At 42.8% G+C, this 67736-nt stretch overlaps 9 protein-coding genes across 15 annotated transcripts in view; 1 reads left to right on the top strand and 8 right to left on the bottom strand.

Annotated features, from left to right (window-relative positions):
• The window catches only part of LOC128604306 (ecto-ADP-ribosyltransferase 5), a 2423-nt gene extending 295 nt beyond the window's left edge, over positions 1-2128 (bottom strand). The window contains exons 1-4 of one of the 2 annotated variants that reach the window (XM_053619342.1): positions 1949-2128; positions 1385-1498; positions 290-1005; positions 1-84 (exon numbers count right to left, since the gene is read on the bottom strand). The exon at positions 1-84 is cut by the window's left edge and continues 295 nt beyond it. In XM_053619342.1, coding sequence (XP_053475317.1) covers positions 1-84; positions 290-1005; positions 1385-1444 — 860 coding nt within the window. In that variant the 5' untranslated portion in view covers positions 1445-1498; positions 1949-2128. The remainder of the gene's footprint in view (positions 85-289; positions 1006-1384; positions 1499-1948) is intronic. The other variant, XM_053619341.1, reaches the window with a different exon arrangement.
• A 132-nt stretch (positions 2129-2260) lies between these two features.
• LOC128604304 (ecto-ADP-ribosyltransferase 5-like) lies at positions 2261-6514 on the bottom strand. The gene is made up of 4 exons (XM_053619339.1): positions 6428-6514; positions 6075-6155; positions 4538-5250; positions 2261-4332 (listed from the first exon to the last, which is right to left on the bottom strand). The coding sequence occupies exons 1-4, from the start codon at positions 6434-6436 to the stop codon at positions 4239-4241; spliced, it is 897 nt and encodes a 298-aa protein (XP_053475314.1). The 5' UTR covers positions 6437-6514; the 3' UTR covers positions 2261-4238.
• Positions 6515-13005: 6491 nt separating this feature from the next.
• On the bottom strand, positions 13006-17460 carry LOC128604305 (ecto-ADP-ribosyltransferase 5-like). Its single transcript, XM_053619340.1, has 4 exons — positions 17355-17460; positions 17001-17081; positions 15464-16176; positions 13006-15258 (listed from the first exon to the last, which is right to left on the bottom strand). Exons 1-4 carry the CDS (start codon positions 17361-17363, stop codon positions 15165-15167), a joined length of 897 nt encoding a protein of 298 aa, XP_053475315.1. The 5' UTR covers positions 17364-17460; the 3' UTR covers positions 13006-15164.
• Positions 17461-23513: 6053 nt separating this feature from the next.
• Positions 23514-28635, bottom strand: LOC128604463 (uncharacterized). The gene is made up of 3 exons (XM_053619598.1): positions 28498-28635; positions 28307-28398; positions 23514-25948 (listed from the first exon to the last, which is right to left on the bottom strand). Exon 3 carries the CDS (start codon positions 25920-25922, stop codon positions 25290-25292), a length of 633 nt encoding a protein of 210 aa, XP_053475573.1. The 5' UTR covers positions 25923-25948; positions 28307-28398; positions 28498-28635; the 3' UTR covers positions 23514-25289.
• Positions 28636-30510: 1875 nt separating this feature from the next.
• LOC128604292 (uncharacterized) lies at positions 30511-34108 on the bottom strand. 2 transcript variants are annotated; one of them, XM_053619317.1, is made up of 2 exons: positions 32540-34108; positions 30511-31446 (listed from the first exon to the last, which is right to left on the bottom strand). In XM_053619317.1, the coding sequence occupies exon 2, from the start codon at positions 31435-31437 to the stop codon at positions 30838-30840; it is 600 nt and encodes a 199-aa protein (XP_053475292.1). In that variant the 5' UTR covers positions 31438-31446; positions 32540-34108; the 3' UTR covers positions 30511-30837. The 2 variants fall into 2 exon arrangements, with proteins under 2 accessions (XP_053475292.1, XP_053475290.1); XM_053619315.1 differs by lacking the exon at positions 32540-34108 and adding an exon at positions 31865-32121.
• Positions 34109-34255: 147 nt separating this feature from the next.
• osbp (oxysterol binding protein) lies at positions 34256-45274 on the bottom strand. 4 transcript variants are annotated; one of them, XM_053619312.1, is made up of 18 exons: positions 45135-45274; positions 44979-45054; positions 44265-44435; positions 43249-43457; positions 42837-42999; positions 42647-42758; positions 42314-42512; positions 42057-42159; positions 41884-41947; positions 41591-41758; positions 39588-39833; positions 39354-39474; positions 38899-39002; positions 38316-38411; positions 37982-38169; positions 37661-37893; positions 37271-37309; positions 34256-34891 (listed from the first exon to the last, which is right to left on the bottom strand). In XM_053619312.1, exons 3-18 carry the CDS (start codon positions 44396-44398, stop codon positions 34749-34751), a joined length of 2322 nt encoding a protein of 773 aa, XP_053475287.1. In that variant the 5' UTR covers positions 44399-44435; positions 44979-45054; positions 45135-45274; the 3' UTR covers positions 34256-34748. The 4 variants fall into 4 exon arrangements, with proteins under 4 accessions (XP_053475287.1, XP_053475286.1, XP_053475288.1 ...); XM_053619311.1 differs by lacking the exon at positions 44979-45054 and having other exon boundaries at positions 45135-45249; XM_053619313.1 differs by lacking the exon at positions 44979-45054 and having other exon boundaries at positions 41884-41944; positions 45135-45249.
• Positions 45275-47979: 2705 nt separating this feature from the next.
• Positions 47980-50521, bottom strand: LOC128604294 (uncharacterized). The gene is made up of 3 exons (XM_053619323.1): positions 49134-50521; positions 48355-48503; positions 47980-48200 (listed from the first exon to the last, which is right to left on the bottom strand). Exon 1 carries the CDS (start codon positions 50493-50495, stop codon positions 49440-49442), a length of 1056 nt encoding a protein of 351 aa, XP_053475298.1. The 5' UTR covers positions 50496-50521; the 3' UTR covers positions 47980-48200; positions 48355-48503; positions 49134-49439.
• A 5467-nt stretch (positions 50522-55988) lies between these two features.
• aptx (aprataxin) lies at positions 55989-61033 on the top strand. Of its 2 annotated transcripts, XM_053619409.1 has the most exons (9): positions 55989-56289; positions 57777-57911; positions 58239-58285; positions 58362-58415; positions 58568-58810; positions 59554-59613; positions 59930-60156; positions 60431-60534; positions 60728-61033. In XM_053619409.1, exons 2-9 carry the CDS (start codon positions 57782-57784, stop codon positions 60880-60882), a joined length of 1020 nt encoding a protein of 339 aa, XP_053475384.1. In that variant the 5' UTR covers positions 55989-56289; positions 57777-57781; the 3' UTR covers positions 60883-61033. The 2 variants fall into 2 exon arrangements, with proteins under 2 accessions (XP_053475384.1, XP_053475385.1); XM_053619410.1 differs by lacking the exon at positions 55989-56289 and having other exon boundaries at positions 57828-57911; positions 58516-58810.
• Positions 61034-61057: 24 nt separating this feature from the next.
• slc44a1a (solute carrier family 44 member 1a) overlaps positions 61058-67736 on the bottom strand; it is an 8458-nt gene continuing 1779 nt past the window's right edge. Inside the window, exons 4-16 of the mRNA XM_053619408.1 lie at positions 66745-66881; positions 66428-66521; positions 65944-66113; positions 65660-65749; positions 65222-65361; positions 64635-64821; positions 63957-64125; positions 63412-63568; positions 63215-63298; positions 62737-62874; positions 62333-62569; positions 61635-61715; positions 61058-61526 (exon numbers count right to left, since the gene is read on the bottom strand). Coding sequence (XP_053475383.1) covers positions 61503-61526; positions 61635-61715; positions 62333-62569; positions 62737-62874; positions 63215-63298; positions 63412-63568; positions 63957-64125; positions 64635-64821; positions 65222-65361; positions 65660-65749; positions 65944-66113; positions 66428-66521; positions 66745-66881 — 1708 coding nt within the window. The 3' untranslated portion in view covers positions 61058-61502. The remainder of the gene's footprint in view (positions 61527-61634; positions 61716-62332; positions 62570-62736; positions 62875-63214; positions 63299-63411; positions 63569-63956; positions 64126-64634; positions 64822-65221; positions 65362-65659; positions 65750-65943; positions 66114-66427; positions 66522-66744; positions 66882-67736) is intronic.

Here is a 67736-nt window from a genome sequence, read left to right as displayed (position 1 = left end):
AGTGTAAAGTGACTCAGCAAGGAGGCCGTCAGCGCCAGAAGTGTAAAAGTCAGAGAGGTGGAGGATTCGGCATCCGCGGCGTTCCTTAAGAGAGACAGGAAACAGAGAGAAAGAGTCATTAGAGGAAAAATCCACTCTGCATCACTGTTGAGTTCAAGCTTAGTGTTTTGTGTTGAACGTCAGAGCACAGGATTCAGAGGTCTAGAAGCAAAGTGGAAATCTCATCATGAAAACAAAACCTACACAATCTTATATAAACACCTGAATTTACTACAAGTTATCGTCTTACCTGTGGAAGAAAGAGCAGGTATGATTGCTGAGAAAGCGCGAGTGTGTTAAAGTGATTTCTTTATATGTGGCATCATCAGTGCTAACATCTCTAACGTTCTGCACTGTGAAGACCTCGGCTGGAGAAATAAGAGCCTGGAGTTCCTCAGATTTACACATGTTCTCTTCAACATTAACCACAGAACAGGAACTGATGATAAACACGGTGCCTCCATCGGACTCCAGCGCTTCAATTTCAGTGCTCTGAGAGGTTCCGGCTCTGATGAACTTTCCGAATCGGACCTCGGTCCCCGTATCTGCTGTGTAGGTGTTACTGGTGGCGTAGTACACGGTCGTACTGGTGTTTGTACGCTTCAGCAGACGCAGGAAGTCTGTTAGGAGGAAGTGAAGAGACTTGAAGGGAAATTCGTCTCTGTAGGTCGTGCTGTTGCTGCCTTTGCTATAAACCAAACTGTTGAAAGTTTTTCTAAATTCAATCTTAGAATTTCCATACGCCTGTAGAGCATCGATGTGATAAGATGTTCCACCAGGAATGTTCTTCTTGCACTCTCCACTGTGTTTACTCCACAGCTCCTCAAACTCTTTATTAGCCTTGAGCTCCTTCTGCAGCAGGCCGCCTGGTTCAGTAACAGCCTTCAGCATTTTCTCTCGACACTGCGAGAAATCGTCGTCTACTGCATCAGGAGCCATGTCCAACTTCCTCACCTCCACTTTCACCTGCAGAATACAACAGCAAGCGAATAAACCTGAGGGAGAAGACAATGTGATGGACTGAACTGTAGGTTTCTTCTTCACAAGGCCCTGATACTGAAAATACTCTCAGAAAAAGACCAAGGGAATAAAGGTCCAAAGAAATGACATGTCACAAGATGTGAGTGTATAATGTCCAGGTGAACCTGTACTGCAGGACCTAGGCATAGAACTCCTAAGGGATCTACAACTGTCAGAGCTGCTGTTATAGAAAATTAATCAACACCTTCTGACCAATCACAGACCAGAACTGTGCAGTGGGGGATAAAGACATCCTAATGAGAATACCAGAAACTTTAAGTGAGGGTGAAAATTACAATCCTGTAATTTAAAATAAAGTTCTTACATTGAGAGAGAGCACAGTGATGAGGGTGAAGAGGAACACCTTCACACTCAGACCTTCCATCACACCAGCTCACGTCCCCGTCTTTACCAAAGCAAACACAGGAGAGGAAAAGTTCTAAACAGCGAATGTTGAACAGGTTTAATCACTCGAATGATTTAATAATGACACAGACAAGGACTTCCATTCAGGATGGAATTACTGAGGTATAAACTGTGCGGTTTTAGGATGTAATTTCCAGCTACAGCCACATGAGGGAGACAGCAGACCTGAGGGTGGAGGATGAAGTAAACTCTGAAGTAAACAAGCTGAGAGGATCACACCAGTTTATGGCAAAACAGCACTTTTAACTACTTTATTTAACAAAAACATGGTGAACATATGACGTGTTCATGCACATACAGAGGCATGGACAATAAGACAAGAGCAAAGATCCAAAACTGTTAGAAAATACAGAACAACTTTTTTATTATCTGATTTTTCCTCACTGCACCAGGATTAAAATAACTAAAGACACTGTAAAAGCAGATTTTAATAAAAGTAACCGTAAGTAGAAATAAACCTTACTTTAGTGCGTCTGAGTTCAGCAGTCTGTTTAGAGTCCCGAGGAATGAGAACATTTTGTCCAGGGTTCTCCAGTGTAAAAGTGTGGGCTCTAATCCAGGAACCACATGGAACCGAGTCATGAGTCATAAACAGAGTTGTTATACAGTTCTGTTCATTTTATATCTACAGTGGTGCTTGAAAGTTTGTGAACCCTTTAGAAGTTTCTACATTTCTGCATAAATGTGATCTAAAACATCATCAGATTTTCACACGAGTACTAAAAGTAGATAAAGAGAACCCAGTTAAACACATGAGACAAAAATATTATATTTGCTCATTTATTTATTGAGGAAAATGTTCCAGTATTACAGATCTGTGAGCGGCAAAAGTATGTGCACCTCTAGGATTAGCAGTTAATCTGAAGGTGAAATTAGAGTCAGGTGTTTTCAGTCAGTGGGATGATGATCAGGTGTGTTTGAGTGAGTGCTCTGTTTTATTTAAAGATCAGGGATCTATCAGAGTATGATCTTCACAACACTCTGTTTGTGGAAGTGTATCATGGCATGAACAAAGGAGATTTCTGAGGACCTCAGGAAAAGAGTTGTTGATGGTCATTTGTTTATTGAGGAAAATCAATGAGCAAGTGTAATATTTTTGTCTCATTTGTTTAATTGGATTCTCTTTATCTACTTTTAGGACTGTATTTGTTTAAATTTTGAGTCTTTAGCAATCAGGTTTTGTTCAATTAAACCTGCTAGATACCAAAAATCCCGATAGGTCTTCACTCAGCACATTTCAGTCATTTGTTTATTTTCAGTAAGTCTATCCCTGGAACACTGGGCACCAGGTGGAAATACACCCAGGATGTGATGCCAGTTCTTTACAAACCACCAAACACACAACAGGGGAGCTGTAAGGGGGGTTAGGACAATTCTGAGGGTACTGGTCAGACAGTGGGCTCAGCAGAACCCAATACTTTCCTGTATGATTTTGGTGTTTAAATGGCCTCTTTGCACAATAATCTATTAAGAAGCAGACTATAATGACTGTCCTCAGACTGTGCCGTGTGTGTGTGTGTGGATTATTCAGAAACGCGGCACTTCACCTTTACCTGTGATTCTTTACCTGCAGCAGGTAGATGGAAAGAGATGAGCAGACAAAACCAGGATTCCAAAAGAAGAAAGAAAACCATGAAAAAGAGGAGAGCGAAGACGGGGTAGACAGCTAGTCACCCACTTTCTCAGAAAAGAAGGTGATTTATGTTCTCTGTTCTGTGCTATGATTCTGAAGCTAGTCCATATGAAGCTGTTATAATTAACATCAAATATAAATTCTATCAGTTTCCCCCCCGATGTTTATCATTGGAAGTTTGAACACGATATTTCCAAGAATGTCTGTTTTTCTTTACAATCGAGCACTAGTAATGGAGCATTGAGCTTCAAAAAGGAAGGAACAGCACTGAGAGACAATAAAACTAGTCCAGTGTTGTATATATTCAGCTTTCTGAAGCCTTGCAGCAGCTTTCTGTGAGGAATCGATCGAAATTTAATGTAATCATAAAAATGTGCTTTAAATGTCTGGAGTGAGTATATGAGAGAAGTGTTGTAATGAGGCCCGATTCGTGAGTGAATCGTTTGTTTGAGTCGGTTCATTTCAATGAATTGGAGAATCCCGTTGTTAAAACCAGTCTGAATGATTCACTCACGAATCAAACCGATTTGATTCTCGAGTTCAACTCACTGATTCAATGATCCTGTCACTGTTTTAGCTAATTTACTCATTTCTTTCTGGAGCTGCTGGTGTGTGAAACTTATTATTCAACTTATTATATAAACTTATATGCGGTACAAAGTTTTAAGGTTCCTTAAATGCAAACTCAAATAACTCTTCACCAGTTACTTCCCTCTTTCCTTCTTCTCTCTCACATTTCCTGTCTACTCACGTCAAAGAAACCAGTAATCATGAAGTCGTATTAAACTCATCAGGGCAACAGTGTTTTCCAAATCTGTGACACACCGGCATCGAGACCTTTCGAGATTCGTCACCTCTTGTGTCCCTGCTCTAACATCTGAACCAGTTCGTTTGAGTTATCACTACGACTCAGGACTTCTGTGTTAATAATAAAACATGAGGTCCTTATTATCTTACACTTCTGTAATCTGATTTTTATTTGTCTGTCATTACCCGAGAATGCTCCCGGTACTTCTGATCATGGATCAAATTAAAAGGAGAACTGAAACATGTCATGAGAAAAGAACTCTACTAAAAATGTTGTAATAAATTGATATAAACGTGTCGATGAACACGTGAGTCACTCCATCAGTGTAAAGTGACTCAGCAAGGAGGCCGTCAGCGCCAGAAGTGTAAAAGTCAGAGAGGTGGAGGATTCGGCATCCGCGGCGTTCCTTAAGAGAGACAGGAAACAGAGAGAAAGAGTCATTAGAGGAAAAATCCACTCTGCATCACTGTTGAGTTCAAGCTTAGTGTTTTGTGTTGAACGTCAGAGCACAGGATTCAGAAGTCTAGAAGCAAAGTGGAAATCTCATCATGAAAACAAAACCTACACAATCTTATATAAACACCTGAATTTACTACAAGTTATCGTCTTACCTGTGGAAGAAAGAGCAGGTATGATTGCTGAGAAAGCGCGAGTGTGTTAAAGTGATTTCTTTATATGTGGCATCATCAGTGCTAACATCTCTAACGTTCTGCACTGTGAAGACCTCGGCTGGAGAAATAAGAGCCTGGAGTTCCTCAGATTTACACATGTTCTCTTCAACATTAACCACAGAACAGGAACTGATGATAAACACGGTGCCTCCATCGTACAGCGCTTCAATTTCAGTGCTCTGAGAGGTTCCGGCTCTGATGAACTTTCCGAATCGGACCTCGGTCCCCGTATCTGCTGTGTAGGTGTTACTGGTGGCGTAGTACACGGTCGTACTGGTGTTTGTACGCTTCAGCAGACGCAGGAAGTCTGTTAGGAGGAAGTGAAGAGACTTGAAGGGAAATTCGTCTCTGTAGGTCGTGCTGTTGCTGCCTTTGCTATAAACCAAACTGTTGAAAGTTTTTCTAAATTTAGTCCTAGAATTTCCATACGCCTGTAGAGCATCGATGTGATAAGATGTTCCACCAGGAATGTTCTTCTTGCACTCTCCACTGTGTTTACTCCACAGCTCCTCAAACTCTTTATTAGCCTTGAGCTCCTTCTGCAGCAGGCCGCCTGGTTCAGTAACAGCCTTCAGCATTTTCTCTCGACACTGCGAGAAATCGTCGTCTACTGCATCAGGAGCCATGTCCAACTTCCTCACCTCCGCTTTCACCTGCAGAATACAACAGGAAATATATAAAAAAATGTACACAATAGCAAAAAAAAACATAAGAGTAACACTCATACTGTGACCAAAACTCCTCCCACCACACTAGATCATAACACAAACCCCTACCAATTCATTACATCATTATACAAACCCCTCCCACTACATCACATCATAATACAAACCCCCCCACTACATTATATCATAACCCAAACCCCTCCCATTGCAGTATATCATAACCCAAACCCCTCCCACTACATTATATCATAATCCAAACCCCTCCCATTGCATCATAACCAAAACCCCTCCCATTGCATCATAACCCAAACTCCTCCCACTGCATTACATCATAACCCAAACCCCTCCCACTGCATCATAATAACTCATATGTTACTAGAAACTAAACAGGAAATGTAGTGAGTTGATGTGAAACAGAGGAGAATTTGATACAGAAATAAAAGTTCCCAGAATCAGTCGACCGAAAACTTAAAGCAAGAACATATTAGATCATCTGCAGAGTGCTGAAGATTCACACTAATTCTCTGTAAATTCACAGTAAATGATTGTAATTCATCTCAATTCCTCCTAATTCAGGATCATCTACAGTCATTCTCTTGAATTTACAGTGTGATGTTTTAGTGGTGTATTTAAATCCAGATTTGTCTATAAGGAGTGGGATACGGTACAGGATCTGATCCACATACAAGAGAAACTGAACACAGGTTCTAAATGTGACTTTTGTAGATTTCACCAGAATAAAACTGAGGAATTTGAGTGTAAACTGGTTGTAATGCAGAATGTTTGTAGTAAGTGAGTAGTAAAGAGCTCACCGTGTGGTGGAGAGCAGCGAGGAGCATCATCAGAATCACACTCACTCCCTCACATTCCACTCTCACTGTCCGTCCTCTCGCCTGCACACAGGAAGTGAAATAAATACAGAATAAACACACAAACGTGCCACTGTACTGTTTCTCTTAAAGATCATCTCGTGTGTGTTCCTGTACATGAGATCCTGAAACTGAACAACAAACAGCTGCTGCAAATATTCCTGCTAATGATTTATAGAGCACTTTAATATTAGTAATAAAAAAAAGTATTACAAAAACATAAAAATATTACAATAACATGATGATCCAATTTTATAAACAGAAGAACAAATCAGTCAGATATATCGGACACTCACCATGTTCATGCAGTTAATGAAGTCAAGACTGCTGTGCTCAGTATGGGGTGTGTGGGTGTGTGTGTGTGTGTGTGTGTGTGTGTTCCCACCCAGCAGGAAAGAACGTGATGGAAAGCTCCCCCCTTATCAAAACCGGCAGCGGTGTAAATCCTGGCATGTCCTCCTCCCGAGTGAGTAAGAAAATAAGGAAGGAAGTCTGAACAATCACTGTCCTGCAGTAACACACAGTGAGTGTAATGAGTATAAAAGTACGTAAAGAACAAATCTCTTAGTCACAATTATACAGAACAGTTTAAAAATAAAACCTCATGAAGTGAGGCTGTAAATAAATAAATAACATTGTACTGTTGTAGGAAAATACTGTTTGATTGTGTGTGTGTGTGTGTGTGAATAGATGAGGGCGGAAACAGTACAGGAAAAGACCCTGAGTTAAACACACATAGCTCTCGGCACACCTGTCCTGCAGCAGGGAGGAGGATTTTTTTTCTTACTTTTTTTCTCTCACAACTTTCCAGTCAAACATCCATAAAAACTGCAGAACATTCACACAATACTAAAAACACTAACTCTTTCCTGTTTGACAATTAGAATGATATATATATCACAAAAAGTTTGAGTAAACGAATATGTTTTCAGTCTGGACTTAAACACTGAGACTGTGTCTGAGTCCCGAACACTAATTGGAAGACTGTTCCATAACTGTGGGGCTCTATAAGCGAAAGCTCTTCCCCCTGCTGTAGCCTTCACTATTCCAGGTACCAACAAATATCCTGCACCTTTTGATCTAAGTAGGCGTGGCGGATCATAAAAGACCAAAAGTTCTCTTAGATACTGTGGCGCGAGACCGTTCAGTGCTTTATAGGTTAATAATAGTATTTTATAGTTAATGTGAGATTTTACTGGGAGCCAATGCAGTGTGGATAAGATCGGGGTGATGTGGTCGTATCTTCTGGTTCTAGTTAGGACTCTAGCAGCTGCATTCTGGACTAACTGGAGTTTGTTTATGCTCCTACTGGAACATCCAGACAGTAAGGCATTACAGTAATCTAGTCTAGAGGTGACGAAAGCATGAACTAATCAGCATCAGCATAACAGTGGAAGTTAATTCCATGTTTACGAATAATTTGACCTAGAGGTAGCGTATGCGTGGAGAACTCACCATTTACATCTACGAACTGATAACGATCGGTCTAATAAGACCTGAGCCAGGAGAGGATTGTTCTCTTAATGCCAACAATATTTTCTAGTCTATCAAGGAGAATAGTGTGATCTATAGTATCAAAAACTGCACTAAGGTCGAGTAACACAAGCAGCGAGACACAACCCTGATCAGAGGTCAGTAGTAGGTTGTTTACCTTGGAGATAATGCAGTATAATCCAGTAGGCCCTATATTATATTATATTAAACATGCGCCTGACCCACGACTGTTTACTGGCCTTGTTATTGCCTTTCGATTTGGATTCTTATGCCTGCCTATTTCCACAAATATACACTCTATTGTATCTGTATCTCACCTCTGATTATTGTGACACACTCATCTCATATAAAATGGCAAAATCTCCCCCAAAAAAACACCCAGAAATGAAGTTCCTTCAGGAACAAACTAGCATTTCTTGTCACACCACACATGGTATGTGACAAATATGTAGAGCAAGCTTTCATTATATGTGTCAGGAGCCACACCTTCTTCAGAATTTCCTTCTAGAGAAACAAAAGTGAATGCTCAGGTCTGCACAGTCTCTCTGAACCAGTGTGGTCGAATGGCCGAGGCTAGAGTCTCTGTGAATTTGGACGAGTTCACCTGTCCTATCTGCTTAGATCTGCTGAAAGATCCTGTCTCTGTTGCCTGTGGACACAGTTTCTGTATGTACTGCATCAACAGACAGTGGGATGGACAGGTTCACAGCAGAGTTTACACCTGCCCCGTGTGTAAACAGCGTTTTAGCCCACGACCGATCTTGGGCCGGAACATCATGTTGGTTGAAATGGTGAAGAAGCTGAAGATGTGTGAAAGAAAGAACCCTCGCTGGACCTGAAGATGTGGAGTGTGACGTCTGTGTCGGGCAAAAACATGAAGCTGTGAAATCCTGTGTAGTGTGTTTATCTTCATACTGCGAAGTTCACTTTAATCTACACACAAAGTGACTCAACCCAGGTACGATCTGAGAGACAGGATCTGCTGCAGGCAAAACAAACCTAAAGAGTTTTATTGTTGCACTGACGAGAGATTTATGTGCAGCGAGTGTGTCGTGTTTGAGTGTAGAAGCCATAAAACCAATTCCCTCACAACTCAACGGTTTATTCAACAGGTAAGAATCGATTTTTTGTTCTTGTTTTGTTATTTTAGATGCAGTGTGTTTGTGTACATGTATACAAGTGGTAAAATATTACTGTGTAAACTTCCTAAGTAAATTAACAGAAGGAAGAGAGGAATGTACACACACACACACACACTGGAAAACACAGGGATTCCTGATATATAAAGAAATATATAGCTCATATAATGTTAGTTTTACGTGGGTTGATGAAGCCGTGGTAGTGTGTGGTAGTGTGTGTGTGTGTGTGTGTGTGGTAGTGTATGTGTGTGGTAGTGTGTGGTAGTGTGTGTGTGTGTGTGTGTGTGGTAGTGTATGTGTGTGGTAGTGTGTGTGTGTGTGGTAGTGTGTGTGTGTGTGGTAGTGTGTGGTAGTGTGTGGTAGTGTGTGTGTGTGTGGTAGTGTGTGTGTGTGTGGTAGTGTGTGTGTGTGTGGTAGTGTGTGTGTGGTAGTGTGTGTGTGTGTGGTAGTGTGTGGTAGTGTGTGGTAGTGTGTGTGTGCTGAACTTTGGACAGATCGAACATCTAATACTAAGACTGCAGTTTATTCCTCCTCCTACAGGCACTGATAAAATAATTCTGTTTCATGTTTTCTACAGCGAGAGATTAGAAACATCCGGACACAGGTTCTCCAGAGATCTCGAACAGCAGAGAACAGCGTGAAAGATCTGAAGAAAGCAATACAGTTAATCAAGGTCCTTACTGAACTGAAAAGAATTTAAAAAATAAATATAGTATACATTAAAAAACTAGATAAACACACTATATTCATCATAAAAGTCTCAAGATGTAAGACTTGGAGTTCTCCTTCTTTTTCTTATTATTATTCTACACTTATGACATCTAAATCAATCATCTGAATCAAATCTTGGTTTTATAATAGTCCTCTGCAAAGACAACACTGGATCAAAGTGAGAAGATGTTTGTGGAGTCGATCGGCTCAGCAGAACGGAAACGCTCAGAGATTAGAGTAATAATCAAAGCTACAGAAGAAGCTGAAGTGCAGCGAGCAGAGGAAATTCTGCAGCGTATGGAACAGGAAGTGACTAAACTGAAGAAGAGAGATAACGAACTGGTTCAGCTTCCACAGTTAGACGATGACTTCCTCTTCCTCACGGTATCACTGTTCATCATCTCTTCATGTCCTTTTGAGTGTTTAATCCAGGACACTGATGTTTTATTAGTAATCGTGTACAAATAAACCAGTAATGAAACTTTTGCTGGTGTTAAACATCCCAGGGCTCCATGAAAATCTCTGACTTTTCAACATTTCATGATGTTCCACACATTACTGTCAACCTGTCACCTTTTAAAGAAATACACACCTGTGTGTCTGAGCTGACGGTGAAGGTGAAAGACTTCTACATGACTGCATTACAGACAAAGGGATCAGGATAATTATTAAAGATTGCAGAACCAAACACAAAATAGAAATCAGTCTTTTGTTACATTTTGGAATTGAAATAAAAAACGCATCAAACATTTTCATATTATTTCACACAACCTTTATTCTCGAGTAAATCAGGTGAGCTGTTTATCACATCAGTTATTAAGTTCTCTATCATGTGACTCATACATTGTGCACAAACTACTGAATAATATGAGCTTTACGCGTACACAGGCGGTCTGATATACGTATGCGCATTGCGACAGCATGCACTACCCCTCCTGGCCTACAAGAGGCAGTATGATGGATGTTAATGAAGAGAGGAGCATGGTGAGCACATGTCTGTTCTTGTGGTATTTGGCGGCGATGTGGTAACGTCTCTGGCCCCGTGCTCAGGAGTTGCTGGTTCGAATCCAACTCGGCCCTGTGTTTATGATTGGTTCAAGTCTGTGCTGTTTACTTTACCCTTTAGGGCAGGGTTACATATATGAAGGTGAAATCAGGTTTCTTGTATGAGATCCTGTAGCTCATGTGGATGAGCGTTGCCCTCTGGGTTGAGAGCTTGCTGGTTCAAACCCCAGCCAGGATGCAAGGATATGGGTGTTGATGGTTCAGGAATCAGTGGCAGGCTGGGTGATGTGGTGATGGATGGATGGATGGATGGTGTGACCTGGTTGGGGGTGAGTAGCAGGGCAGCTCCCCGCAGGAGCAGAAAGAGGTTATGAAACTTGATGAGAAAGGTTGGACATAGGTTTTTATAGAAAATTATTATATGCAGCAAAACTAAGTCCAACCCCTCTCTTCAGGTTCCATAAGCCTCTTACTCTCCACTGCTGGTCCTCAGGGGGCAGATGCCCAGATATTACCCCCCTTGGTCACGCCCTCCACCCATCCTGCACTTTCCACTGCACCTTCCGCATCAATCAACCTCCCACTGATTCCTGAACCTTCCACGCTCTTATCCTTTCCTCCTGGCTGGGGTTTGAACCAGCAACCTCACAACCCAGAGGCGACGCTCATCCACATGAGCTACAGGAAACCTCTTTTATAGACCTTTTCACCTTCATTTATGTAACCATGAACTAAACATCACACTTTCAGGTCATAAAACTCAGACACATTAACTCCCCATTCTACATTTCACCATCCAACACACTGCACCCAAGCTGGGTTTGAACCAACAGCCTCTCACTCCAGAGGCCAGAACTACACCGCAACGCCACCAAACACCCCGGTGTCGTAGCGCCTTTGTCTTTTAAAATTATATCCACAAAAAAATTCACAGGCATCACAGCAAAAAAGACCACAACACATTTATCCCTCGCTTCATCCATATATCCATTGCATATACAGTGAAGAGAGGATGAAGCAGTCCTGCTTCGTAGCTCAGCGTCTCTCCAGAGAACGTCAGGAACACAGGATCTCCATGCTGGAGAAGGCAGAAGTCTTGATCCCGGAGGATATGTTCACATTTTAGACATCATACAGAAATGTATTATTAAGTTAACTCCAGTTAGTGCTCCAACGTCCTGATTGACATTTATTACATGCCTTCTGCTGGACAGTCAGACTCCCCCGACTTATTTTGCACGAGTCTGGCCTAGAAATGTTCTGAAAGGTTGGCGCTCTTCAGCCTTTTTAGCCATTTTATCTGCAGTTCAACCTTCGTCCACAAGAGGGCAGCCATCACACCCGCAGTGTATTAAGCCGCATCATAAACTTAGGGGAATCTTTGCTTTTACTTGTAAGGAGTAAAACAAAAGCAAATATGATACAAAACAACACATATGTTATACATTTTGCCCCAATAACGCACTGTTGTAGCTTTATGTAGTCTTATAATAGACATTTTACCTGCACTAAACATCTCCCAGATCTCAGCGTTGGAGTGTGATAGGAACACAAAACCCGCACTGCTGTCTAAAGCCCGTATACTTTGTTTTGTTTTTACGCGTACGTTAGCGTATACGCGCAGTGATACGCATAGCCTTTCAAAGTAAACGCCATTTGACATGCACGCGTACACAGGCGGTCGACGCATGCGCATTGCGACAGCATGCACTACCCCTCCTGGCCTACAAGAGGTAGTAGAGAGCAGTAAAGCAGGTCTTCTGGTGTGAAGGACGCCAAAGAAGAAGAATCGCAACAACACGAAGAACAACGGAGGAGAAAGACACGCTGCTTCTTTTGTAGATACTAGAGGAACAAGAAATTTGAAAATAAAAATTAAAAAAAGCGAGAAACAGAAGGTCTGTGCGAACACTCAACCAGAAAAGAGCTTACGCTCGTTTTCGTCGCGTCCGTTTTTTCTTCGGCTGCGTATTGTGATTCGCTGCGGGGTCACTGCTGCCCCCTTGTGGAACAACTAAATAGTGCAGAAGAATGAAATGCGCGTGTGCGGCCTGTGTGTACAAAGTAAAGTGGAATCTGGCGGCGCGCGTGCTGTAGTGTTCCACAGTTGATGTCTTCTCCAAAGTGGTTCAGTGAATATCAGTGCATGATGTTAGCTAGCTCTTCATTTCATGTTGTGACTAGCTGTAGGCTACAGAGCGAGCTTCTTTTCCCCTCATAGTTTTTCATCAGCGGTCCGAACAGCTGTTCATTTATTCAAGGTTTTCTTTTTAATGTATGGAGAGTTTTCACATCTTCTCTTTTAAACTCACAGAGATCTCTTGGTTGTTATTTTGAAGGTAACAAGTTGAACAGAGCTGAAGTTTAGCTAAAGCTGGGACTGAATTTAGCTCGGGCTCGAGGAGAAAACACAATGATGGACGTTAATGGAGAGAGGGGCAGGGTGGGGATGTTTGGCCGATGTGATTTTAAAACACAAAGACGCTACGAGAGCCGTTTGCTCTTGTGGGATTTGGCGGCGATGTGGTAACGTCTCTGACCCCGTGCTCAGGGGCTGCTGGTTCGAATCCAACTCGGCCCTGTGTTTATGATTGGTTCAAGTCTGTGCTGTTTACTTTACCCTTTAGGGCAGGGTTACGTATATGAAGGTGAAAAGGTCTATAAAACAGGTTTCTTGTATGAGATCCTGTAGCTCATGTGGATGAGAGTCGCTCTCTGGGTTGAGAGCTTGCTGGTTCAAACCCCAGCCAGGATGCAAGGATATGGGTGTAGATGGTTCAGGAATCAGTGGCTGGGTGATGGATGGATGGTGTGACCTGGTTGGGGGTGAGTAGCAGGGCAGCTCCCCACAGAGCAGGAGCAGAAAGAGGTTATGAAGCTTGAAGAGAAAGGTTGGACATAGGTTTTTATAGAAAATTTTTATATAATGCAAAACTAAGTCCAACCCTTCTCTTCAGGTTCTATAACCCTCTTACTCTCCACTGCTGGGCCTCAGGGGGCAGATGCCCGGATATTACCCCCCTTGGTCACGCCCTCCGGCCATCCTGCACCTTCCGCATCAATCAGCCTTCCACTGATTCCTGAACCTTCCACGCTCTTATCCTTTCATCCTGGCTGGGGTTTGAACCAGCAACCTCACAACCCAGAGGCGACGCTCATCCACATGAGCTACAGGATCTCATACAGGAAACCTCTTTTATAGACCTTTTTACCTTTATTTATGTAACCATGACCTAAACATCACACGTTCAGGTCATAAAACTCAGACGCAGTAACTCCCCATTCTACATTTCACCATCCAACACACTGCACCCAAGCTGGGTTTGAACCAGCAGCCTCCCACTCCAGAAACCAGAACTACACCGCAACACCACCAAACCCCACAGCAAACACCCCGCTGTCGTAGCGCCTTTGTCTTTTAAAATTATAATCCACAAAAAAATTCACAGACAGCACAGCAAAAAAGACCACAACTTCCACAGCATGAGTTTTTTTACTCTTCAGATTCCGGAATTTTCTGGAATGTTCATAACAGGAACCTAACAGCTGATCCAAAGAATTACAGAGTTTAGTTAGAAAGTTAAAATGGAAAACCTGACACAAATCTGATTCACAATCTGTCTCTCAAAGTCATCAGCACTTCTCCCAGTCACGCTCACATTTCTGAGAATTAGTTTATTGTGTAATAAAAGCCCACTGGGACATGGGAAGAAGATGAGAATCTCTGCTCTTGTATTCAGTCATCAGTAGCTGAAAAATGAACAGGCATACCGTGTCACTTCCTTCACACAGCTGGAAAGAATTAAGCGCTTAGAGCTTTGTATTACACATCACACATGACGTCATCCCCTTCATTCCAATCATTCATTACACTTTCTCTTACACTGGGTGGATTTCACCAGAACACAAACACACGCAGGACTCACGTCAGAAATATAATTTATCCTCTGGAACTAAAATAGACCCACTGACCTAAAGCAAGAAAAACAACTAGAGCTTATTATATAAGATCAGGTAACTCATACAGAAGATCCAGAAGCCACAGATGAAGCCACAGATGTATCTCAGTGACTTGATATTTCACCTCCACAGCTAATTTAACATTCTCCTATGTGTAATAAACAGCGTCTGAAGGAAAATATGAGGATTTCTAATTTTTTTAAATTGTGCTGTTTGAAATACATCTATAGACAAAAATAAATCAGCTCAGATATGCGGTACAAAGTTTTAAGGTTCCTTAAATGCAAACTCAAATAACTCTTCACCAGTTACTTCCCTCTTTCCTTCTTCTCTCTCACATTTCCTGTCTACTCACGTCAGAGAAACCAGTAATCATGAAGTCGTATTAAACTCATCAGGGCAACAGTGTTTTCCAAATCTGTGACACACCGGCATCGAGACCTTTCGAGATTCGTCACCTCTTGTGTCCCTGCTCTAACATCTGAACCAGTTCGTTTGAGTTATCACTACGACTCAGGACTTCTGTGTTAATAATAAAACATGAGGTCCTTATTATCTTACACTTCTGTAATCTGATTTTTATTTGTCTGTCATTACCCGAGAATGCTCCCGGTACTTCTGATCATGGATCAAATTAAAAGGAGAACTGAAACATGTCATGAGAAAAGAACTCTACTAAAAATGTTGTAATAAATTGATATAAACGTGTCGATGAACACGTGAGTCACTCCATCAGTGTAAAGTGACTCAGCAAGGAGGCCGTCAGCGCCAGAAGTGTAAAAGTCAGAGAGGTGGAGGATTCGGCATCCGCGGCGTTCCTTAAGAGAGACAGGAAACAGAGAGAAAGAGTCATTAGAGGAAAAATCCACTCTGCATCACTGTTGAGTTCAAGCTTAGTGTTTTGTGTTGAACGTCAGAGCACAGGATTCAGAAGTCTAGAAGCAAAGTGGAAATCTCATCATGAAAACAAAACCTACACAATCTTATATAAACACCTGAATTTACTACAAGTTATCGTCTTACCTGTGGAAGAAAGAGCAGGTATGATTGCTGAGAAAGCGCGAGTGTGTTAAAGTGATTTCTTTATATGTGGCATCATCAGTGCTAACATCTCTAACGTTCTGCACTGTGAAGACCTCGGCTGGAGAAATAAGAGCCTGGAGTTCCTCAGATTTACACATGTTCTCTTCAACATTAACCACAGAACAGGAACTGATGATAAACACGGTGCCTCCATCGTACAGCGCTTCAGTTTCAGTGCTCTGAGAGGTTCCGGCTCTGATGAACTTTCCGAATCGGACCTCGGTCCCCGTATCTGCTGTGTAGGTGTTACTGGTGGCGTAGTACACGGTCGTACTGGTGTTTGTACGCTTCAGCAGACGCAGGAAGTCTGTTAGGAGGAAGTGAAGAGACTTGAAGGGAAATTCGTCTCTGTAGGTCGTGCTGTTGCTGCCTTTGCTATAAACCAAACTGTTGAAAGTTTTTCTAAATTTAGTCCTAGAATTTCCATACGCCTGTAGAGCATCGATGTGATAAGATGTTCCACCAGGAATGTTCTTCTTGCACTCTCCACTGTGTTTACTCCACAGCTCCTCAAACTCTTTATTAGCCTTGAGCTCCTTCTGCAGCAGGCCGCCTGGTTCAGTAACAGCCTTCAGCATTTTCTCTCGACACTGCGAGAAATCGTCGTCTACTGCATCAGGAGCCATGTCCAACTTCCTCACCTCCGCTTTCACCTGCAGAATACAACAGGAAATATATAAAAAAATGTACACAATAGCAAAAAAAAACATAAGAGTAACACTCATACTGTGACCAAAACTCCTCCCACCACACTAGATCATAACACAAACCCCTACCAATTCATTACATCATTATACAAACCCCTCCCACTACATCACATCATAATACAAACCCCCCCACTACATTATATCATAACCCAAACCCCTCCCATTGCAGTATATCATAACCCAAACCCCTCCCACTACATTATATCATAATCCAAACCCCTCCCATTGCATCATAACCAAAACCCCTCCCATTGCATCATAACCCAAACTCCTCCCACTGCATTACATCATAACCCAAACCCCTCCCACTGCATCATAATAACTCATATGTTACTAGAAACTAAACAGGAAATGTAGTGAGTTGATGTGAAACAGAGGAGAATTTGATACAGAAATAAAAGTTCCCAGAATCAGTCGACCGAAAACTTAAAGCAAGAACATATTAGATCATCTGCAGAGTGCTGAAGATTCACACTAATTCTCTGTAAATTCACAGTAAATGATTGTAATTCATCTCAATTCCTCCTAATTCAGGATCATCTACAGTCATTCTCTTGAATTTACAGTGTGATGTTTTAGTGGTGTATTTAAATCCAGATTTGTCTATAAGGAGTGGGATACGGTACAGGATCTGATCCACATACAAGAGAAACTGAACACAGGTTCTAAATGTGACTTTTGTAGATTTCACCAGAATAAAACTGAGGAATTTGAGTGTAAACTGGTTGTAATGCAGAATGTTTGTAGTAAGTGAGTAGTAAAGAGCTCACCGTGTGGTGGAGAGCAGCGAGGAGCATCATCAGAATCACACTCACTCCCTCACATTCCACTCTCACTGTCCGTCCTCTCGCCTGCACACAGGAAGTGAAATAAATACAGAATAAACACACAAACGTGCCACTGTACTGTTTCTCTTAAAGATCATCTCGTGTGTGTTCCTGTACATGAGATCCTGAAACTGAACAACAAACAGCTGCTGCAAATATTCCTGCTAATGATTTATAGAGCACTTTAATATTAGTAATAAAAAAAAAGTATTACAAAAACATAAAAATATTACAATAACATGATGATCCAATTTTATAAACAGAAGAACAAATCAGTCAGATATATCGGACACTCACCATGTTCATGCAGTTAATGAAGTCAAGACTGCTGTGCTCAGTATGGGGTGTGTGTGTGTGTGTGAGTGTGAGTGTGACACACACCCAGCTCTCTACACATCTGTCCTGGAGGAGTTTATTTGTTGAATATTATTTCCTGCACCTGTCCTTGTCCCACCGGAATGTAATATTTCTTCCCAAATCCTCATCCTGTCTGTGAGTCATTTTCTTTTATGAATGTTTTTTCATAATTTACATTCACACAATAATTAAAACACTAACTCTTTCCTGTTAGACTATTAAAATGATGCAGTGACCACGCCCTTCTCTGAGAAACAGATACACCCTGGTGCCGTTTTACACTTTAATGGCTGTTTCCGTAAAGATAGTTAAAAGATGAAATCAATGAGAATAGTTAGGACGAATGAGACTGCTGTGTGTGTGTGTGTGTGTGTTTGTCGCGTGTGTGTCGCGTGTGTGTGTCGTGTGTGTGTCAGGGCAGTGATGTCTCAGGGGTAACGGCTCTCAGCTATTAATCAGAAAATCATGAGCCTCAGGCCTATCTTCAGCATCCTTACTGTCCCTCCTCGAGGGCGGTGAGTCTGAGATATGTACAGAGGAGAAGAAGAGTTTCACTGTACATACAATATATATATATATACACACAGCCTTGCAAAATCTTAATACTTTTAACAAAATAAGAGGGATTATAAAAATCCCATGCTGTTTTTTATTTAGTGTTGTCCTTGTTGAGGTTCTGCCTCAGACATGCAGTTCTCAACCTCCCGGTTCTCTATCTCACCAATTGAACAAATTACACACAGAACCAGAACTGTAAGTCTTGGTAACTTTTTCCCGAATATTACTAAACCCTCCTTCAGAGGACAGAGTGACACCTCACACTGCACAAAGATCTCACAGGAACTGACCGAGTTTGGGCGTGGTGTGGAGATGTTCACACGAGTCTGTTTACTGAGTGAAAAACCACTTTCTGAACCTCACCCCAATAAAAACAAAGTGCTAAAATAACAAAGATGCTGTACTGCTTCTGCCTGCACGTGTGTGTGTGTGTGTGTGTGTGTGTGATATGAAGAGTGCAAGGGGCTGAACAGTCTTGTTTTCCTACATGCTATCACTGCGATACGGCTGGTTGAAGGTCACTGAGGCTTCATGAAACTAGCAGGTGGACTCAACAGCAGTCATGGTTTTAAATCAACACTAATTTATCTCTCACAGAGAAATGAGTTTAATTAATAAGCAAAAACCCTCTAATTACATCAGTGACACAGTCAATACTGTGATAATAATCGATTATGAATAATTAACCTGATGAGAAATGTATTCAGTGAAAAGTCTGTACACTATATATAACAGGTTAGAGAATACAGCGAGGCCTACAAACATGGCTGCTGAGGACTACAACACCCAAACTCCCTCACGTCCTCACTCAGCTGATTACTGATCACACACCTGGACTTATTATCACACACACTGTTTAAAGGAGCTCTCAGTTCACACCTCACTGGCACGTACACGCTCGTGTCTCTGTGCAGCAGTCGAACACAAGAATTACACTTACTGGATCTCGGTCTCATCTTGTTTACGCTGTCTGTCTGTCTGTTTACGCTGTCTGTTCATCACCTGTCTGTCTGTCTGTCTGTTTACGCTGTCTGTTCATCACCTGTCTGTCTGTCTGTCTGTCTGTTTACGCTGTCTGTTCATCACCTGTCTGTCTGTCTGTCTGTCTGTTTACGCTGTCTGTTCATCACCTGTCTGTCTGTCTGTCTGTCTGTTTACGCTGTCTGTTCATCGCCTGTCGGTCTGTCTGTCTGTTTACGCTGTCTGTTCATCACCTGTCTGTCTGTCTGTCTGTTTACGCTGTCTGTTCATCACCTGTCTGTCTGTCTGTTTACGCTGTCTGTTCATCGCCTGTCTGTCTGCCTGTCTGTTTGCGCTGTCTGTTCTGTGCCGTCTGATTTGTTAGCCTTGGTTTCAATAAACATTGAAGACCTGCACTTGTGTCTGTTACCTGCTTCCTGATGAACACACATACACACACACACACAATTACATTTCAGCTCATTAAGCAGATTTCAGTGACTGTATGAAATATAAATCAATAATAAACCATAAAACAAAGTTGTACCTCTGATGGTGCAGTAGTGAGGAGCTTCTCCACAGAGAGAGAGAGAGGCAGTATGAGCACTAAGGTGGAAAATGAAATATAGTGAGCAGGAGGAGGAGGAGGAACAGAAGGAGCAGTAGGAGGAGGAGGAGGAGGAGGAGCAGAAGGAGCAGTAGTAGGAGGAGGAGAAGCAGTAAGTAGGAGGAGCAATAGGACGAGGAGGAGGAGGAGCAGTAGGAGGAGGAGCAGCAGCTGTAGAAGCAGTAGGAGGAGCAGTAGGAGCAGAAGGAGCAGTAGGAGGAGGAGGAGAAGCAGTAGGAGCAGTAGGAGGAGCAATAGGACGAGGAGGAGGAGGAGCAGTAGGAGGAGGAGCAGGAGCAGGAGGAGGAGCAGTAGGAGGAGGAGCAGCAGCTGTAGGAGCAGTAAGAGGAGCAGTAGGAGGAGCAGTAGGAGGAGGAGCAGCAGCTGTAGAAGCAGTAGGAGGAGCAGTAGGAGGAGGAGCAGGAGCAGGAGGAGGAGCAGTAGGAGGAGGAGCAGCAGCTGTAGGAGCAGTAAGAGGAGCAGTAGGAGGAGCAGTAGGAGGAGGAGCAGCAGCTGTAGAAGCAGTAGGAGGAGCAGTAGGAGGAGGAGGAGCAGTAGGAGGAGGAGCAGCAGCTGTAGGAGCAGTAGGAGGAGCAGTAGGAGCAGTAGGAGGAGCGGTAGGAGGAGGAGCAGCAGTGTTAGGAGCAGTAAGAGCAGTAGGAGGTGGAGCAGCAGCTGTAGGAGCAGTAGGAGGACCAGTAGGAGGAGGATGAGGAGCAGTAGGAGGAGGAGCAGCAGCGTTAGGAGCAGTAAGAGCAGTAGGAGGAGGAGCAGCAGCTGTAGAAGCAGTAGGAGGAGCAGTAGGAGGAGCGGTAGGAGTAGGAGGAGGAGGAGGAGGAAGAGCAGTAGGAGGAGGAGCAGCAGCTGTAGGAGCAGTAGAGGAGCAGTAGGAGGAGGAGGTGGAGCAGCAGCTGTAGGAGCAGTAGGAGGAGCGGTAGGAGTAGGAGGAGCAGTAGGAGGAGGAGCAGCAGCGTTAGGAGCAGTAAGAGCAGTAGGAGGCGGAGGTGGAGCAGCAGCTGTAGGAGCAGTAGGAGGAGCGGTAGGAGGAGGAGGAGCAGTAGGAGGAGGAGCAGCAGCGTTAGGAGCAGTAAGAGCAGTAGGAGGAGGAGCAGCAGCTGTAGAAGCAGTAGGAGGAGCAGTAGGAGGAGCGGTAGGAGTAGGAGGAGGAGGAGGAGGAAGAGCAGTAGGAGGAGGAGCAGCAGCTGTAGGAGCAGTAGAGGAGCAGTAGGAGGAGGAGGTGGAGCAGCAGCTGTAGGAGCAGTAGGAGGAGCGGTAGGAGGAGGAGGAGCAGTAGGAGGAGGAGCAGCAGCGTTAGGAGCAGTAAGAGCAGTAGGAGGCGGAGGTGGAGCAGCAGCTGTAGGAGCAGTAGGAGGAGCGGTAGGAGGAGGAGGAGCAGTAGGAGGAGGAGCAGCAGCGTTAGGAGCAGTAAGAGCAGTAGGAGGCGGAGGTGGAGCAGCAGCTGTAGGAGCAGTAGGAGGAGCGGTAGGAGGAGGAGGAGCAGTAGGAGGAGGAGCAGCAGCGTTAGGAGCAGTAAGAGCAGTAGGAGGCGGAGGTGGAGCAGCAGCTGTAGGAGCAGTAGGAGGAGCAGTAGGAGCAGTAGGAGGAGCGGTAGGAGGAGGAGGAGCAGTAGGAGGAGGAGCAGCAGCGTTAGGAGCAGTAAGAGCAGTAGGAGGAGGAGGAGCAGTAGGAGGAGGAGCAGCAGCGTTAGGAGCAGTAAGAGCAGTAGGAGGAGGAGCAGCAGCGTTAGGAGCAGTAGGAGGAGGAGGGATGACTCAGGATCAGGTTTAAGGTCCAGCGTCATGTTCTTTACTTTCAGTAAACAAACCGAGACACATCACATGTTTAACATGAACCTAAATCTGACCTTCTGTTAACCTGCATGATGTAAAGTTGCACGTCTGTACAGAGCGCTACATAAACACGCTGCAGGGGATTTAATGCTCAGATGATGAAACACATACAGAAAGTCTAGCGCAAAAGTTTGTACACCCCTTTCTAAATGTGATAAATATTCTCCTATAACTTATATAACCACTCGTAACCTTTATACCTGCCTATAACCAGCTCTGTGTAACCCCGCCCCCTTTATTTATAAACTAAATAAATCCCTAGTAATCAATAAATAGTGAATAAAATAGAACATATATGATAAATATACCGAATAAACCCTCCTAACAGGTCAATAATAAACCCTGAGTTTTCCTGTAACAGCACGTCCCTGAGGGTTTTATTCCTCTTACACCGCAGCAGGTTAACAACTTCCGCTCTTTTTTTAAATTCAAGAACAATACGTCATATTTGTTTCTGTTTACATGTACATTTAATGTTCATGAAACAAGCTAGTGTAAGCTCTTGTCCTGATGATCTTAAATAAACGTCCCCTTACAGAAAACTTCACCACGTCAATGACATCCGCTGTACACGTCCCTGTGAAGGAGCTGTTACTATAGAAACGATAACGGATCAGAGCGACTGTCAGAGATGCTGTCATAGAAAATTAATCAACCCCTTCTGACCAATCAGAATCCAGAACTCAGCCCTGCTGTGGTGTGAGGTCCAGCTGGGACACTAAGACCCTTCATGCACACAGAGGATCTTTGTGTTTTAACACAATAAAACTGCAGCAGTTAATAGGAACAGGAGGATGAAACAGAAGCCTGAGAGGGTTCTGGTGTGTTTGTGAGGATGGAGTCTGTGACGTGGTGCAGTGTGTGGATGTAAATCCTGGCTGTACGGTTGATGTGATGGAGTAGAGAGTGCTGGAGCTCTGTGAGGTGTGAGGAGCTGAGACCTTGTGGACCCCTGCAGTAAATGATTTCTGTCAGATTGTTCAGCGTGGAGCTTCGTGTCACAGCGAGGCCTGACGTTCCCACGCCGTTTAGCTGCTCTAAGGAAATCTTCTCTCTGCAGGTTCTTCATGGTTCTCACGAGCTTCAGGCCGACGCAGAACGTGTGGCTGGGGTCAAAGTTCGACCGGGTCTCGTGGCGCGTCACGTAGATGCTGCGGAACGTTCCGGACTCCAGGCTGATGATGATGCGGTCGGTGTTGCTCTTGTCCTGGAAGCCGGTGTATTTCTCTCTGACGTACTCAGGCAGTGATTTCGCTCCAGACGCACTTAGGTTCCCGAGCTCGTAGTACGGCAGGTTGCTGGAGTCTGGAAGCAGGTGGCCTTTTCCTCCTTCATCTCTGTTGTGGAAGATTCGAAATCCAAAGTCACCTGTGGACGGGCTACAGAGGGAAAGCATCCGATTCTGCTGAGTCACTTCCACGCAGTTATTAACAAACCAGTAGAGCAGCTTGAGTCCGTGTCGAGGAGACGGCTGGCCGAACCCTGAACGCTGGAGCTCGGCCATGTCGTTTAGGGTTTTAATTCTGGACATGATCACTACAGCGGTGAAATAAAGATTTAAAAAATCCTAAAGTGACAGACAAGGACAGATTTATTCACTGAAGAAACAAAGTGATGTCCGTAAAATAATTTCACACTAATACCATATTAATATTTAGATCCTCAGCCCCGTCCCGTACGTACACCAGGATCGAATTACTGATCAATAACTGTAATGAACAGCAGGTCAACCGGAATTACGGCACAGAATTCCTCACATTACTTCACAGCTCGTAAACTCGCAATAATCAACTTAAAATGAATCTGAAAAACCTATACACATTTTTAAATTGAAATAGATTTAACCCCTTAAACCTCTCATCGATTTTATTCTATTGCCATCTGGAAATAATATGTTTTAAGGTAAAGATGTTAATAATAATAAACTCAACTGTGCGTGAAAGATGACTTTACCTGCTACGAGGAGAGTTTTAGAGTTTAGCGAAGTGACTAAACACGTAAAGGTGGAGATGGAGTGTGAGATGGAGTGGTGTGTGGACGGAGGAGGAGTGTGTGCTGGGAGTGACCTGCTATTCAGGACCAACTGGAAGACATTTACATTTAAAAAGCAGTAATAAGTTCCACAGTGACTCATTAAAATACTTTTCTATTTATATCAGCATTCATTTCGATAAGTCAATAAACACTGTTCAATATTTGCTTTATACGTAACACATCATCTTCACATGGAAATATTATTATTATTATTATTATTATTACTACATCACTTCATATAAAAGTAATAAGACAAGTTCAGTCTGAAATTCTGACATTTAAATTCACAAAGACAGAAAAGCATTTTAATTTAAAGCGTAGTTTATAAACTGTAGGTTTATAATTACACTGTGAATATTAGCTCAATATTTCGGTATAAACATACAGACACTACATCTAAATCTAATGACTTTATTTCAATCAAATCTCAACATTAAACATGATCAAAATGATCAGAAAAACAAGTGTACTGTTATCATGCAATAAAATATCAGCAAAAATGTAACAAAAGAACAGGATTAAAAGCTCTGTGTACATCAGATGTGATGTATGTACAGGAACATCTGTATGTGTACACAGGAACATCTGTACATCTGAACATAACTCTATAAAAACATCTGTTATAAAATAAATCTGGAGCACTGGTTCTTCTTGGTTAGTTATATCATGTATATTTGTTTGTATTTATTTAAAATAAAGTGTGTAATTAAAGCTGATGCGTGTAAATATCTCTCGTTTACCTCCTGCGTGATTAAACTCTCAGTTTAAATCCGAGTTCAGATGAAAGTGTTTAACTCGCGCGAGGCTTTAGCGCTGTAGCTACAGGAAACATTCGGAAACAAACACGTGTTTACTGCAAACAGTGACGCGGTATCTGGTTTTACTGCACAGAGAAGGTTAGTACACCACCAGGACAAAACGCAGAGAAAGAAATATAGAACATTTTTACCAATAAGATATTTAGCGTGTCAGTGTGAGCGGCTTAACAAATGATGATGATGATGGAACAAAATGGTCGAGCAGTGCGTGTTGAAATATTCATCGTGAAAAACAAAGTCAAAACATTATTTATCACGTTTGTCTCCCTTTACCGTCTTCTTTTTTTGAAATTCTTTCATCCTGTTCCACGTTGTAATGTGGCCTGTCGGGTACGACATGAGAAAACACAAGGATTACATCCAAAAATAAAGTCACTGCTTTTGATTGGAGCAAACTATTTTTACGAGTAACTCCTGGGGTCTGAGTGTAAACACGTGTGAATAAATCACCCCCACTGACTCGTATTCAGAGTCCAGAGTCGAGTCATGAGGAAAGTTGCTGGTGTTCAGAGTCGGTTAGGCAGCGACACTAACGCGGTGTAGCTCACACCTCCGAGGTTTCAGATTGTTCATGAGCAGAAGCGTCTGAGACGGAGTTTCTCGACAGCGTCTAGACCACCGCGTTTAACGCTGAAAAATCACGGACAGAAAATGCGGACTGAAAACGGAAACCAGCAGAGAAACTGTCGACGGTGAACAACTTTACCAGCGAAACATTAAAAAGCCGTGAGATATGAACGCGAACACACTCCACAATGTCTCAGTGGAGCTACGGACAAATTTCAAAATGACGTTGTGATTAAATCAGCTGACTCGAGCCGACATCACGCAAGAAAAACGTGCTCAAGATGAATGGTCAGAACCGAGCGGAACTGAGACACGCCTCTGTTTTAGACAAACTCCGCCCCCGAGTGTAGGACTGAATACTGATGTGTGTAACTTCACATTAAATCCTCACTGAGAGATGAACTGCACTCTGAGTACGACCCACAGAGGAATAAATGAAAATGTACATGTAATTCTCCAGGACGTTCGGTGAGAGGAAAGTTTACAGGATCGTACAGAAATCCCAGAATCCCCTGCTCCTGGACGACTCTGGTTTGGCGTTGTTAATAGTGGTGATGTGAGCTGTGTTCCTCTGTGGAGAAGGAGGTTCTGGAGCGACGTTCACTGTGAACTGGATGCCCATCTCATTCAGGAAATTCGTCTTGTTCTTACGATTGATGAATTGAATCAGTTTATTATTAACGCAGTAGGTGTTTTCGGGGTCGTAGTTCCACTCGTCTACGTGTTCGGTGATGTAAACTTTATCAAAAAAGCCATTTTTAAGGCTGACTATGATGCGGTCCTTATTGCTGTCATCATAGTAACCGGTATATGACCGAGTGACGTAATCAGGAAGCTCGTCTGCTCCGTCACTGTTCAGATTCCCCACCACGTAGTACGGGAAGTTTATCTCCGGCAGGAGCTGGAAGCCGTTTCGGTATCGATTCTCAAACAGGTGAAAACCGAAATCCCCTTCATCAGGATTACAGCGTGGAACCATCTTATCATTCTTATTAAAATAGAGGCACTCTTTGGAGAACCAGAGGAGCAGCTGGAGGCCGTGTCGAGGTGGAGGCCGACCGAATCCAGAACGTTTCAGCTGGGATGAATGATTCAGCTCGTCCACATAAGGCATGGTCTCCTCTGATGTTTCAGATGCTTCTGTAAAAGATTGATTAGACATCACTCAGATTTTCATCCAGTGGTCTGTTCTGCTGTTTCTTTTCTTTCTTTCTGTAATAATTAAACTAATGCTGTGATTTAAAGTTCCTAAGTGAAAAAGCATATCATGCATGTTAATATCATGCAGTTTAACTTTAAACTTTAAAGTTCTATTCCCTCTCTCTCTATTCCCTCTCTCTCTATTCCCTCTCTCTATTCCCTCTCTCTATTCCCTCTCTCTATTCCCTCTCTCTATTCTCTCTCTCTATTCCCTCTCTCTATTCTCTCTCTCTATTCTCTCTCTCTCTATTCCCTCTCTCTATTCCCTCTCTCTATTCCCTCTCTCTATTCCCTCTCTCTATTCTCTCTCTATTCTCTCTCTCTATTCCCTCTCTCTATTCTCTCTCTCTATTCTCTCTCTCTATTCTCTCTCTATTCTCTCTCTATTCCCTCTCTCTATTCTCTCTCTCTATTCTCTCTCTCTATTCCCTCTCTCTATTCTCTCTCTCTATTCTCTCTCTCTATTCCCTCTCTCTATTCCCTCTCTCTATTCTCTCTCTATTCCCTCTCTCTATTCTCTCTCTATTCCCTCTCTCTATTCTCTCTCTATTCCCTCTCTCTATTCTCTCTCTCTATTCTCTCTCTCTATTCCCTCTCTCTATTCTCTCTCTATTCCCTCTCTCTATTCTCTCTCTATTCCCTCTCTCTATTCTCTCTCTATTCCCTCTCTCTATTCTCTCTCTATTCCCTCTCTCTATTCCCTCTCTCTATTCTCTCTCTCTATTCCCTCTCTATTCCCTCTCTCTATTCTCTCTCTATTCCCTCTCTCTATTCTCTCTCTATTCCCTCTCTCTATTCCCTCTCTCTATTCTCTCTCTCTATTCCCTCTCTCTATTCTCTCTCTATTCCCTCTCTCTATTCCCTCTCTATTCCCTCTCTCTATTCTCTCTCTCTATTCCCTCTCTCTATTCCCTCTCTCTATTCTCTCTCTCTATTCTCTCTCTCTATTCCCTCTCTCTATTCCCTCTCTCTCTCTATTCCCTCTCTCTCTCTATTCCCTCTCTCTATTCTCTCTCTATTCCCTCTCTCTATTCTCTCTCTATTCCCTCTCTCTATTCTCTCTCTCTATTCCCTCTCTCTATTCTCTCTCTCTATTCCCTCTCTCTCTCTATTCCCTCTCTCTATTCCCTCTCTCTATTCTCTCTCTCTATTCCCTCTCTCTCTCTATTCTCTCTCTCTATTCCCTCTCTCTATTCCCTCTCTCTCTCTATTCCCTCTCTCTATTCCCTCTCTCTCTATTCCCTCTCTCTATTCTCTCTCTCTATTCCCTCTCTCTCTCTATTCCCTCTCTCTATTCCCTCTCTCTATTCTCTCTCTCTATTCCCTCTCTCTATTCTCTCTCTATCTCTATTCCCTCTCTCTATTCCCTCTCTCTCTATTCCCTCTCTCTATTCTCTCTCTCTATTCCCTCTCTCTCTCTATTCCCTCTCTCTATTCCCTCTCTCTATTCCCTCTCTCTATTCCCTCTCTCTCTCTATTCTCTCTCTCTATTCCCTCTCTCTATTCCCTCTCTCTCTCTATTCCCTCTCTCTATTCCCTCTCTCTCTATTCCCTCTCTCTATTCTCTCTCTCTATTCCCTCTCTCTCTCTATTCCCTCTCTCTATTCCCTCTCTCTATTCTCTCTCTCTATTCCCTCTCTCTATTCTCTCTCTATCTCTTCAAGTTAATAAGACAAAAAAATCACAGCTTGTTGTATTTTGTTAGTGAGAAACCTCCTCTGTGCTGAAGATGTCAGAAAACTTAAAGTTACAGCGTCACCTCTGACTGTTACACAGCGCTGACACTGGAGACTCCTTCCATACACGTTACATAAACATCTCCTTATGGAAAACTTCACCATCCCAACCATTACACACGTCTTTTAATCAGTTTATTATCAGTGGAGCGTGCGCTGTACACGTCCCTGTGAACGAGCCGTTACTATAGAAACCATAACGTATCAGAACGAGAGCATTAATATAAAGCTGTGCTACTGTCAGAGCCGCGGTTATAGAGAACTCATCACCACCTTCTGACCAATCACAGTCCAGATCTCAGCAGCAGCGTGGGATAAAATGAACACAGAGCATTAAAAAGCCAACGCAACATTTTCAATTCAAAAGTAAAGATTGTTTATTATAATTATTATTATTATTCATTTCACATGAGTAAATCTGGACATAACCTCAGCTCGGGTTGTTTAAAGAGGATTTTCAGAACACATTAAAGAGTGAAACTATTACAAATAAACACTAAATAAATACAGAAACACGTCACAGCCTGAAACTGAGATCTTGGTATTAAATGATGACACTTACAGGAGGCTGAGCAGCTTTTACACTCCGCTCTTCTCTGGGTTTAAAGCTCTTTTTGCTGAGACTTCCTCACAGAGACTTCTGGAGAAATGAAACTGAAAGTGAAGTGGGAGGGATTAACCAGAACTTCTCTACACACTCCATCCGTTCAACACAAACATCTCAGTGGTGTTAAACATCTGATCTACTCTCACCTTCAGCAGCTTCAGTGAAACATCAACTCCGACTGTAACCAAGAGAAACATCACCAACATCCCACCCAGCAGGACCAAGAGGCAGGGATACTCACCTGTCAATCATGTTGCCTCTGATTTACAAAGCTCCGCCTCCTGTATCCCAAAAGCACCAAAGGGTTTTATTTCTTTCTTTGTTTTTAATGGTATTTAAAAAAACATCACTTTTAAAAAATCTCTTAAGGGTTTGTGTGTGTGTGTGAGTGTGTGTGCGTGATTGTGTGTGTGAGTGTGAGTGTGTGTGTGTGCATGATTGTGTGCGTGAGTGTGTGTGAGTGTGAGTGTGTGTGAGTGTGTGTGAGTGTGTGTGTGATTGTGTGTGTGAGTGTGAGTGTGATTGTGTGCGTGAGTGTGTGTGAGTGTGTGTGTGTGTGTGATTGTGTGTGTGAGTGTGTGTGTGAGAGTGTGTGTGTGTGTGTGTGTGAGAGTGTGAGTGTGATTGTGTGCGTGAGTGTGTGTGAGTGTGTGTGTGTGTGTGTGAGTGTGTGAGTGTGTGTGAGAGTGTGAGTGTGATTGTGTGTGTGAGTGTGTGTGTGTGAGTGTGAGAGTGTGTGTGTGTGAGTGTGTGTGTGAGTGTGAGAGTGTGTGTGTGTGAGTGTGTGAGTGTGTGTGAGAGTGTGTGATTGTGTGTGTGAGTGTGTGTGTGAGTGTGAGAGTGTGTGTGTGTGTGTGTGTGTGTGTGAGTGTGATTGTGTGCGTGAGTGTGTATGAGTGTGTGTGTGTGTGTGAGTGTGTGTGAGAGTGTGAGTGTGATTGTGTGTGTGAGTGTGTGTGTGTGAGTGTGTGTGTGAGTGTGAGAGTGTGTGTGTGTGAGTGTGAGAGTGTGTGTGTGTGAGTGTGTGAGTGTGTGTGAGAGTGTGTGATTGTGTGTGTGAGTGTGTGTGTGAGTGTGAGAGTGTGTGTGTGTGTGTGTGTGTGTGAGAGTGTGAGTGTGATTGTGTGCGTGAGTGTGTGTGAGTGTGTGTGTGTGTGTGAGTGTGTGAGTGTGTGTGAGAGTGTGAGTGTGTGTGTGTGAGTGTGTGTGTGAGTGTGAGAGTGTGTGTGTGTACACAGTTGTTAGTATAGTGATTTGTCTGTTCCAGTGTAATGTTCGGATGTTAGAAATGAACACACAGTAAATGATATTAGGTTATAAATAAAGACAGTCACTCAGTGATGTCACACGTGGTGATGATGAGATTTTTCACTCAGATTTACGGCTCACGCTCACACACCTGATATTAAAGATGACAGATCATACACTTTTCCACAATAACACACTGTGATATCTTTATTTAGTCTAATACTGGACATTTCCCTGATGTCAGCTCGGGAGTGTGATGTGAAACCTGCAGTGCTGTCTGAGTCTCGACCTCCTTCACCCACGCCGTGGATCTGGGGAAGACCGGAGATAGTCGAGTTTTTCACCACAAAAAAAAAAACACAAGAGGCTGTAAGACAGGTTTTTGGGTGAAATTGTTGATGTTCTCCGGTTATCTTTATATTCCCCCGCTGGTTACTGAGGTGAAGGGGTAGACTGGAGAACAGGTTTTATTTTCCCATCACACCCTGAAGCTGAGATCTGAGCGTCCTGCTTTCACGACAGAAAATGAAGGGAATGTTTTGGAAATGTGAGACTCGGATCTCAGCTTGGGAGAGACACGAGCCGAAACCAAACACGTTCCCGTCCACGTCTTCACCCCAATGACCGACGCGGTGGATATGAGCAGAATCTGACAACGTCAACAATTTCACCCAAAAAACTGCCTGTGTATTGTTGGACTGGTTTCTGAGAGGCGGAGCTACTCACCTGTCAGTCAAGTTCCACCCTAAAGGGGTTTTTAAGGAATAAATTTTATTACGTTTTGAGCTTCCTCTGATCTTCACAAGGATGAAAATAAGAAGAGAATTAAACTGCATCAGATATCTCTGTAATTTAGTTTGTATTTGAACCCTGCTTCGTCCTCGTGTCAGAAAGTGGGAAGGAGATTTAAAGAAAGGAAACGGGATGAACAGATTTATTTCAATTCCAAAGAACAAAAACTACAACTATAACCAATAAGTCAATAAACTAATGGAAACATTTTAATAAAAACCATGAGAGTAAATTTGATCAAATACACATCAGTACAATACAGAGTGTGTGTGTGTGTGTGTGTGTGTGTGTGTGTGTGTGTGTGTGTGTGTGTGTGTGTATATGAGAGAGAGAGAGAGAGAGAGAGAGAGAGAGATTCTGTAGACATACAGCTGCTGAATTAAGCTCTATACTCTCTTCTGTATGGTGCTCATTAAAGATTAGAATAGAATTGAACTCACTATTATTTACAGAATTGTGCACCAGGACCCGGAGTTATCACGCTGCTGGTCATTAGTGTTTCTACTGTTCTGTCCATCGTAACTGTAATTATTGCTACTCTGATTAATAACCCGATACTGCTGCTTCTGCTGCATTCTCTTCAGGAACTCGTCTCTCTCCATCCCTCTGATCTGATTGAGAAGACCCTGACTGACTCGGTAGGTGCGGCCGTGGCTGAAATTCTTCTGATCCGCGTGTTCGGTCACGTACACCCGGTCGATGCGGCCGTGATTCAGACGCACGATGATGCGATCCTTGTTACCGTCATTGGAATAGCGCTTGTGGAGTGGTCTCACGTAGTGGGGCAGTTTATCAGCTCCTGGTTCATTCAGATTTCCCACCTCATAATATGGAAGGTTCTGGTCAGGCAGGAGTTTGTCCTCATCATCATCAATCCTGTTGAGGAACTTGTGAAACCCGAAATCTCCATTTGTAGGGTCGAGCTGGTTGACATGGCTGACATGTGCGAACCAGTACAAGAGCTCGACTCCGTGTCGAGGACTCGGCTGGTTAAAATCCGAGTCGCGGAGTTGGGGAAGCTCGTTTAGGGTTCGGATCTTCACCATGGCTGCTGTCTGAAAACACAAAGGAGAGAATTTTACTAAACCTCCTGAATGTTTAAGATTTGTTCAGTGTGAAGTGGCAGAGTTCATCCCACTGACAGAAACAGAACCGGTTCATATCCGACCCTACATACAGCAGGAGTGTGACTGTACTGTACAAACCCTTCGAAATTATATATATATAAAATATAAAAGTAAATCCATGTCACTGGCAGAAACACACACCTCACAGAACACACCAACAGATTTAGTACCAACTAATAAACATTTTTTAAATTCTAGACAGTAATCTGTATTTGAATCTACAGATGAATCGTTTCAGAAAGTTAAACCGGCTTAAACAACGCAGGTTTAAAATCCTGTTTAAAGTCTTGTTGAAATTATTATTAAAGCCATGAAGTGTAAAGGAGAGGAACATCCACATACACACCTTTCAGGTAGCAGAATGTCCGGTTTCCTCCTGTCTGTCTGTCTGTCTGTCTGTCTGCGGTGTGTGTTAGAGAGACTCACACACACTATTTATCATGTCACTGGTGGTGAAACTGGAGGCTGGACTTCAACAGAAACGTGATGTTAACCAAATATTTAAAGCAGAGAACAATACACCCCCCAACACCCCACTGAGTCTGGCAGCAATTTGACTCCCAACAATAAGGCACATAATTATGTGCAAAGGTTTGTACACCCTTTACTCTGAAATGAAACCAACATGAGTTTCATTTCTCTCTCCCACCCACACCCACACATACTTTTATCAATACTAGAGGAAGCAAACTGTCTGTGTGTGTGTGTGTGTGTGTGTGTGTATAAAGATAGGGATATCACTGAATCTGAGAAAATCATTCAGCGTTTCATACACTTTTTCCTTGTTTTTATTTATTGGTTGTTGGTATTTTCCGGTTCTCTCTCTGTGTGTGTGAGTGTGTGTGTGTGTGTTTGTTTCTGTTGTCGCTCTGATCCGGTCAGACCGGGTTTGTTCAGCACTATGACTGTAATCTTTCCCAGTGTGTGGATAAAACCGAACTGATGAGTTTAAGAAACAGAATTAAAGTTTGATCTGTTTTGGTGATTAATCCACAAGTAAAGAAAAGATTAAAACGCTTACTGAAGTGCTTTTAGTTTGTGTAAGAGCACGGCGCGTGGCTCTGAGGACACTGGGGAACACACTGATGGAGAAACTGGAAGGAATGAGAACATTATTAGATCACTGAAATACGACTCGAAGGTGAACATCAGATGAAAATGTTCATACGCTGTGCTATAGTCAGTTTAATATTTAATGTACTCATTTAAATAATCTTATTAAACTGGGTTTAGAAAATATTTAGCAATGTTTCTGCCAAAGCCACACCCACAAACCTTCAGCCAGAAGGTTTATTTATTACTAAACCATTATTATTTATTTATTTATTTAAACCGTTGCTTAGCAACAGTGTTAGATGTAGTGTACAGGTCAAATAACACAGTTTAAGGTGCTCGTTCTTCCACTTTCTTGTTTTATGCAACTTAACTGTCAGATATTCTTTTCTTCTCATGAACCAACCCATCCTACTGCACAACAAACCGCTGAAAAGATTTACACAAGCGCAGACGCAACCGATAAAAACTGTCCGTACAGGAGGTTTGTGCTTGTGAAATAGTTTTGCGCGGTCTTTCGCAGTGATCGTTGGTAAAGATGTTGGATTGTTTTAGCTGTACTCGTGTTCGACGCATGTTAATCGGAGCGGGATTTGGCTGAACGCGTGTCACATGACGCTTCTCAGCTCAAATCTACGTTCATTTTGAAAAATGACAAGTTCCTCCGAATATTACAGCCTTTCCTTGATTCAGCGTTAATTTAAACGATTGAAAAATCGTGAGACCCTGGAGGAGCTGGAAAACAAACAAAAAAGGAGAAATCGATAGTTTTTTTACCCCAATCTGATTTTATTACATCCTGCAGCATTTCTACACTCAGTCTACCCAGTCACAGTACAGATCAAGAAAGAGAAGCAAATAAAAATAAAAAAAGAAAAGAAAAAGGAAACATATCCAACAACTTACAATTTTACAGCTAGAAATACAAGAAGGAAAATTAATTGGAAAAACAAAACGATTACACCAAAAAATTTAAATTCTACTGCGAATTAAAGTACGGTGAAGAGACATAAAAAATTAGTACGAGTGTCCGTGTCAGAACAAAAAAAAAAAAGGACAAATATTTAACTAAAACGGAAAAAAACCCAAAAACACATTAAAGCACTGACTGTTTCCCCTTCACCAGCGTGAGAATCACTGAGAAATCATACCGCCCCCCACACGCCCCCCCGCTGCTTAACCGCCCAGTGTTAATTCATACCACTAACCTTACTTCATTATCTGAGATATACACACAATTATTTGTCAGTTTATTCTGTGATTTTGTTCATATGTAAGTACACTTTAAAATAAAATGTGATTTGTATTTCCCCGATCAACAGATAAATCTCAATTAACACACGCATGTAGCACAGGGAAACGACGAGTCGACTATTTAAAGAGCTCCCTCTCGACCTTATACGACCTCTCCAGCGCGCACACACACACACACACACACACACACACACACACACACTGTCCGTAATTCTTTATCTCAGTGCCTGCAGTGAAGAGCCCTTCCTCTCGAGCAAGCACACGCACACACACACGCACGCACGCACGCACGCACGCACACACGCACACAATGTGCTCAGTAGTGTGAAAGTGAAGGAAGTGTGTATATGACACCACACAGGCACTAGTCGTTGTGTAACTCTGGTTTAGTGCAAGTTGCGTTTCCATAGTGCTCGGGAACAGTAATGGGTGATCTTAATTCTTTTTGATTTTTAAATAAGTGATTGTGTGAAAAACTGAAACATCGACCCATTAAACCTCCCTGAACATCACGTCCTTCATTATCCTCGAGCTGTTTCATGTAGATAAGAGCAATCCGTCTGGGCTCAGCCCGGAAACAGGCCACGCCCCTGTGGAAGACACGTCCATCCCCTTAGCAGACTTTAACACTGACAGAGAGAGAGAGGGGAAGTGAACAGGAGATCTCACAGAAGTGGGCGGAGTTACGAGTCCCATACGCCCCTTTGGTATTTCCTGTTTTAGGTGGTGGGGAGGGGAGGGGGTGGGGACGGGGTGTGGACGGGGTGTTTAGCGTTTCTGAGAAACGATGGATGTGGAAGCCCATACTGAGCTTCCCGTTTTCCAGCAAAGGGAAAGAAAGCCGATTTGCTGCGTTTTTTTTTTCCTTTCTATGTTGTTGCTGTAGTTGTAATAGTCCACTCAGAGGTGCACACAGTGCTAATTCAGAAGATATCGGGGCAGGCGTGCCAGTCGCCGTGCTCTTTAGCCTCCCAGTACCCCCCCTTGTAGATATGCGTGGGCTCTCCAGTCATCAGGTCTTCCTGCTGCTCGAACCAAAGGGCCTTGTAGCTGTCCTGCGGGGCGCCTGGTTAAAAAAAAAAACACCACCACACACACAAAGGCGACAAGGTCAGCGTTTTGGCATTCCCTCTACAGAAAGAGAAAAAAAAAAAAGATGGGGGGGGGGGAGCGTACGCGTACTGGGGACTGAAAGTCATGGTTTCAGTCCCCAGACCACGTGAGACCAACAAACTAAACATAATGTCCAAATAAGATTTAAATTCAAATTAAATCATTCAAAAATGTACAGATAAATAAACTTTTACACTCATTTAGTTGTTTATATGTGTAATGGGGAAAAGATCCAACACACTTTCTGCCAAGAGAATGTTAAATAATCACACTAAATACAAAAGGAAGAGGAATTCTGTGATAACCATGAGTGGGTTCGCATCGTCTGAAATCCCACAAAAACCCTGACAAACTGCCACATTTACTAACCAAACTAAGCATTATCTACAAATAAACTCCGCTGAAAAACAACCAGAACAAACAATAAGGAAGAGATGAGAAGAGAAAGGAGCAGAAAAAGACAGATGTGAAGCTCTAAAGAGACAAAGAGCATCGAGTGGAGGATGCTTAACTTTTTTATTGACGTGTGTGTGTGTGTGTGCGCGCGCGTCAGTGTGCGAGTTGTAAAACTCTTATGATTTTACTCTCGACTGAAACACAATTAAATAATTTAGTTTTTTCCTGAACGCTGCAATCTGATTGGTCCGCTGGTTTCCGAGGGGTACACAAACTTTTGACACAGTGAGTCTTAGAGATACACGATATGATCTTTACAAGTTATTCAGGCACGATACTCTTGTTTCTGCTGACGAGCTGAGGGAAAAGTCTGTGATTGGCCGGTTGCGATGTCAGTCAAATGACTTCATGTGAAAGTGGGCGGGGCTAAATATCAATACTCTTGTGTGTGTGATCGTTCTTGTGAGGACGAGATGTTTCTTATAACCATGTTACAGTTTTAAGTGCTTGTGTGTTTGCGTGCGTGCGCGCGCGCGTGTGTGTGTGTAAAGTGGTACTTGCATGAGTATGGGGTGGAGTGTGAGCTGTGCAGAGTGTCGACTGCAGACAGGACCGTGATGACGGATGGAGAAATCAGGAAGAAGAAGAAGGCAGATTAAGAAAGATGCAGCAACGAAAACAGAAAATGAGGCAAATCTGTATTTTATGAGGCAGAAGTAGAAACGAGAAGAGCTGAACAGTGGAGTTATGAAAGAACTAAATACTTGCTTGAGAGTGAGAGATCAGAGGAGGCATCATCAGTAAAGGCTGTGAGAGGAAATGAAGAAAACAACGCAACCGTGAAGATGAAAAACATGAAGATGGATGAAAAACAGAGAGAAGAGAAGCTGTCATTAACGAAAGGAAAAAGGCAGAAAGAGGAAGGAAAAATAAATAAATAAATAAATAAATAAATAAATAAATAAATAGAAAGAACAATGAGATGTGACCTCGAATAAAAACCACACACACCTCTCAACCCTGAAGAGGAATAAAGCTCAGTCGTGTGCAGTAAACACACACACAAATTCCTGACTTTTACGGTGCTTTTACTAATCGCTCGTCTAACGTCCCTCGTAGACACAGTGAAATGATCTGCAGCTGGAAGTGTGTGTGTGTCTGTACAACCGAACCATCCTCCTCATAATCCATTCACACAAACAACTCATTTTCAATTCCATTTTCCCCTTTATTTAAAATAAAGTCCTCAAACTGAGGATTCTATAACAAATAGAAACTTCAGGCTGAAACCGTGTGTCTAATTTTTAAGCAGCAGAACAAATTTTTATAATTAAGCAAAACAAAACCAGGAACTAGAAAGAGGTAGGAACTATCCCTGTTTATAACGCGCTGTTCTTCATTCTTCCAGAAACTTTGCATTGAAATGTATAAGTGTCAGCATGTCCACGTGCTCCTGGTCGAGGCCACGCCTCCCGGGTCCAGGCCACGCCTCCCGGGCCCAGGCCACACCTCCAGCAGCAGAGAAGAGGTGCTCAGATGGTGCTGAGGTGACCAAAATGCACAAGTATGATTCTGCCAATTTCACCAAGGTGGGATATTTATCTGTGTTAGCCTCACACACTGCAGTTCACGTCCACTCTTCTCACTAAGGTTAAAGTATTGGCACCCAACTTTCTTTAGGTCACTCGCTGCCATTAAACTAAACATTAATGAACCCTTTACTAACCCATCACTAGACTCCGCCCCACACCCTTCAGATAAACTCCACCTACTTTCACAGGTACAGTTATACGACAGGAATGATGAGAGAGTACTGTGCCGTACCGCACAGTCCAATGGAAAAGCAGTAAGAGGTTAGGAGGGATATGACAATAGAAGAAAGAGTGGCGTGTGGGTGTGTGTAATGGGACAGAGAAAAGGTGGAGGAAGTACTTGCTTTTTAGAGGCGAGTCAGTTATGGAGTCCTCAATGAGAGCTTGAGGGAGACAGACAGAGAGAGAGAGAGAGAGAGAGAGAGAGAGAGAGAGAGACACAGAAAAAAATGACAACTAAAAATCAAGATAGTTATGATATATTAATACACTGACAACACTAAAATAAAAAACAAAACAAAAAAAACCAACATTTTGTCCTCAAGCGCTCACCGTATGTCTCACTCTCATTGAGTTTCTCACTCTCACTGTGTCTCAGCCCCCATATGTCTCACCCTCCTTCAAACCCCCCCAAGTGTGCATCTCACCTACCCTCTGCATGTCTCACCCCCCCAGTGTGCCACAACCCCAATGGGGTGTCTCCCCCCTCCCCCCTCCCCCCCCACATGTCTCACCCTCACTGTCTTCGGTAATGGCGAGTTGAGCCGCCTCCCTCTCTCGCTCCCGTCGCACAGTGCGCTGTTTCTCCTCCAGGCGCTGTTTCTCAGCATTGGCTTCATCCCACAGCCCCTGTTCCATCAGTCTCTGATCTGGGCGTCGCCTGCTGTCTGTGGGGGCCACGCCCTCCTCCGCCTCATTCAGTGTCAGCGCCAGGGATGAGAAGTAGTACATGTTCTCTGCTCCATCTCTACGGAGAACAACACAGATACACAAAACATTACATCTGTTTGGGCAGGAGGACTATGAGATTACATTGGGGGGGGGGGTGGTCTTACGGCAGAGGAGTTTTCCTCCACAGTTCTCGAGCTTTGAGTGTCTGGTAGACAGTTTTCTGGCGTCCCTCTGCCCCGTTCTCTCCTCCTCGGCTGCTCTGCATTACACGGGAAAACTCCATCTTCTCATCCCACGTCCCCGAGAGCACGTAGTGAGCTTTACCGTCCTTATCAGTCACCACACCCGTTACCTGGGGACAGACACAGAGAGAGAGAGAGAGAGAGAGAGAGAGAGAGAGAGAGAGAGAGAGATGAAGTGAGGTGGACACTCTAGATGTTTTATACAGTTGAATTATTATTGTTTATTAATAATCTGAGGATGTGTTTGGAGTCTCACTTTTCTGGCCACATCTCTGGAGAAGTAGCTGTAGGGAGCGAACTTCAGGTGGCAGCGATCTCCTGTTCTGTGGTTTATCACATCAATCTCTCCTGACTGACAGAACAGAGAGGAGAGAGCAACCATGAGCCCAGCGAGTCATACGTATACACACCTCATCACACTGGAGGAGAATCCTGCACAGGCACCAACATCATCTCTTTCTGGAGTACAAGTGAATTTCAGAAAGCATGAGGAGAAAACCAGCAGACATTCCCCACACCGTGTCTCTCTGTGCCCCGAGCTCGAGTCATCTCTCAGGTGTTTATAATCAAATATCCACACGTCTCCAGCAAGACAAAACACATCCCATTCATCATGTAACTGTAGACACTGGAGACGGTCTACACCTGTGCAGATGAGGCTTGTAGTCGAGTAATTTAATAAGAGAGTTTGTGGTACAGTGACACACACACATACATGCATCACTACAGTACTGAAACAGTATTCCAGGCTTCACACCGCCCCCTGGTGGTGGTCTCACACTCTCTCTCACACACACAGGTTTTACTGCAGTGTCCCCAGGTGACAGTGATGATCTCACCTGGTCTATCCACAGCTTTCCTACGATGATGTTGTGCACGGTGGTGTTCACCTTCTTCCAGGTGTAGTGATTATTACTCTTCTCAAATATACAGTGAATAGAGCCTGGAGACACATTATTATTATTATCATCATCATTATACACATTTACTTATCAACTAATAAAGGAAGCATCTGTCTGTCTCTCTGTTTATCCGTCTTTCTCTCTAGCTCTCACACTCTCAGACTGGTCTGTCCTTCTGTCCCTATCTATCTGCTTCTGTTTACCTCTCTCTGTCTTTATGTCTCACTCCCTGTCTCTCTCTAGCACGCTCGGTCCCTGTCTATCTCTCACTTTATACACTGTGAATGTGAAATTAAATAAATCTTTATTCTGTTTTCTGTAAAGCTGCTTCTGACACTGAATAGGATTATTATTATTATTATTATTATTATTATTGTGTGTGTGTGTTGTACCGAGGGGCATGATGGAGAGGTATTTGCCCCTGAACTTGCTGGCCACAGTGATTTCCTGCCTCAGGGTCCAGCCTCGCTCAGAGATGACGTGATGAGCTGCAGCAGGAGGATGATGACTCACCTACACACACACACAGAACATTACTATATATAGTTTATATAGACACACACACACACACACACACACACACACCTCTTCCTCTCTCCCTTCTCTCTCTCCCCTCCTCTCAGTACCTGTTCGCAGAGGGACCTGTATCCGCTCTCCTGCAGGCGGTCGAGCTCGTACGTTTCCCCCAGCAGAGGGTTGAAGGGTTTTCCTGTGCGGTGTACGGTGGTGGAGTAAGAAGACACAGTGAAGGCCGCTACGTAACACAGCTGCTCCAGTGAGCTCTGACACTTAGCAGCTCGGTCCAGCAGCTCGGAGTACTCCAGATCCTCGGACAGACGCTGCAGCATGGAGATCGGCTCGTTAAAGTTCACCTGTACGAGGAAAACCACACATTACTCTACACATATTATACATGCAAACATCTACAAATAGACAGTCATGTGAAAAAGTAAGTACACCCCTGCATTTATCACACCTTCAAACCCATAAAATCAGGTGTCGAAGATCGGGTTCCAGTGATTAGAACCTGCTTAGGGAAAGCAGGTGGAACCGGTCTTATTTATACCCCTCTCATATCTAGTGTCCAGAGTTCCCTTTGTTATTGAGGTGTGTGGTGTCATCATGCCAAGATCTAAAGAGTTCTGTAAGGCCTTCAGAAAAAAAGTTGTGGATGCCTGAGTCTGGCAAGGGATTTAAAAAGATCTCCAAATTATTTGAAACATCATTCCACTGTAAGGAACATCTACAAATGGTGCAGATTTCAGACCATCCCAGCAAATTCAGATCAAGATCAGACCGTCTGATGCAAAAAGAAGCCTCCAAGCACCCCAAAATTTCATCATAGGATCTGCTAGTAAGTGTTGTAGCTGTTGGTCTCAAAGTGCATGCTTCTACAATCAGAAAGAGATGGCACAGATTTGACCTGCATGGGAGGCGTGTCAGGAAAAAGCCTTTGCAAGACTACAGTTTGCCAATTAGCATACAGGCAAAGACCAGGCCTTTTGAAATAATGTGCTCTGGACAGACGAATCAAAGATAGCGTTCTTTGGTCACAGTAACAGCAGACATGTTTGGTGCAGACCAAAACAGCTTTTCAGGAGAAGCACCTCGTACCAACTATCAAGCACAGTGGTGATAATGTTATGGTTTGGGGTTGCTTCGCTGCCTCAGGGACTAAACAGCTTGCATTCATTGATTCAACTATCAATTCTGCATCATATCAAAGAGTGCTTGAAAATAATGTGAGGCCATCTGCCCGAAAGTTGGACTGAAAGTGGAATTTTCAACAGAATAATGATCCTAAACACCCGAGCAAACGCACCAGGGGATGGCTCAAAAAGAAGAAATGGAGGGTTATGGAACGGCCTAGTCGAAGCCCAGATTTGAATCCTGTTGAAGTGTTGTGGGGGGGATTTGAAATGGGCAAAACACCTATAAGAAGATTTTTCAGCTAAAGGGGGCAATACTAGCTTCTGAGGCCAAGGATGTACTTACTTTTTCCACAGAAAACTATTACATCTATTGCTGTTTCTGTTGAATAAATGATTAAAAATGCTTATTTTCCTTGTGGTTTTGTTCAAGTACATCTACTTCACTGATAGACACTGTTTCAAAAAGCCAACAATTTCCATGGGGTGTACTTACTTTTTCATGACTGTACATGAATATGCAATTTATGCTCTAGTCATTCCCAAGAGTCTAATACTAACATGACTTTAGCTAGCAGGTTAACTAACCGCCAGTAAACTAGCTCACGTTCTTCAAACGAGGAGGATTCCAGTACCACAGACTTGCGGATTTTCTAAACTCACAAATGAGTTTTATACAGAGGTACTGAGAAAGTCTGCAGTTTAAATGGGACCACAATGTGAATTCAGCCCTCAAACTTCACCCAAACCCACAGTCAAATCTTTAGAATCAGATTCTGAGACCTTTTAAACGTCATGCTCTTGAGTTCAGGGTGAGGAACATGAATTAACATGAATTACCATGTCCTTCTTTGTGAAGCATATTTGAAATGCATCCAAGGTACTCTTGAATTATCTAACTGTATTATCTAGTTTCTTGTTAAAGTAGCGTAACATATCGGTGTTAAAATCAGAGAAGCGCAGCACGAGAGCTTCCTTACAGGCATGGGGATTTTGGAGAGCTCTTTGCCGATGCAGTTTTTCATGATGCTCCAGAGATTGAGTGAGTAGTTGGGTTTGTCTGGGATTCGGGTCCGCCTCTTCCTCACTGGCTCCACCTCCTGGGACTGAGGAGACTCCGGATTGGACGCCAGAGACTGCTCGTCCAGCTGTAAGTGACCAATGAGGAGATTATTTTTTAAATGATGAGATAAAAGATGAAAATGCTGTAAGGAGCATCAGACATCATAAATCAAGGGTCAAACGAGGGCGCAGATAAAACTAAATTTCTTACCGAAGTGGTGCCATCGTCCATCCCCATGTCACTGCTGATCCCACTGACGTTACTGCCCGACCTCCTGAGAGGAACAGAAACAAAGAGAGAGGGGGAGAGGGAGGGAGAGAGAGACACTTAGGTCCAGTCCACAGTGTGAGATACAGAAACAGGAAGTATGGGTAAATACACACCTGTGGTATTTGGGGTCGGCTGGGACGGTGATAAACTCCTCACACGCATCGAAAAACTCATTCTCCTCATCATCGCTGGCGTCACCCTTTGCTGCAGCTGAGCCTGGAGTGATAAACAAAAACATCGTTTTATCAGACTAAAGATTCAAAAGAAAGTCTTAATTAAAGAAAAATTATGTAAAAATCTGATTGTGACATTCGGGGCATCAAATTCATACTGCATCATACTGAGAGTGTGTGTGTGTGAGTGTGTGTGCCTTTGCTGTCGGCCGTGGTGTTACTGGACGAGGCGGGCAGCACGGTGGCTCCTCTGAACGCTCTCTCCAGGTGGTTATGCTGCTTGGCCAGCTGCTCCAGCGTCTCCTCCAGACGAACCCTCTGATCCCGCTCGGCCTGTAGAGCTTTCTGCCACCGCTTACTGTGCGCCTGAGCCAGGGCCAGGAAGTCCCGACACGCCTGCGTGTGCACACACACACACAAAATCAGAAGTCTATAGAAACCTATTTTTTTGGTAAGAAATGTATGGTATGATCATGCACACCACATCTTAAAACCCGTAAACAGGAAGTGGAAGTGGAAAAGCGTCTTACGTTGATCATGGCATTAGACGTGATGCGGAACAGCGTGGCCCTCTCGGTCACCTGCCGGATTTTATCGCTCGTCTCTCCGCCCAGTTTAATGCTCTCCAGCTCGGACAAGGACCTGAGAGAAACCATGTCAACTCGTACCTACAGAACAGATTCGCAAAATAAGAAAACTGGTCTCAGAGGCGGAGCTGACCTTTGGAGGGCGGAGCCGTGTTTGGCGATGAGGTCGTTGCACGTGCTGAGGTCCTCCACTTTGCTTCCCAGAGTTCTCAGCGTGGACTGGACCTCCGAGTTACGAGTCCCGACACCCTGAGCTGCCATCGGTGGAGAGGTGTTACACTCGTCCCCAGAATCATCTGAGTAAAGACAGAAGAGGAAGTCTGCTCATTTCATCTGTTCCCTAACACTTTTCACTTCATCACATTCAATTCACCATATCGAAAGAAGAGCTTTTTGCGTGTGCGGTGTGTGCGCGTGTGTGCGCGTGTGTGCCCGTGTGTGCCCGTGTGTGCCCGTGTGTGCACGTACTGATTGAGAGGGTTGTAATAGTGACTGGGAATGACTGACCAGCCTCAGAGTGACTGACCTGACTGGGCGTGTCTTACCCGACTCAGCATGCATGTGCACAGCTTTGGCCTTAGCCAGCTCTAGGGCCGTGATCCAGCGCTGTCTCTCCACCTCAGAGCTCGCCTTCAGGTGATACGTCTGCGCACCACCGTTAGAGATCACAAAGTTGCAGGAGTCCTCCACTGCGATGTTGGCTGTGGCCAGATTTATAGTACCGCGGCACGTGTGGCCCATCTCCGCCTGGGTCCTGAGAGAGAAAGAGAGAGAGAGAGAGAGAGAGAGAGAGACACACACACTTTTCTTAAATAAGTGTATCAGCTGTATAAATGTTCTGGTGGTATGAAGATATCATTTTAATCAATAATGCCACTGTGTTTTTCTGAGATATTCCATAATTTTATTACATTGTTTATTTTTTGAATAATTACAAACTGAATGGAAGCAGTTTTTAAATGCAATTTTAAAATTCAACTTGATTTCATCTTAACTACAAGCCCACGGTGTTTAGTAGAAATGTCTTTGAGAATGGAGATATATTTCTGGATAGCTTCAACTCAGAATTTCAGGCTATATTTAGTTTATAGGTCTAGTACTTTAGCAGAATGTCATAAAGAGGGACATTAACCGTTTACGTGGCTCCATCCATCCGAGTCACATTTCATACACATACAGCTTCAGTCTTCACGTGACTCCTAATGTGACCTTCAGAGATGTGATTAACGGGGAGGAGGTCAGATCTCTCACTCACACACACTTCCTGATTTCTCTCCATGGAGTGGAGTAGATGAACCAGTTCACACTGTTTACAGGAAAAGACCACCTTACAACAGTCCCATGACCCAAACACACTCCCTCTGAAGCCACAAAGTCAGATTCACAGAGAAAAGTCCCATCACAACCATCACCACAACCAGTGGTAGATAAGATATTACTGACTTACTGATGGAGACAGTGTATTAAGGCAGAATTTCTGATTTCTGTGTCACCTTAGAGACTAATTTAGTGCATCAAGCGTCACTTTCATTCTCTACACCAGTCAGATGAAAGTCTTTACCTGTAATAAGACAGCAGGCCGTTGCTCAGGACGAACCATCGCCGCTGGTATCCCTTTATGTAGTTGGTCCACTTGAACAGCCAGCCCTTGTAGGTGTCTCCGGGCGCCGGAGCGGCCGCTTTCGGCTCCGACATCACGCCAGGCCGAGGCTTCAGTGAGGCCTACCGCTTCCTGAGGAGGCCAAAACATATAAATGGGTTCACTCAACCTGGACTGATTCCAGTACATGCTCCAGAAATTAATCAACGACAGTAATTTAAAAAGAAAAGAAGTAAAGAAAAAAAGAAAAGCACATATTATATTGTGCACAATAATATATCGTGAGATTTAGCGAGTTACACAGCTAATGTTTTACACTGAAACACACGTCACGGCTGTACAGGAGCCGGCAATCACACTGACATCTTATTCCTCAGCTAAAATGATATTCGTGTGTTTTCTGACTAAAATACTGAACCAGCTAGGTGCTAAACATTAGCCGTCATGATGCGGGTTTCGCCTACGTGTACAAACTCGGCTAACCCGCTAGCAGCCGTTAGCATTAGCTCTAGCATAACAAATAGCAAAAATATCATACCGGGAAATAATTTAGCTATATAAAGCAAAATATAAACACGGCTTCTCGTTACCGACCATTAGGGTGAAATAAAAAGAATTTCTGTGAGTTGCGTGTCGCTTCAAATTCACTAAAATTACTAAAGAAGCTAAACTGACCTAGCAAGCTTCAAAGTGACAGGCGCACGAGCCTTCACTCGCCATGACAACAGCATAAACCAGAGCCGGAGTGGATCTAAAGCACAGAGTCAATCACATTACCAATGAATCTCACTTTAATCCTGTATATATTTATATAAAACCCCTCAGACTCACCTATCTCCTATCTAACTCTCCCAGTGTGGAAGAAGGGAAGGGAAGGGAAGGGAAGTGGAGAGAGACAGAGTCAGCTGCCGCTGAGAACATGGGCCGAATCCCAAATCACTCCACAGTGCACTATGAAGGCGGTAACACCGCCATTAGGTCATGCCCTATGTAGTGCGCTTACACTGAGAGTGAACAAGCATTTGGGATTAAACCTCATCAGACAGACTTTATCACTCTACGACGCTTGGGAATGTTTGTTTGTTTGTTTGTTTGTTTGTTTCCTTGCTTGCTTTTGTATATCTTTTTTGTATATAAATTTACATAACTACACAATATTACACTGTCTGGATTATATCTATCTGTAAATATAAAACGATAATTATTTGTAAATCTTTCTTGATTTTCTATTTAAAAAAATTATTTGTATAAGTGTGAAGTTCACTGCGTTAAACAGCATTTTACTCTTTATTCGAAAATTCGTAAATTTATTTGATTCTATTTGACATATATTTCAACTTATTCTATAATTATGCATTTTTTTATCTTCTTGGGCTTGTATGTTTACTTTATTCTTTCATTTTGATCATGTGGTTTTTGATAAATCTTTAACAGGTATATTTACAGGTATATCATTAATTATACCTGTGACGTCATTCCACTGCACGTTACTTCCGGTTTAGTTTCTTCGGGTGTTGCACTGTAGGGGCCTGAACACTAGAGTGCGCACTTTGGGACTCGTACTGAACGCTTCTGCTCTCAGTCTGGTTCCATGGTGTAATGGTTAGCACTGTGGACTGTGAATCCGAGTTCAAATCTCGGTGGAACCTGTGGATTATTTATGATTCCTACAGTGATGTTCACAGAGAATAAGTGCAATTATAAAAGTTCATGTACAACATGCGTTTTTTTGAGTGGGGACGTTAGGCGTTAGTTAAGTGTTCATAGAAGAGTTGAGTCTCCAGCAGATTTTTGAAGATAGTGACAGATTCTGTTTTCTGAATTGATGTTGGAAGCTCATTCCACCACTGAGGGACAGTCAGTCTGAAAGTTCTGGAAAGGGACCTCATGCCTCACTGAGTAGGCACTATACCAGACTATACTGGTCGTTAACGGAGGGAGATGAAGAGGGGTGTGACGTAATTCATTTTGGGCTGGTTGAAAACAAGGTGAGCTGCTGCATTCTGAATCATCTGGAGGGGTTTGATGGAGCTGGCTAGGAGGCCCGGGGGTAGTGCGTTGCAGTAGACCAGTTCTGAGATAACAAGAGCCTGGACTAGTATCTGTGTAGCCTAATCAAGTTCAAGTGGCTTTATTGTCATTTCAGCCATATACAGCTGGAACAGTACACAGTGAAATTAAACAACATTCCTCCAGGACCATGGTGCTACATAAACAACACACTAACTACATGAGACGACACAGAACTAAACAAGATCTACACATTTCTACATAAAGTGCACGTGCAGATGTGTGCAAACACCGCAGGACTGTACAGTAACTACTAAAACAGGACAATAGGCACATGGAGTACATGCAAGCTCTGCGCACAGTGGCTGGAGGCAGGATTCAAGCCCTCAGAAACCTCAGAGGTGTCAAACATGCTAACCACTAAGCCACCATGCACCACTGCAGATACACCACTGGCATTACAGATTAGGACGGGGTAAAAACAAGATTCTTCTGTAAAAATTTAAATTCTCCATAGTAAACTAGTATGGTCCAAAATCCTCCCACAGTTATTTTTTGTTGTCCTTTAAAGTTAAATAACATTTAAATAAAATAATTTCACTGTTACATAGTGAATGAGAAAGCTCTTGGATGCTGAAAGACATGACTGATAGATATTCGGTCTTTTGATATTCGGTCTTCAGTACCGTAAAAATGGTTACTGTAAAGTTTACTATATAAAGGTTGTACTTACAATGAAAAACAATGATCCAAGTTCCATTAACAAACAGTTCGCATCAAAAAGGTCAGGGACTAAGAAGTATTTGAAACATGGTCTTCATTGTCAAACACCAGGATTGGACCAGGTACCTTCAGATCTTTACAAACATGTTTATCTAACATGTTCCCAACATAGCTATTTTAGCCAAGAGCTTTACTTTATGAACCAAAAATTACAGACTGGTTTCATATTCACCGCGATTAGAATTTGCTATACTAAACCCTACATGAGCTACTTTTGAGACCATTTTATACTTGCAACAATAGTATGGAACCTTGAGCAAAGACTTGGGGAAGTTCCACTAAGATTTGAACCGTGACAGCTGGATTTAGAGTCCAGAGCTATCGAGCTTAACCTCCTCACACATTACGCACTCAGTCTTACAGCGAACTCACAAAACAGCTCCTGAGTAATGAAGCAGGTCACACAGTTCATCAGCATGAGGCTGTTACCTTACTGAATATTACCCCGGGTATATATATATATATATATATATATATATATAGAGAGAGAGAGAGAGAGAGAGAGAGAGAGAGAGAGAGTAAATATATAGGGTATATACAGTATGATTGTATTTTAAGAAATAATAAAATTAAAATTACACAATTAAAATTCACAATGTTTATTTAATAAAATATTTAGTCATTGATTGCATACTGATATACAGAAGATATACACAAGTGTGCATATAAGTGACAAAATTTTTATTAACCCTGTTAGCTACACAGCTGTTGTTCCTAAGAATGTTCCTGTTGATTTAAATTTAATAAATAAAATACAGCAATCCTTCCGATTGTTTAGATGTAGAGAAATGTTCAGGTAAGTGACCACCCTCATTAAATCCCCAGTTTCAGGCGTTCAAAATATTTGTATTTCTCATGAAAGGACCTATTGTTTATAAGAATAAAACACCCTATTCCCTTTTAATCTTATGAATGAAATACTAATCAGTAAAAAGCAAACTTATAGGTCGGATTGTTAAATAGAAATCTGCATTATTAAGGTATCATGGATGTTTTCCGATCAGGTGTAGAGCTAGAAGTGCAATGCCACCGAAAGGAGAAGTGATAGAAGAAACATCCATATCATGGAACGTGAACTGGCAATCACTGGTGACATGGAATTACCTGCAAAATATAAACATTATACATAATATTTAATGCACAAATATATACACAAATATATATTTAACCCTAAAATAAAACAAGAAATTTGAGTTTAGTTCATTTCTAATGAATAAACACTAATTAACTAGAGAAGTCTGTGCAAGTGTATACTGACCAAGAGTCTGGACAACCCTGAAGTTTGGATCAACACTAAAGGTCAAGTTGTTAAGTCCATCACGAAGGGTGTTGGTCACTTGGGTCACATCAACATTTGGGCCACTAGAACTGAATAACAGCTTGCTATCTGTCACGATAGAACCGTTCCTGAAAAGACACAAACAGAGAGATACAGGTTAAATTCATTCATTAAACAAGAAACAAAGAAATATTTGCTGTGGCCAGAGCCACATCACCTGCTCTCGCCTGGTTTCCCACTGATGCCTAAGCAGGGCTGAGCTTGGCCAGGACCTGGATGGGAGACCTCCAGGTTACTGCTGCAGGTGGTATTAGTGAGGCCAGCAGGGGGCGCTTACCCTGTGGTCTGTGTGGGGCATAATGTCCCTGTATAGTGATGAGGACACTATACTGTATAAAAAAAAAATTTTCGGATGAGAAAGTAAACAGTCCTGACTATCTGTGATCGCTTCTCAAAAAGAGTCGGGGTGTAACCCCGGTGTCCTGGCCAAATTCCCCCATATAGATCCCTTATCTATCATCCCCTAATAATCTCCATCCCTGAACTGTTCTACATCACTCTCTCCTCTCCACTAATAGCTGGTGAGTGGTGTGCGGTCTGGAGCACTATGGCTGCCGTCACATCACACTTGTGGTGGTTAAAGAGATCCATAACCCCCCCCCCATACTATGCAAAGCATTTTGAGCATCTAGAAAAGAGCTATATAAAATTTTCTAAGGAATTATTTATAATATTCAGAACCATGTCTTCTTTCTTACCTAAATGCTAGAATTTGCATGCGGATGAAGTTTTGAAAGGCTTTCTTGTACAATGGTTCAACCTAAAAAAATTTTTAAAAAAGAACGAAAAGAAGAAGAAGAAAAATGAATCAGGTTTGTTATTTAGCCATAGATAAAGTTATCAATAACAAATAACATTTAGAAAAAAGTAAATGCTCAAATTCATATAAAACTGTGCCCCATGGCTGAATCACAAAAATCAGACATGCCCTGCATCCTACTAACAGAAACACACGATTAGAACCAGGTGAGTTGTTCACGTTGTCTTATACGCCAATATAAGTGTTAATGTGGCAGAATGTCATGTTTAGAAGAATTAAATAAATTGTAAATGGTGGCATTATCTCTAAAGCATACCTGATTACTGATATTTGTAGCTTTTTCTATAAACCGTGTAGAGAGCGGATTAGACAGCTCTGCAACAAAGATTTCATTGATGCTGAAGGTCAAGGTGAAAGTTGCAGCTGGTGGTGCTGTGGAAGTTGGGGCCGTTGTAGAGCTGGTGTTAGCTGTGTTTGGGGTTGAAGTCGTGGAGGTTGTAGAGCTGGTGTTAGCTGTGTTTGGGGTTGAAGTCGTGGAGGTTGTAGAGCTGGTGTTAGCTGTGTTTGGGGTTGAAGTCGTGGAGGTTGTAGAGCTGGTGTTAGCTGTGTTTGGGGTTGAAGTCGTGGACGTTGTAGAGCTGGTGGTAGCTGTGTTTGGGGTTGAAGTCGTGGAGGTTGTAGAGCTGGTGGTAGCTGTGTTTGGGGTTGAAGTCGTGGAGGTTGTAGAGCTGGTGTTAGCTGTGTTTGGGGTTGAAGTCGTGGACGTTGTAGAGCTGGTGTTAGCTGTGTTTGGGGTTGAAGTCGTGGAGGTTGTAGAGCTGGTGTTAGCTGTGTTTGCGGTTGAAGTCGTGGAGGTTGTAGAGCTGGTGTTAGCTGTGTTTGGGGTTGAAGTCGTGGCCGTTGTAGAGCTGGTGTTAGCTGTGTTTGGGGTTGAAGTCGTGGAGGTTGTAGAGCTGGTGTTAGCTGTGTTTGCGGTTGAAGTCGTGGCCGTTGTAGAGCTGGTGTTAGCTGTGTTTGGGGTTGAAGTCGTGGCCGTTGTAGAGCTGGTGTTAGCTGTGTTTGGGGTTGAAGTTGGGGCCGTTGTAGAGCTGGTGTTAGCTGTGTTTGGGGTTGAAGTCGTGGAGGTTGTAGAGCTGGTGTTAGCTGTGTTTGAGGTTGAAGTCATGGCCGTTGTAGAGCTGGTGTTAGCTGTGTTTGGGGTTGAAGTCGTGGCCGTTGTAGAGCTGGTGTTAGCTGTGTTTGGGGTTGAAGTCATGGCCGTTGTAGAGCTGGTGTTAGCTGTGTTTGGGGTTGAAGTCATGGCCGTTGTAGAGCTGGTGGTAGCTGTGTTTGGGGTTGAAGTTGGGGCCATTGTAGAGCTGGGTATATCTGTGCTTGGGGGTGAATCCTGGGCCGTTGTATTGCTGGGTATGTCTGTGCTTGGGGGTGAATCCTGGGCCGTTGTATTGCTGGGTATGTCTGTGCTTGGGGGTGAAGTCTGGGCGGTTGTAGGGGTGGTTGTGGCTGTGTTTGGGGTTGAAGTTGTGGCCATTGAAGATGTTTAGAATAGAATAGTGGACCATAACAAAGTTGAAATCACAATTAGAAACTGTTTGATGCTGATTAAACAGAAAACAAGGCAAAGTGCTTCATAAATCTCAGCTGAATCACAGATCTGTTTTATCTATACTGTCGTCTTTGAGTGAAACTGCAGAGTCACACTGGTTAATATTTTTAGAAATACGGGCAATAAACAAGGATAGTAAAAAATAAAGTAGTGTGTACGGCCCATGGAACATTTCATACCCCAAAACCCCCAACGGGTTTTTGACACTATACACTCATACTGACACTCAAAAAAGCATGGGAAATGAGCTCCTTATCACAGCTATGAAAAGAGATGATATCAAGTTTTAGAAGTTGGTTTTGAACTCAGTGCTTAATATTGATCTATTTTCTGGATTCCTCACACAATAACGCTCCCTTCAGTCCTGCTGTTTCTAATGTTCACCTCATTCCCGAGCACTAAATGTTTCCTGGGTTATGACACTGAAGACTGAATGCAGAAACAGCCACAGATGACTTTTATTGAGGTTCTAATGTTTGAACAAAGAGATATTCCTGCGTAACATATCATCAACTCTTCTCTGTGACCAAATTAAACATTTCCTGAGTGTAGATCATCAGAAATTGACATCCAACCAGAGCTTCAATCCAACACTTCTGAGCTAATAATATTCAAATAAAGTCAAATAAAACAACCGATTAAAGCAGGATTTTATATACAAGAATTGTACAATTCAACAGACCAACAAAACAATTAATCTAGATATAAATAATCTCACCATTTCAGATCCAATCTACAACATTCCTTTCATTAAATCAAATCACAAAGCTGTGCAGAAAATTTATATTAATAATAATAATAATAAGAAGAAGAAGAAGAAGAAGAATATTAATAAGCTTCTCACCATGTGTGGAATCCACCATTTAATATACAAGTATATATGGAAATAGAATCATAGGGAGTCTATGAACACGTTTCTGAATATATGATCATTTAGAAGATCACTCAGCAGATATATCCAGTTAGACCATGATGAGCTTCTACTACCTTTCTGTTTACACATGAAGTCAAGTGTGTTCTCTCACTACCGTCTACACAGACACGCTGAACTGACCAACACCAGTAGTTTGGCTACAGAATTAAGCATAGATATGTATCTATAACTCCTTTATGACAAAAGACCGAGCACTCTACACAAAGTACCAGTATAAATCATTAGATAGAACACTTTATTACTCCCAGAATTCACAGATTAATGAAGATAAATCTTAGAAACAAGAGCAGATTGTACAACAAGTTTGACAAGTCTGTGGTTATTGTGTCACAAATAAACCAGTGCAGGTTTGATTGATGCTTAATGTGTCAGGTCCGTTCACAAACTCCCAATCACCGGGCTTTGTCCCGTACACCTGAACTTTACCAGAACTTCATGTGTTCTGGTTTTCTGCCCGTGTCTCGAGTCTCAGCTTTAATACAGCTTTAACTGAGTGAGTTATATTTGAGCAGGATGACGTCAGTGACGAGAGAAACTGAGATGGAATTCAGATACTCAGGGAAAGAATAGGAAAAAGACAACACTTACCAATCAGACACAAGATAGCCAGAATAACCCTCCAGTCCATTGTGGTGTTTATAACCTAAAAATAAAAACAAGAAATACATCTATGTTTATAGAAAAGGTTTTAAAAAAAACAGATATGGAAAAAGTTAAGCAAAGTAAATAACATTTATAGTAAAGTAAGACATTTTTGGACATCAGCCGTGCCAGCACAGTGTTTCTGTGGCAGGATATATGTATACATCTTTATACTCAATAAATAACACGTTACTTTATATAAAAATAAAAAAGTAATAAAGTGAATTTTAATAATGATAAGGATAATGATAATGATAACGAGTCTTTATTGATCACGTGTACATTACAGCACAGTGAAATTCTTTTCTTCGCCTACCCCGGCATGTCAGGAAGTTGGGGTCAGATAATAATATGTGAAATAAGTCAGTTTAGAATAACTTCATGCCATACAAGCTTAAAGATAAGTTCCTTTAAATATTGAATATCTAAAATATATTGAATTTTAAGTAATTTATTAATTAATTGTTTTATTTAATTGTATAATTATATTTAAATTGCCATCACAAACTTATAATTAATTTGTATTTATATGAATATTATAAAAAATAATAATTATGCCTGCATATAAAATTATATAATTATATATATATATATATATATATATATATATATAATCTTATTTGATATTATAAAAATATTCCATCATGTACCCAACAAGTGAATATAATATTTTTAAGCATAATCCTTGAATGAACATTATGTATATACATATAGATATATAAATTGTCTATAAGTGACTGATACACTGTACATCACCTGTGTCTACAGGTAGCAGCAGTGGAGTTCTCAGTGCAGTCGCAGTGTCCGAGTGTAAAACACAGAGCAGGTAAGTGGGCTATTTATCCCGAGGGAGTAACAATACATGTGCCATAATTATGCCAAACCCATGATGTCAAAAGTCAGTCACAGCTTGGTTGTTTGTTATTTCCCCTGACAACCTGAAAAACAACATTAGCCTTAAATGGCATTTCCTGCAGTTTGATTTAAGACTAAATCTGTTTTTGTTTTGTTTAATGAATGCTACAATAATAAGAAATTTATTTTGACTCACAAATTACACTCTATACTTGGCCAAGAAAATGCAGACTGCATTAGGCTAGGATTCATTTATCTACAGACCATCGTACAGACCATGGAAAGCTAATCCATGTGTGGACTCACCTGATGATGATGTGAGGAGTCTCCAGTTCCAGTTCATCCAGTTCCAGTTCAAATGTTCAGTGGGGTTGAGTTCAGGGTTCTCTACAGGACACTCGAGGTCTTCCACTTTCTTCTAACCTTCACACGCCACGTCTTCATGGTTACCAATACAGGCATGAATATTTAGTGCACTAACCATATACTGTACATATACAGAGACAGACAGCGGCATTGCTGTACACCCATATTTCAGATTCAACGTAAATATTGTACAGGTGATAAGCCAGGGGTGTCAATCTCACATTCTGCCCAAGCCACATCAGCATTTTTCTGAGATCTTGAAGGGCCATAAGCTAGGGCCATTAATTATTTAACATATTATTATCTATTCTATCAATTAACACCCATAATCTAGACTCTGAAAGTAGAACTGGATGATTCTAGGAAACAGAATGGATAACAGAAAATGTTCAAGTCTATGTGCACTTAGATGATGATATTTATTAAACCGATTAATTAAATTAAACTGATATATCCATGCATTTTTCTGTAGAGCTCATCCTACACAGGGTCATGGGGAGCAGATACCCAAATCATATCTTAAAATTTGACTCCACGTCCCTGTGATTTATATCTATCACTACGTCTGCTCCACATAAAGCAGTGATTTCTTCCTGGTCTCTGTAGCTCATGTTCACATTGGGGTGCTGAACACGGAGATGGCACTTTGGGCCGGGCCTGTGAGAGATTATAATTTGATCATGGCAAGGCTACCTGGTTGTTATCGCAACTTTTCAAAATGCCAGAGCATCAGCTACAAGATACAGCAATGATCGCAAGTGACGTGTGTTTGAAGAGTGGTGCGTGACATTGGGTTTGATTCCCTTTCACCGTTCTGTTCCTACAATGTTATCATTCCTACCGGAACTGCTAGACAATGGCAAAGCCTTCTCTATCATTAAAGTATACCTTACTTCTGAATCAGCGTTTTCCACAGTGAGATACATCACTCATGCTACCAGAGGACCAGGATTACGGTTTTAACCAAAGCTTTGGATTTTTCAATAATAATATATTTGTGCTCTGATATGAATCTGTTTTTTCCCCTAATGAGCTGAAACAGGGGCTTAGCTGCAGTCATGTGCATTAAAACCCAATTCATTTACCAGTCATACTGTATACTATACAATGCACTAGTTAGTATTGTATAGTTTATACTATTTCATGTAGTAGTGTCCAGTATGCAAGAGTTTTCATTGTATACTACAGTCATGTAACCACTTCAGAAATATATTACACTACTTCCTTTTTGTGTATTTGTGTATATTTTCAGTTACTGGGCCAAAATGTGTTCATTTTAATCTGTAAAATCAAACATGACGCATGAGGCCACCAGGAAGTGTTTTTGCAATGTATTCTTATTCACATCCTTGTACATATAACAAACCAAAAGGAAACAAATACCAAATCCCCTAATTGCGCAATAGTGAAAACATTGTCAGTATTTATGACTGTGTCTCTTTAGAGACCTCAAGAGAGACAATGGTATCTATAAACATTAGGCACCATTGTGTCCAATGTTCATAGAGACCATAATTTGTGTCGAAGAAGAAACATTAGGCACCATAGTTTGTCACAAACAAATTAAAAACTTCCCGTCACTTTGTACACACAGGTCGCACATGCGCATTTAATTCTTTCGCACGATTTCTTCCTTCCACAAGGTGGCAGCAGTGACGCAGGCCCGTTGATTGTGAAGGTAGTCGGAGAAAAAACCGAAGAGACGGAAACGAGTGCAGGTTAGAACGTACCCGCATTTGTATAATTCTAGCCTTAAAGAGTATAAGGATTAGTATATGGGTGCTAATCGTGGCGAGAGATTGCCCAAGCATTGATCTTCGTTGTCGTCCTTCACACCAGAAGATCTGCTCTGTACTGACTCCTGTAGGCCAGGAGGGGTAGTGCAATTTGTCGTGTTGCGCATGCGTCGACAGCCTGCGTACGTGTCAAATGGAGTATACTTTGAAAAGCTATGCGTACTCGTAAAAAAAACAAGTATACAACAGGCTTAAAAAGGACGAAGTCCCCTTCAGTTGTTTTGGTCGTGCAGTTATACTTTGGAAAGATAGTTTGAGAAAGTTAGTTTGTTTATCTCAAGTAATATCTTGCAGAGTTTTTCCAATCTCAAATCTGTTATTGTTATATTTGAATCTCAAAACTGTTATTTTTGCATTTGTTGAAGCAGATCTAAATGCCTGCTTTATAATAAACCTAATCCCTTTCCTATGTAGATTTTATATTCATAAATGTAAATTGTAAACCATTTTTTGTATTTAGGTTTCAAAATTCATGAACGTTATGTTTATTTGTGAAGATTATCTTGATGAACGAAACGTGTACGAATCATAAACCTTTGCTGGTCACAGAGTTTATTTTCTGCAATAATCCAAGAGCCAATGGAAAAATCAGGGTTAGATTCGACTTGTATTTTGAAATACAAGGCCGGAAGTGAACCACACATGCGCCATTAAATTTCAAATTGGTTCAATTCCAAATACCATTGTATTGTCCACTTACTTCACTACGTAGTGGCTCTGGGGCGTGGTTTCCTACAGCCTACAGGTTTCCTAGTGAGCGTGTGCAGGAGGTCAGTGGCGTTTGGGACGCGGCGGTTGGTCCATGTTTCACAGAGCTACGTTGATGTAGAGAAACGCGGACCAGACTGTTCTAGAACCTTAACCGAGGACCAGAGCAACACGTTTCAGAACACAGGTAACTGTTTATCCGTTTAGTGAACTGAGTTACACGTTTATTGGTGTGGAATAAGTTTGAATCAGATGGTGGTTTTGTTCACGCTGCTTTATTTCACCGGATGATTTGATCCAGCTGTTAATGTTAATGCGGTTAAATCACTGTGCAGGTTCTCACCTCAACATGAGGCTGGCTTTTATTTTCATTATTTCAGTATTAGTCCATCTCCCAGTCCATCTCCCAGTCCATCTCCCAGTTCATCTCCCAGTCCATCTCCCAGTTCATCTCCCAGTCTGCTCCCAGTCCATCTCCCAGTTCATCTCCCAGTCTGCTCCCAGTCCATCTCCCAGTCCATCTCCCAGTTCATCTCCCAGTCCATCTCCCAGTTCATCTCCCAGTCTGCTCCCAGTCCATCTCCCAGTCCATCTCCCAGTCCATCTCCCAGTCCATCTCCCAGTCCATCTCCCAGTCTGCTCCCAGTTCATCTCCCAGTCTGCTCCCAGTCCATCTCCCAGTCCATCTCCCAGTTCATCTCCCAGTCCATCTCCCAGTCTGCTCCCAGTCCATCTCCCAGTCCATCTCCCAGTTCATCTCCCAGTCTGCTCCCAGTCCATCTCCCAGTCTGCTCCCAGTCCATCTCCCAGTCCATCTCCCAGTCTGCTCCCAGTCCATCTCCCAGTTCATCTCCCAGTTCATCTCCCAGTTCATCTCCCAGTCTGCTCCCAGTTCATCTCCCAGTTCATCTCCCAGTCCATCTCCCAGTCTGCTCCCAGTCCATCTCCCAGTTCATCTCCCAGTCCATCTCCCAGTCCACCTGAAGCAGCTAATGATCACCCCGAGCTGAGCAGGAGAGCACTCACCTGTACACACAGGGTTCTCCCACAGGTCCACTCACCAATCCACCTCTAACCTGGTTCTGAGACTGTACAACACCAGCACACCGAGATCCACGAGAAACGCGTTTAAACTGAATGATCCCTGCTGAAAGAAACAATAAGAACTCTCCTGCAACTTCTACTGGATTTTAATGGAAACCGTAATGGTTTCTGTTGGTAATTTGTTGCCTTCTATTGGTGGCAGGTTATGTCTAGTGGATCCCATTAAGGTAATGGTAATGGTTTTAATGGTTAACAGCTGATGAAACCATTAGAATTTCTGTGATGGTTTCTATTGGGGTTTTTTTCAGCAGGGATGTTTCATTATTCAAATAAACAAATGTTTTGCGGGTTAATAACTCTAATATATTTAACTCTGGATACGCAGTCACAATGATCTTAAAAACAGTTTATACTTGCTTTTATTTATTTATTTTTAATGGGGGGAAACAACAAAGTGTTGAAAGAAATCTAACGTCTTTGTGATAACGTATTTATAGTCAGTGTAATACTGGCCTGGTGTGTGTGTGTAAAATTGACAGTATTTCTGTATTATTATCTCATAATATTCCTGTAATGAAAATGAGGAGTAGAAGGTTTTGTGCGTGTCTGATTTGTCGGTGTGGTTTTCAGAGGAAATGCCGACCTGTTGGCTCGTTCGTGCGGATGAGAGCCACAAACCCATTCAGCTCCTTCATTATCACACACACACTCTGGGTCGAGGTCCAGAAACTCAGATTAAAGACCAGAAATGCTCCAGGCAGCAAGGTAAACCCACACGAATTTAAACACTACACATTCATATTTTAAATCTGAAAGTAAAGTTTTGTAGTCAGATTGAAATCGGATTCTGTGGCTTGGATTTTGGCGTCTGTTTCGCATTAGTTTTTTTTTTTTCTCAGATTCATATTTTCAAAGCAATGCTTCACTGTTTGATATCAAACCCGTGCTAGTTTGCGTCCCTGGAGTCCCTGGAGTCCCTGGATAAGTGCACTGGAAGACTGAAGTGTTCGCAGTATCAGTATTATGTGTTGACTGTGCTGCTGTCTGTCATTAGCACAGCGCTAATCGTAACGCGTCTCTGAACCTTTACAGTCGAACTGAGAGCGGATTGTAACCGAGGATTCGTCACTGTGAAGCAGGTAAGATAATGAAATAGTTTTATTTCAAACCTCCGAGCCACAATGCTGGAACGCTGATCTGTTCATCGCTTTGCAGTTGGGCAGCAATCCTACAAGCCTGGACGATGTGGTCGTGGGCAAAGGCAATCAGGTAACGCGCACGCACGCGTCTTACACATCCTGACATCAGCACGCTTTATCCATGATGGAGGTCGTTTCCATGTTTGTCAGTAACGGAGGCTGTTGTACAGGTCGCTGGCTGTAACCGCGTTCCACCCGCGTTTCCTTCACCTCTGCAACCAGGTGACCTTTAAACCCGGACAGAAGCTCTACATGGTCAATCGGCTTTATCCGTACACGCTGCAGTTCAGGGAAGAATCGACGTCTGCCGGTGCTTCTGGGGAGAAAAGCAAAGCGATGAAGAGACCGCACCAGAGAGACGCTCATGAAGAGAGAGACCAGGATAAGGAGAAGAGCTGCAGAGTCTCAGCACCTTCCTGTTCGAACAGCGCGGCTCGGCCAGACCAAACACACGCACCTGAAAAGGTCGGTCTCGCTCCTCACCTCGTTTTCGTCTTTAAATCCTTTACATTACTTACATTGTTGATTTATGTAACCGAGGGAGATCAGACTGGCCCGCGTTTTAAACTTTTACATAAACGCTCTTCTAGTATTATTTCTGCTGAAGATCGTATCCGCCCGGTCACGTGACGTACGATGGACATGATCTACAAAAATGGCATGTTGGGATATTTTTGCAGAAGGAGTAATAGAGGAGAATATTTATCATCTCAAAAGTTAATATAAAGCGACGATTTGTCAGAAAGCTTAGAACACGTTATAAAAACCTGCATGTTGTCACATTTACAGCATCAGAACCGCCAAGTCCAATACGATAACACTGAACAGCCGATATTTCCACGAGCGTCACTTACACCAGAATAGGTCGGTTTCATTTGAGCGTCTTTGCAAACTTGTTTTTGTTCTTAAATGCACTAAATGACAAACAGCACATTGCTTATTAATTATTTCCATGATTTATCCGAATGCTTAGCGCACGTGATCAGACCTGAACCTCGTCATACTGCTCGTTTATTTAATAATGATTACCTTACAATATTTCATGCAGTCGACAAGCAGTGAGTTTTACTCGAACATCGCCGGGTTTAGAAATCCACTAAAAGTACATTTAAATAATTGGACCGATATTTAGCAGTTTATTGTTATTTACCGTGTGATGTATTAGCGTGTAGATTTCCCCACGCTAACGCAGGGCCTGTTCTCCACAGGAACCCGCAGCACACTGGAGCCACGGGCTGAAAGTCTCCATGCAGGACCCCAGCATGCAGGTAGCACACACCACCTTCCAGCTACTTCGGGTAACATGACGTAAATCTGGTCCTACGATTAATCAGCTAGTGCAGATTATATTTTCATTCTGTCCCTCCTCCTGATATCGGGTCAGTCGCTACAGCTTTTGGTGCCAGGTTTCTAATCTATAATCTGGAGCAGAAAGTAGGACTGCAGAACACCGTGTCTGCGTCCTGCGTGAATGGTACTTCAGGGTAATCATGGGAAATGAACACAAGCTTGTGGACTGAAAGCAGAAGCGTGTTCCTGACGCACTCATCCACATCCCGTATCCTTGCTGTACCCTTGCCGCAGGTGTACAAAGACGAGAAGGTGGTGGTGATTAAGGACAAGTACCCGAAGGCACGGTTCCACTGGTTGGTTCTGCCGTGGGATTCCATCTCCAGCCTGAAGGCCCTGAGGCCCGAGCACGTGGAGCTGCTGAAGCACATGGAGCGAGTCGGGGCCCGCGTGGCGCAGCAGTGTCCCGGCTCCGACACGCTACGCTTCCGTCTGGGTTACCACGCCATTCCCAGCATGAGGTCCGACACGTTACTGTAACTCGGGTCGCAGGTGTGAGACGGAGAACGGGAGAGGGAGGAGGTCACGATGTTAAACTAAGGGTTCCATTGCCGTGTTAAACATGTATTCAGATGTATTAGTATATATTATAAATATTAATATATATATTCTACAATGTTAGGTGTTGTTTAAGTTTGTCTCCACGCTGCTGTCCAGTTCTGGATTGTGATTGGTCAGAAGCTGTTGATTTAATTTTCTCTAACAGCAGCGCTCTCTGCTTCCGTCCTCGTACAGTCACGTTCACCTTCACGTAATCAGCCAAGACTTTGATTCTCCGTGTCTGAAGAATAAAAAACACTGGAACTCCTTCACCACTGACTACTTCATTGAATCTCGGGGTGAGTTATCTGGAGATGATCTACCGCTCCACAGAACTTGTGTCTGTATTAAAGAGTCACGCATCGTACTTGTCAGGGTTCGACTCGTTCATGCTGTGTGTTGGACGTTTATAAATCCATCCTGTTCGCTGCAGAAACCGTTTCTCACGTCCGCGATATCACTGATGATTAACGGCAGATGTTTGTGTTGCAGATGTTATCGCGATGTTGGAGAGAGACAGTCGCGTGAGCGTGAAGGACGGCACCAGCGAGCTGCTGAAGCTGCCACTGCGATGCCACGTCTGCCACCAAGAGCAAACCACCATCCCCAAGCTGAAGGAACATCTCCGGAGTCACGCCTCGTCCTGAACGAAATGCCTTCAGTGATGTGAATACCGCGGGACGGCGTTGATCAGTTGTTAAGAGTTAATAAAAGTGTGCGTGAAGTTACAGGTTTAGTTCTAGAGCAGTGTTCAGTGTTGGACGTTCGTGAAGGCTGGAATAAAAAGCCACAAGTTGATCAGAAGTCTCGCGTGTTTGCCAAGCGTTCAGTTCAACCGCAGAACACGAACTCTCTATCAGCAGAAATAAACCACAACGAGACGGGGTTCATTCACCCTTCAATACCAACCTTTATTCCCCTTTAATTAGTTTAGCATTTCCCTTTCAAACCGCACACACGAGACTTGTCTACATAATTCATATTATAGAATTCATCAGTAGAGGGGGGAGCACACGGTGTACGGGTTTTATCTAAAGGAGAACTGTATAAAAAGAGAACGTGATAAAGTAAAAAACAAAACACAAGTATAAAATGACTACGAATGTACAAAATATTATTGCTAACCATTTTTACAAAAAAACGACAGTTTATACACGTACAGCGTACAGCGCCTCGGCCCAATGCTACAGTCAGCAATTTATTAACTACCTAAAGAAAAAACCATCCCTGGAGTGTTGAGATTAAATCAGTAGCACCTGAAGTTTCTTTACGCTAACGTCTCTCCTGCCGTCTGAAACACAAAACACGAACACGATTCATTTCATGGCTTAAAATATTAAAACTAATAATAATAATAATAATAATAATAATAATAATAATAATAATAGAATGGATGTACCATGGGTTTCATCTCCCTGCTGTCTCCACCCTCTGCCTTCCTCCCCTCCACCTCGGCCTTCCTGCTGCTCTCCACAAACTCCTACAGAGTCACAAACACAGCATCGATGTCTGTTCAAGCCCCGAGAGACTGACCTTCACACTTGCGCTCCCTTTTACTTTCTAAACCTTTCTAGAAGGAGTCTCCAGTGTCAGTGCTTTGTACCAGAGGTAAAGCTGCAGTGTTTCTGTTGGAAATGTTATGTTTCATTTTTTGGCAACTTTATGTTTTCCGACATCTTCAGGACAGAGGAGTTTACACTGCTTCGCTGTTTCTCGGTAACGAGACAAGCTGTGATTTTTTAAATTTTTTTTTTATTATTAACTTCAAAAAAGAGACTGGAGAGAGGGATGGTGAGGGAACGAGTGTTTATAGCTGCTATAACGTAAACGAGAACAGGAACTAGACGTTCGATAACATTAAATGTAAGTATAAATGGATAAAATGCATGTTCTGACTATTTAACAAATGAAAAAGTGTAACTGTTTGCTGAGTTGCTGTGGCGTAAGAGGAATAAAACACTCGGGGTTTTATTAGTTACTGTTTACACCATGCAAATCATCCTGAGATGAAGTTCTCGTAGTACAAGTGTTTAAGATGAGATGACACTTTACTGACCGAGATCAGGAGGTATTTTGTAAGAGCAGGTAAAGGGTTACCATGAGGGCTTTGTCCATGTAGTATTCCCTGCCGGGGCTGCCGTCGTTGTACTTGGTGTCGATGGCGAAACAGAGGAAGAGAACATCCACCACCATCTCGAACACGGACAGGAAGCAGTGAGCCACCAGGAAGGCGAACACACACACGATGATGAGCGGCAGAACCCACACCGTGTACTCACGCTGGTAATTCAGCGCCAGTACGCCCGCAAACGCGGTGCAGGACACGACCAGAACCTGGACATCCAAACACAGCAGTTACATCTCACCACATCGAGGTCATACGGAAACTTTCATATTCTACACGTAAACTTCTTTAGTACGTCAGTTTCCTCGCCTTCCAGAGAAATAGAAAAGCACACGGTTTAGTGACGTTAACGTGACGTCTGAGCGCGCGGTCGTACCTTCCCCAGGAACAGGACGAAGTCTCCGACGGAGTTGATGGTGGCCACGCGCAGCACGTTCTCAGCCAGGACGATCAAGGCGTCCCGAGCAGACGTGCAGAAGCTGGTGCTGTTAATCGCCGTAGCGATGTAGGCGTTCTACAGAAAAGAACAGGATCACTGTTTAAAAAAATATTCATCTCAAAATTTAACATCAAACGCACAAAAAGATTGTTTATGTTATGATAAAGGACATCTCCGACACACGATCCCACCTGTAACGTACATCCGTTTAAAACAACAAGCCATGATTCCTGATCAGAGTTAAGAACGGTGAGAATTTTACAGCGGTGTTCGTCACAGCTATAGAGATTATAATCTTAAGTCTGAATTTAGTTCATTCTTATAACTGATAAAGAAACAGTTTGCAGTTTACACACTCCTACATCAGCGGTGAGAAAGCAAAGGCTTTAAAATTCATCAGTGTGTGTGTGTGTACCTGGTTCAGGTAACTGAGGCACTTCTCGAGACACCACAGGCAGCACACACACGCTTTCAGCATACAGCGAGCACAGGCGTTTTCCTACAAATCCATTACATTCACACTGAGATTATTCCAAAACCCCAAAGACACAGATTTTACGGCACGTCGGTGGACTCGGTGTGAAATGATCGTGTACAGTGACTCTGACTCACGCTGCCTTTGAGCTGGCTGTGTATGTAGGTGAGGATGAGGCGTGGGATCTCCACCAGCGTGATGATGAACGCTCCTTTCGCCACCGTGCCGAGGTGATAACGCATCAGATCCATCACTGAAGACAAGATGGGCGTCGGAGGAAGCTGAGACTTCTCCCTGTCACACAGGAGGAGCAGAGTAAAGCAAACACACGGCGCTGTAGAGTTCTGGATTGTGATTGGTCAGGAGGTGGTGATTAGTTCTCCATAACAGCGGCTCTGACAGTAGTGCAGGTTTAAATTAATGCACTCGGGCTAATACGTTATTGTTGCTATAGTAACGGCTCATTCGCAGGGACTTGTACAGCGCACGCTCCTCATAAACGGATTTGTTTTAAAAACGTGTGTGATGGTCGATACGGTGAAGTTTTCTGTAAGGAGATGTTTATGTAACGTTTATGGAAGGAGTCTCCAGTGTCAGCGCTGTAGTGTTGCAGATGAGTGTGAAACATCTCTGGGATGCATTACTCCTAGACATTTGTGTGGTATGACCTCTGACCTTTTACCTGGTGAAGTAATACGTAACGACCGCCCCTGCTATCGTCATTTGCTGGCAGGCCAGGATGAACTCGCTGATCCAGATGAGCCCGACAGCGTGGTACCACACCATGTACTGTAACGGCTCGTGCATCTGGAACTCCACCAGCCCCGTCTGATTATTCTTCACTGGACTTCCTGGAGAACAGACACACATCACACATTCATCCAGGAGTCTTCAATCTTCAAACCCACGTGTAGACGCGGGCTTTCATTCCGGCCAAACTGGAGGCACACTCGATGGTTAACTGGCGAGCAGGATAAAGTGATTAAACAAGTGGAGTCAGGGGTGAATCCTGCCTGGTGATCATCTCTCCACTTCATGCTAAACATATTATCTACTAAAGTAATGAAGGTACGATGTGCAGAACCTCAGGAGACTTCCAGCACCACGGTGCTGGTGAAGATCACCCAGGAACAAGCTTGGAGAGAGTCACGGACATGAAATCGACCTGCAATCTCACGTTTATGCTGAATTTAAGTAGAGCTTTAAGTCAAATCTACGTCAATTAAAAGTCCATTTTCCATCAAATTTAAAACGACTTTAAATATAATTCAATTCTAATTTCCATCAGAGTTCAATCAGACTTGAACAACGGTCCGATTTAAGCAACTCGGCGTGACGTAGCACCGAACGTACGACGGACCTGCGGTGCCGAGAAGCAGCAGCACGGTGATCCAGTAAACCCAGAACAGCATGAGTGTGAGGAAGGTCCAGAACGGCTGCAGAACCAGCAGAGGAAGAGAACCGAACACTTTACTGGCCACGCGGAACAGAGCGATGGTCAGAGCTACACGCTTCCTCATGAAGAACAGCAGCAGCAGCAGGATCACCTGACACACAATAAAACACGGATCAGTATGACAAAGGTTAACGCTAATGTTCTGTGCATCACTCGGGACGTCCCACTGACCCGGATCATCTAGTGCAGTACTACAGCATGATTTATGAGATGGAAAGAGTTTTCCCCGAGCTCAGCACTTCTGCTGGTTTCGTAAGAGCAGAAATGATGACCTCATGACGTATTGGCTGGTGATATTTTTATTCAAAGCACTCGTGCACGATGATGTGATCAAAAATCAGAACGCGTTTAGAGTCCAGGAAATTTCAATTCGGGAAAAACAAGAATTTTACATTTTAAGTGTTTGATCTGGTTAGAGATATCAAAAAGGTACGGTAAGAAGAAAAAGAATATGAACAACATCATAATAACAACAACATCACGTTCAGTACCGTGAAGACTGTAGCTCCTATAGCGTAGATCAGCAGAGCTTTCTGGTTATCCATCGCCACGGCTAGCTCATTCACAGGCAGAGTGGCGTTGACAGACACTCGGTGGTCCACATAAAGCCACCAGAGAACTCCAGTCCCACCTGAGAGACAAGACACACCTGCTTACACTACTCACAAACTCGGATTTAAAACGTGTTCAGTAATCAGGTCACTGCGTGTGTACTGATCATCTTCATATCATTAAACTAGCGTAATCTCCCACACAACACCACGTTATACTCCAGCGTGTTCAGTTCGGGATTCTCCAGCTCTTTACACTGATGTAGATTTATAATGATGCTGTACGAGTGTGTATATGCATGAGGAGTTTTTAAAGAGTTGACCGTTATCTTGGGCTCTTTGGTACAATTTCAGTGTAATTATTTCCTAATAACCAACCTAAGGAACCGATTACCACAACGGCGGTGAGGAGCCACACGAGAACTACTGAGATGAAGCGGATCACTCCCATCAGAATGATGGACAGAACTGCAACGAACATCAGAAAAAAGAATATTAAACATACAAGATATTAATAACCTCATCACGGTTCTTACTCATCGCTTAGTTCAGTTCAACACTCACGCCAACACCAAATATTACACAACACAACAAGCAGCACTAGAAGAACACGGAGAGAGAAGCAGATAAATGCTAAACAGCGACACTGAGAGAGTGGTTACCCAGCGAAAGTAAACACAGTGCCATAATGATCTCCTTGGAGGTCATGACCCCAGCGATGACCCTGTGCAGAACGCTGTTGTCGCTGACGAACGTGATGAGAGCCTCGGCAAACTTGGAGAAGCAGGAGATGTCGGCCGGAGTGCAGCGGTGGAAGATCGGTAAGGACTGACTGCCAGAGGAGGAAAAAAAAAACGGAGAAGTATTAAATATTCTGCCATTTATACTGTTCATTTATAATAATATACACTGAGGAACTCGGATCGAAGCTGGGATAAAGTCAGTGTGTTACATCTAAGAGAAATTTAGACATCTGTGAAGCCAAACGTTCAATAAATTAAAAATGCTATCAATTAAATTGTCTTCAAATGTATACGAACATCTGCTCTGAACTCGTCAACACTTTAAAGAACGTTCTCCGACGTGAGCGTTACTGAAGAGTAATATTTCATCTGTAACTGGAGGAAGATGGAATAAGGTCTTTGCCTGGGAGGAACTGGAAGTTTGGGGCATTTCGTGGCTCTGTTCGGATCGTCCGGATATCTGTTCGGATCGAGCTCGTACGAACACAAGTTAGATCCTGAAAAGAAAAGAAAAACAAACACACATCCCTCGGTCGTTAGCTTTCACATCTCGAACCCTGTCTGCTTTTATAAACAGCTTTATGGACCGTGACGGTCCCTGAACTTCACTTTTTATTTTCTCACGTTTCCAAACCTGAGATTAGAGAATGTATTTGTTTAAATGTGAAAGAGTCAAACTGATCTGTGCTGTAAACATTAGAGCGCTGATTAAACGCGTACCGTTGGTCTTGGAAAACTTTCTGAGATCGTCGTAAGTCTGTAGTTGTGTTTCTGGACATTTGGAGACACACAGAGCTACAGATCTGATTTTCCTCTTCACGATGTCGACGTTACAGGGATCGAGAAAAAACACGAACCTGCGGGATGGAAGAGTAAACGTATCACAAAAGAACTGTCAAAGTTTATGATTGATCAGCAGATAAAGCTCTACGTCAACGTGTCGCATCAAACAAAGCTGGTGAAATCTGCTTACGGCAAAATAAACACTTTCCCTGCAAATGCAAACAGTTCAGTTCAGTGACGTGACGTGACGTGACGTGACTGAGGGGAAAATGGCCGTCTGTGCAGCGTCGGTCTGATTTGCTCGCTTTAACAGCAAACGGCAGAAAAACACAAAAAACCTGTTAAACCGCTGTGAGTTCCGAGCTTCACGCAGCAGACATCTAAACATATTCTACAGAGTTAACAACTCCCATTCACTCACGTTAGGAAAACCATCAATCACACTTTAGTGCATTTCACTGAAAACCTCCAGCCGACGACGACGACGACGACGATCAGCTCGGAGCTAAATCAGGTGTCTAAACACATGACCCTGTAATAATAATAATAATAATAATAATAATAATAATAATAATAATAATAAACAGGGATTAAATGACAGGGTCGAACTCCAATCACATACCTGTTTGTTTAATCTAGAAGCTCGTGTTTTAAATGGGAAAGAGATGAAATGTTCCTCATGGGAATGTCCGGAAACCCGGATCATAAAGAGCAGAAAGCCGAGTTTAATATTTAATCACACACTAACGTGAATAAGTGTTTTGTTATGAAGTAAATAAACACAGAAGCAGTTAGTTACACAGTTAACCTGCTGAGTATTTAATCACATCAGCATGTAACGACAATTATATACGACCTATTTCCAATAACTTTAACCTCATTTACACAGCACGCATGTTGATTTCCTCTTTTTAAGACCGCCCAGTGGA

This window comes from Ictalurus furcatus, chromosome 29 (assembly GCF_023375685.1).
Source record: "Ictalurus furcatus strain D&B chromosome 29, Billie_1.0, whole genome shotgun sequence".
NCBI lineage: Eukaryota > Metazoa > Chordata > Actinopteri > Siluriformes > Ictaluridae > Ictalurus > Ictalurus furcatus.
This window is presented reverse-complemented; position numbering and strand designations above follow the sequence as displayed.

What these genes read in the sequence shown, in the direction of transcription:
- LOC128604304 (XM_053619339.1), bottom strand. An exon ending in TCGCTGCTCTCCACCACACG is followed by an intron (nt 5,251 to 6,074) that starts GTGAGCTCTTTA and finishes TGTATTCTGCAG; the next exon opens with GTGAAAGCGGAGGTGAGGAA. An exon ending in ACCTGCTCTTTCTTCCACAG is followed by an intron (nt 4,333 to 4,537) that starts GTAAGACGATAA and finishes GTCTCTCTTAAG; the next exon opens with GAACGCCGCGGATGCCGAAT.
- LOC128604305 (XM_053619340.1), bottom strand. An exon ending in TCGCTGCTCTCCACCACACG is followed by an intron (nt 16,177 to 17,000) that starts GTGAGCTCTTTA and finishes TGTATTCTGCAG; the next exon opens with GTGAAAGCGGAGGTGAGGAA. An exon ending in ACCTGCTCTTTCTTCCACAG is followed by an intron (nt 15,259 to 15,463) that starts GTAAGACGATAA and finishes GTCTCTCTTAAG; the next exon opens with GAACGCCGCGGATGCCGAAT.
- LOC128604463 (XM_053619598.1), bottom strand. Translation starts at nt 25,922, where the DNA reads ATGCCTTATGTGGACGAGCTGAATCATTCATCCCAGCTGAAACGTTCT.
- LOC128604292 (XM_053619317.1), bottom strand. Translation starts at nt 31,437, where the DNA reads ATGGTGAAGATCCGAACCCTAAACGAGCTTCCCCAACTCCGCGACTCG.
- osbp (XM_053619312.1), bottom strand. Translation starts at nt 44,398, where the DNA reads ATGTCGGAGCCGAAAGCGGCCGCTCCGGCGCCCGGAGACACCTACAAG. An exon ending in GGCCTGCTGTCTTATTACAG is followed by an intron (nt 43,458 to 44,264) that starts GTAAAGACTTTC and finishes TTTCTCTCTCAG; the next exon opens with GACCCAGGCGGAGATGGGCC. An exon ending in ACAGGTCCCTCTGCGAACAG is followed by an intron (nt 39,475 to 39,587) that starts GTACTGAGAGGA and finishes GTGTGTGTGTAG; the next exon opens with GTGAGTCATCATCCTCCTGC.
- LOC128604294 (XM_053619323.1), bottom strand. Translation starts at nt 50,495, where the DNA reads ATGACTTCAACCCCAAACACAGCTAACACCAGCTCTACAACGGCCATG.
- aptx (XM_053619409.1), top strand. Translation starts at nt 57,782, where the DNA reads ATGCCGACCTGTTGGCTCGTTCGTGCGGATGAGAGCCACAAACCCATT. An exon ending in TCGTGGGCAAAGGCAATCAG is followed by an intron (nt 58,416 to 58,567) that starts GTAACGCGCACG and finishes CTCTGCAACCAG; the next exon opens with GTGACCTTTAAACCCGGACA. An exon ending in CTACTTCATTGAATCTCGGG is followed by an intron (nt 60,535 to 60,727) that starts GTGAGTTATCTG and finishes TTTGTGTTGCAG; the next exon opens with ATGTTATCGCGATGTTGGAG.